The sequence below is a fragment of the Bos taurus genome, chromosome 1 (assembly GCF_002263795.3).
Source record: "Bos taurus isolate L1 Dominette 01449 registration number 42190680 breed Hereford chromosome 1, ARS-UCD2.0, whole genome shotgun sequence".
Classification (NCBI taxonomy): Eukaryota; Metazoa; Chordata; class Mammalia; order Artiodactyla; family Bovidae; genus Bos; species Bos taurus.
The window spans coordinates 143,413,088-143,484,348 of NC_037328.1; the positions used below are offsets into that span (position 1 = coordinate 143,413,088).

At 52.8% G+C, this 71,261-nt stretch overlaps 1 protein-coding gene across 1 annotated transcript; it reads left to right on the forward strand.

Annotated features, from left to right (window-relative positions):
- Positions 1-33,360: 33,360 nt before the first annotated feature.
- LOC112448267 (uncharacterized) lies at positions 33,361-35,224 on the forward strand. Its single transcript, XM_024997565.1, has 2 exons — positions 33,361-34,547; positions 34,663-35,224. Exons 1-2 carry the CDS (start codon positions 33,361-33,363, stop codon positions 35,222-35,224), a joined length of 1,749 nt encoding a protein of 582 aa, XP_024853333.1.
- Positions 35,225-71,261: the final 36,037 nt, after the last annotated feature.

The window sequence follows — 71,261 nt, forward strand, 5'->3', positions numbered from 1 at the left end:
GCCCAGCACAATTGAGTTCTTCTAGGCGTGTGGGACTCCCCCCTCCAAAGATGGCCCTGCGTCCTCCCTTGCCTTCCCCCAGGTGACAGGTTGAATTGAATTGTGTGTCCAAAAGATGCTACATTCATCATCCCCAGCACCTGTGGAAAAGGGTCTCTGCAGGTGATCAAGGTAAGATGAGGTCATCAGGGTGGACCCTCCTCCAATCTGACTGGTGTCCCCATGGAAAGGGGTCACTTGGACACAGAGACACACAAAGGGAAGATGCTGTGAAGACACAGGAGACAGCTGTCTTCAGGGGGGCCACCAGAGCTTCCAGAGGCCGGGAGAGGCCTGGCAGAAGGCTCCAGGTCTGCCTCCACCTTGACCTTGGAGTCCAGACTCTAGACATGTTTTTGTGCTTTCGGCTGCTTTTGTAATAGCAATCCCAGGACCCTCCCACACCCAGGCCCAGAGGGCGCCCAGGGCTCCTGGCCATCACTGTGGGCTACGCCCACCACTCAGCCCAACCCCATCGTTCCCCCTGCCCCACGACCCCTGTTAGGCCACTCCTCCCGTGGCTCCAGGGGACCCCAGGCAGAGACCCTGTCCCTCAGCATTGCCAGCTTGGAGAACCCAGTTGAGGACCGGGAGCCTGGGGTCCTCTGGAGCTCCCAGCACCCCAATCCCAGGTGAGCCCCCTTTGCTCACCCACCCTACCCCCAGTCGATGCCTTGTTTTCTGAGCTTGGGGGGCTGCTGGCTCCTGAGGATTCCTAGCTGTCTCACTGGAGGTCTAGGACCACGTTTGCAAACCCCTCAGGGTCCTTAGCGAGCTCCTGGAGCTGCAGAACTGCCCAGACCCTTCAGTGCTATGAGATCCTCCTTCCCAGTGACCCCCTGATGCAGGACAGAGGACCCCAGCCCCCTCCCACCCCCGAGAACCATCACAGCTGCCTTCCCTTCGAACTGGCTCATGGGGATCAGGCCTGGGTCTGAGCTCCAGAGGCACCCCCCCCACCTCCCCAGGGGGCCAGGTGGATGGATGCTGGCTGGGGTCCAGGCCCCTCCTTTCCCACCCCTGCCACTTCTTCCTCACATTCTGGTCTCTGCCTCAGGGCCCCCACCCATGCCAGCCCGCCTGGGCACTTCCCGGTTCTGCTCCTCCTCTGGGGGCCATGGGTGGGGCACAGATGTGCCCAAAAATGTAAGGGCCTGGATGGGAGACCGAGCTGAGTAGGCGGAGAGGGGTCTGGGGCCGGCCTACCCCTGCGTCCCTGCCTCCAGGGCCGTGTCCCCACAGAGAGGCCCAGGGCAGGGTCCTCACACTTAGAGACAATCCGACACCTGGCTTTTGTCCTCCAAGGGGCCAGCCCTGGAGACCAGGCTGAAGGTGTAGCTGTCCGTGTATTCCAGCTCCCCCAGGTCCTCCTCCCCGGGCAGTGTCCCCTGGGTGTGGTGGCCTGACCAGAGATGTTTCTGGGCATCAAGCAAGGGGCCAGCTTTCTGCAGGCCATATGCAGGCCTGTCCTGAGGCTCTGAGGCTTGCAGCCCCATACAGGATGAAGGGTCACTGGGTCAACAGGATGACCAGCAGCCTTGGAGGTCCAGCCTGGTGGTTAGGCAGCGTTCGTGGAGAGTCCACCATGGAGCCGTGCATGGCGGGACCAGGTAGGATGGTCCTGGGACTTCCTGGGTGAGATACGCATGGCGGAACCACATGACTTCGTGGTCCTGGAGGCTTCGGGGTCAGGGCAGGCAGACAGCCAAGTGGGTGGGAAGGAATGGGGTGTCACTGCTGATGGTGGGATGTGGCCCGGGGACCTGCCAGGTGCCAGCATCATGCGGCAGGGTCCAGAGTGCAAGAGCTGATTCTGAGGCTCACCGGGTGGGAGGGGGTGAGAGGAGGGGCTGTTGTAAGCTCTGGGAGGTGGGGGTGTCCATGCATCCTCTGACCAGCTGAGCTCCTCAACAGCTACTTCCTACCATAGACAGGGCCCCCGATTACAGAGAAACCAGTGAGCCCTTCCAGATGAAGTCAGGGTCAGGCCCACTGGCCCATGGCTCCCGGTGACCTTTCCTCCATTGGCTCTGATTCCAGGGCACAGCCGGGACCGCCTTCCCCATCCTCAGGGGCCCCCTAGATGAGAACGGTCAAGACGGTGGTATGAACTGGCCTGAGCTGGTTTTTCTCAGGCACCACTCTCATGGTGACAATGGCCCCAGAGCAGGGAGCGGCAGAGGCTTAGTGACCCATGCGGCCTCCTGGTCTGACCAGAGACATCTGGGGAGTTAGCCCAGGCTGGCAAGCAGGTGAGAAACAAGCCTGGCCTGCACTCTGGCCACAGACCCCTGCCCCACAATCTGTCAGGCGGGTCCTCTGGCCTCTGCGGGGACAGGCCACAGCCTCCCGAGGCGGGAGCTCCAGCTGCCGGGACACACCGACCCGAGCTGGATCCAGGACCAGGCGGGGTCAGGACTCCTTGGATGCTGCACACATGGTGGGCAGCAGCTCTGAACCTCTGTTGCCCACCCCTGTATCCTGAGCAGAGTTCATTCTCCCACAGGAGCCCTTTCTGACATTGCTTGTGGGAGACATGACAACCCACTCCAGTATGCCTGCCTGGAGAATCCATGGACAGAGGAGCCTGAGGGACTACGGTCCACGGGGTCACAAAGAGTCGGACACAACTGAAGCAACTTAGCACGCATGCAGGCACTCATGCATGCTAATTAAAAAGCTGCAGGAAAAATAGGGAGGTTAGCGAGATGGCAGAATCTAGAAGGACGCATGCTCATCTTCTGAGAATGCCAAAATTGCAACTAATTGCTAAACAGCCATTGACAGGAGAATGCTGGATCCCACCAGAAAAAGATACCCCACGTCCAAGGGCAAAGGAGAAGCCCCAACAAGACAGTAGGAGGGGTGAAATCACGTTCAGAATCAAACCCCATACCCCTTGGCAAAGTAAGGCTCAAATTCTCCAAGCAAGGCTTCAACAGTACATGAACCGAGAACTTCCAGATGTTCAAGCTGGAGTTAGAAAAGACAGAGGAACCAGAGATCAAATTGCCAACATCTGCTAGATCATAGAAAAAGCAAGAGAGTTCCAGAAAAAACATCTACTTCTGCTTTATTGACTGCCAAAGCCTTTAACTGTGTGGATCACAACAAACTGTGGAAAATTCTTCAAGAGATGGGAATACCAGACCACCTTACCTTCCTCCTGAGAAATCTGCATGTAGATCAAGAAACAACAGCTAGATCTGGGCATGGAACAACGGACTGGTTCCAAATTGGGAAAGGAGTATTGTCACCCTGCTTATTTAACTTCTATGCAGAGTATATCATTCAAAATGCTGGGCTGGATGAAACACAAGCTGGAATCCAGATTGCCATCAATAATCTCAGATATGCAGATGACAGCAGCCTTACGGCAGAAAGCAAAGAGGAACTGAAGAGCCTCTTGATGAAAGTGAAAGAGAAGAGTGAAAAAGCTGGCTTAAAACTCAATATTCAGAAAACTAAGATCATGGCATCTGGTCTCATTGCTTCATGGCAAATAGATGGGGAAACAATGAAACAGTGAGAGACTTTATTTTCTTGGGCTCCAAAATCACTGCAGATGGTGACTGCAGCCATGGAGTTAAAAGACATTTGCTCCTTGGAAAAAAAGCTATGATAAACCCAGACAGCATATTAAAAAGCAGAGACATTACTTTGTGACAAAGGTCCATCTAGTCAAAGCTATGGTTTTTTCAGTAGTCATGTATGGATGTGAGAGTTGGACCATAAAGAAAGCTGAGTGCTGAAGAATTGATGGTTCTGAACTGTGGTGCTACACAAGACTCTTGAGAGTCCCTTGGACAGCAAGGAGATCCAACCAGTCCATCCTAAAGGAAATCAGTCCTGAATATTCATTGGAAGGACTGATGCTGAAGCTCCAATCCTTTGGCCACCTGATTCGAAGAACTGACTCGTTGGAAAAGACTCTGATGCTGGGAAAGATTGAGGGCAGGAGGAGAAGGGGATGACAAAGAGTGAGATGGTTGGATGGCATCACCAACTCGATGGACTTGAATTTGAGGAAGCTCCGGGATTTGGTGATGGACAGGGAAGCCTGGCGTGCTGCAGTCCATGGGGTTGCAAAGAGTTGGACACTACTGAGTGACTGAACTGAACTGAACAGGAAAAATAAAAGGCACTGATTCCCCAGGAGAAGTCCGCAGGGCTCTGTGCCCATCATAGCCACAGGGCAGCGGCCCAGACAGCATGCCCCCTCTGCCCTATGATGCCAGCTTGTATGTTGTTGGCCTTCACCCCACCTGCCTCCCTAGGCTGGTGCTGAATCTGGGCAATTGTCAGCCTTGGCGTTGAGGAAGCCCCACAGCTCATTCCCAGCAGCTGGGAGATTCCAGAAATGCCCTCCAAGCCCGGCAGTCATCACAGCTGCTCTGTTTAGGAGTGGAGCTGTCTGTTTGTCTGTCTGTCCCAGCCCCAGCAAAGGCCCCTCTGCAGGGCGGAGACCCAGGGCTTGGGGACAGTGGACAAGCCAGCATGGACTAAAGGCACTCAGGCTCCGAAGTGACCTTAAGGAAGGAAAAAGCAATGTCCACTTCCCCCGCTGGGCTCCCTCCATCAGGCTAAAGGAGCAGTGGGGGCCATGGGGACTCAGGGCTGGTGGCAGCGGGAAGGTAGACATCGGGGAGAAGGTTCCCAGGCTAAGTCGTTAGTGAGGGAGCGCCTCTGGGGGTGGTTGGGGCAGAGGAGGAGCCAGGCAGGAAGGGGCACAGGCAGACTCCTGGCTCCTGGCCCCGAGAGCCTGGGGAGTTGGGGTGGGGGTGGCACTGAGAGACTGAAGGTGAGCTGACCGCCAGGACGCCAGGCTGGTGCAGCGGACCTGCCAGGAGGCCACTGCGTCAACCAGGGAGAGGTGACAGCCGCTCAGAGCAGAGCAGGGCAGAGGGGAGAACGGCCAGATGCCCCGTGGGCGAGAAGGTGGGGCCGCCTGCAGGGGGCGGCTGTCAAGGAGACAAGCGGTCCTCAGGGTTTGGGCCGACCTCCCGGAGGAAAAGAGCTGGCCTGGGTTGAGTCGAGTGGGTTCAGAGCCTTTAGGACATGATGGGGTGGTCATGTCTGTGGATGTCCGGGGGGTGTTGAACAGGCATTTGGACTGGAGTCTGGCTGCATGGCAGGGGTCCCAGTTCACAGGGTGGAGGGTGGCAGCCCACCACCCAGGGCTCAGGGAGAGGTGCCTGCAAGCAGGAGGGGTGTGGGCAGTGCACCCCCAAGGACCAGGCCCAGTGTGCGTGGCCAGGATGGCTCTTGCACAGGCCTTGGGGGGCTGACCCCGCCTGGGGATGGCCTCAGCTCTGTTCCTCAGATCCTCAGGCTCCTAGATTTCAGGGGTGCCTTGGCAGCTAAATTCACACTCCTGCACTTTGATCAGGGGCTTCCCAGGTGGCTCAGAGGTAAAGAATGTGCCTGCCAATACAGGAAACATGAGAGATGAGGAACACAAGAGACATAATCTGCCCTGGGTCGGGAAGATCCCCTGGAGGAGGGCATGGCAACCCACTCCTGTATTCTTGCCTGGAGAACCCCATGGACAGAGGAGCCTGGTGGGCTACAGTGTAGAGAATCCCATGGACAGAGGATCTGGCAGGCTACAGTCAATGGGGTCACAGAGGGTCTGACATGACTGAGTGACTTAGCACACACATACACGCTTGGATCAGTTGCTTCCTTTTGTCCCATCCTCCTTAGGATCAGGACCAGCTGACCTCACTAGTACAGGGCCCCCAGAGGCCTGGGGAGAAGGCTCACTAGAGAGGGGCAATACGCAGGGCCCCGGACGCAGAAGGACTCTTCCAGGCTTCTTGTCTCTGAGGTAGGCCATGACAGGCTTCCCTGGAAGGACCGAGGTGAGGGTTCAGTGGCCAACAGGTGGGGAGCCCTGGACACTCACCAGAACATGGTGATAATGGGGACGCATGGGCCTGGCTGTGAGTGGCATGTGTCAGCCCACTGGCCCTCACAGCTGGACACGAGGCACTGTTAACCTCCCCCTCTAAACAGATGAGGAAACAGAGGCACAGAGATCACCAGCCAAGAAGCAGCTGCACTGGGGTCCAGCCCAGGTGGCCACGCCGGGACAGACATCCGGGCCCCACAGCCCTCTGCACGCACCAGCTACGTCCGTGCGCACCGGGCACTCTCAGGCAGTACTCTCCACTGGGGCTTCCTCTCTCCTGAATTTTCAGCTGCTCTTCACGTTCCTACATCACTGAAGCTGAGAATCCTCTCTAACAGACACATGGTTTCCCACACAGTGTGTGTTTAGCCATGACGGAGCAGGTCACAGGGACGGTGTCTGGCAGCCACAGGACTAGAGTATGATTGTTCATGGGTCTAGGTACCACAAGCTTACGGTTAGAACTCAAAGCCTGGGGAGCTTAAAAGTTGCCCAAAGTCACACGGCAAGCAGGGAAGGCTGGGGTAGACCCCCACCACTGCTGCCCCGAGACCCACGGCCAGGGCCAGACTGGTGCATGTCCTGGGTGGTGATGGGGCTGGAGATGAGTCAGCACTGGGCTCTGTGAAGCTCAGTCTCACAGACTTAATTTGTGTTAAAATGAGATCTGGATAAGTGTTGCTCCCCTGAAAGAGGGATGAGCCCTGGTGTGTCAGAGGGGTGAACACAAGGGTCTCCTCATTCACAGTGCTCCCCCACTGATACATTTTGGCCAGTGAGACCCAAGAAAAGTCTACTAAGAGGTCCTGGCAAACTATGGTTTCCCTGATACAGGCCTTCTTCCATCCCCCACACAGCAACCCTCTCCTAATTCTGTCTCCAGAAAGCAGATGGGATGGCTGGTGCCACTGCAGCCATCTAGTATTAATGAGGCAAAGGTCAAGAATATGGTAGACTTCAGTGATGATGGCATTGAGCTGTGAACTACACATAACAATTGTCTATCTCTAATTCTCACAATGTGATTTTTTTTTTTAAAGAAACCTATTTGTTTAAGCTATTCCATGTTTCTCCCCACCACTAACTTGCAGCAAAGCACACCAGACAAGAGATGGCTCTACTCCATTGGCCCCATTTGAGGAGACTCAGAGTCAGTCTTATCTTCATGACCCTCCTGAATCAAAAATACAAACAAGGTCTCCAAGATAAGGGCAGACAGTCTGGGTCTCAAAGTCACTGGCTTGGAGATTCTTTTTGCCTGACTCAGCCTGTAGCTGACCACTTTCCCTAACAGGTGCCGCATGAAAGCCCTTCAGACATTGGAGACAGTGCAGGACCACACGAGCTGGGGCTGACAGTGAAGGGCCGACGGGTGAGGAGGGTGTGGGACTCCCTCAGAGTGGCTCCTGACCTTGGCGTGTGCTCAGTGCTGTAGGTAGAGCCCGGGTCCCAGGTCAGAAACAGGGGCACAGGCCATGCCATGCCGAAAGCCAGAAGGTGCCTGGGAATATCTGGTCCCTCTTCCCCACTTCCTCCAGAAAACAAGGCCCGGAGACGGGTCCAGCACGGCCAGAGACATGACACGGTCAATGGAAGGACTGGCCTGGAGCTTGGGTCTTGTCTTGCCTCGGCCAGTGACATTCACACCCACTGCATTGCCCATAAGAGGACCAGCAGGCTCTGGTCTGAGACTGGCCAGGGCTAAGGTGCCCGAGGGGACGTGAGTCTGGGCCATCCGAGGAGGAGATGCTAAGATGGGACTTTGTTAGGGGAAACACGCGTGTGGCAGGAAGTGAGCGGGATGGGGGAAAAGTTGAGAGGGCCTGAGATGGCAGAGTTGGTCCGACCCCAGTGCTGGGCAGAGTGGGGGAGGTGAGGGGAGGCTCGGTCAGGCCCCAGGGAGGCTTCGAGCTGTGCTTGGCTGGGCAGAGTTGGGGAGGAGAGGGGAGGCTCGGTCAGGCCCCAGGGAGGCTTCGAGCTGTGCTTGGCTGGAGTGCACGTGCCCCAGGTGTGGGCCCACCTTGGCATCCCCGCGTGTGTCCCATGGACACTGGGCAGCAGCCTCGGGGAGTGTGGTCTTGGCACAGGGGGTCAGCATGGCTGTGGGGCCCGTGGCCCGTTAGCTCCCTGGAGGTGGAGGCTTAGATCACAACCTCAGGCAGGGCCTTCAAATCCAGGTTCCCGGTCCTAGCTCTGGCTGTTGTGGTTCAGAGGCCTGGGGTAACTAACACACGTAGAGGATGGACACTCCCCGTCATCTCATTGCCTTCCTTCTGGGTCCCGGCGTGCGTTATGCTCTCCCTATTGTTTTCCGCATACCTTCACCCCTGACCCCTGCCTCGCATCACGGGCCAGCTCTGTGGCCGTTCGGGTTTCCAGACTGCTCTGAATTGCCAGCTGTGTAGGGGCAGGGACCAAGGTTGGTTCTCTGTTATGTCTCCAGAACCCTGGACAGCATCTGGCTCCCTGACGAATGGATGGATGGATGGGCGAATGAATGATTGAGACAATAAAGGAAAAGGGAGGAACTGAGTGTGGGCAGGCTCCTTGGAGCCTTCCACCAAGCAGAGGGGACCTGGGGACAATGCAGGTCACCTACTTTCTCCTCTCATCTGCCATGACTCAGTCCCGTCTGCTCTCCGCCCATCCGGTCCTAAGCGTCCAGTCCCGGCTGCAGCCGGCTAACAAGCACAGGAGGTCTGGGTGTTCTGCCAAGAAGCGTGCGCCATGCCTCGTTCCAGCACGCCCGCCCTGGGCTGCGGGCAAGTGCCTTGGGATTGCTTTTTAATGGTCTGCTTTGTTGGCCTGACTTTGCCATCATAGCCAGCCAGCTTGGCTGCCAAGCAGCCACGTGTCAGCTGTGGGGGTGGACAGCTTCCCACTGCCCTGGGGGACCAGCCTGAGATGAACACTGTCCCCCTTTCCTGGGGAAAAGGGATGCTGGCAACAGGGAGGTTGAGCATCATCTTGTTGCCTTTTCAATGGCTTCTCTTGGTACTTTCTGAGCTGCAGAGGCAAACCCACTGTACCACCACTGCCCAGGTGGGCCTGAGTCCTGCAGGCTCAAGAGGAGCCACTGGTGCCGTTATGTTTAGGGCACAGTTGGAGCTGAGTGGGACAGAAGGAGGGTCAACCATGGGCTGTGGGCTACTTGAGGGGTGCTTGCTCCCTTCCCGGCCTCACAGTAGCTCTCCAGCAATTTCAAGGGGATGCATAGGCGTGTCCCTGTGTGGTCAGTGGTGAGGCCTGCCCTCTGCACCCACTGGCTTTGCACTGGACCAGGGACCTTGAATCACTGGTCGCCTGGGGTGGGTGGCAGATCTGTCCACAGGAGTCAGGCAGGAGCTGCTAACACAGAGTCGGGGGCCCATGTCTGAGACCCTGTGGGGGCTGGAGGGCTGCATTTCTGGGTAGTTTTCTGTGGTTCCCAGAAGAGGGGGGTGGGGTTGGAGTGGGGGATGCACGGCAGGGCTGGGAAGCAGCAGATCAGGGCCTCATCATCCACAGTCTCCTTCAGGGCAGCAGCTTCAGGCCTGGGTCTGGGGTGACCCTGTAAGTTCATGGTCTAGTGCAGAGGCCAACTTTGCCTCTGGGTCATAGCACCCACTGAACGAACTTCCTCCAGCCGGGTTCTGAGCTCCTTAGTTCTCTAAACCTCCCAAGGAGCAGCTCCTGGTGGTGCAGTTGGTTTCCATCTGCAGCTCAGAAAAATCCCAAGAGAAGCCACTGAAAAGGCAGCAAGGTGACGCCCACCCACCCCCTCTCCTCCAGCTCCTGAGGGCCGCCAGCCACCTCTGGCTCATGGCTGCAGGGCTCCACCTCCAATCCAATCACCAGACCGTGGGCTGCTCAACCTCCCTCTGCCTCCTTCTGCAACCATGTGTATGTAGGGCCCAGTTCCCACAGACCACACTGTTGGAGGGTGAGGACGCTGGGACTCTGACAGCCTCTGGCCAGAAGCCTCTCCTGCCCCCAGAGGAGGACCCCTGGCGACCCCTCCACCAGCCCTGTGGAGATGAGGCTGGCCGGGGACTGAGCGTCCTGCCTGCGGGAAGCGTCTTCAGGCCTCTGACATCCCCAGGCTGACTGCAGCCTCCTGGGTGCTGAGTCATGGGTGCCGTGCTCTCCCGCTCCCCACCGTGTGGACCTCCAGTGGGGGCCAGGAATTCCACCTGAAGTGACAGGGAATTTCTGCCCACCTCAAGGCCTCAAGTCATTGTCATCACCACCATCCACAGGCTCCAGACAAGCTTGTGCATGTGTGTGCGTGTGTGTGCATGTGTGTGCATGTGTGTGCAAGGTGTGTCTGTATCAGTCTCTGCCTGGACCTGCCCTCTCGGCCCGGGCAGTGCTGTGAAGCCCCAAAGTCTTCCCCATCTGCCCCGAGAGGGAGGGTGCACACACACAGATGCACAGACATTCACACTCCACACATGCACACACACACACACACCAGACACATAATCCACATTCATGCTCCCCTCTCACACAAACCACACACATGTCACATATGCACACAGGCACACACCACAGAAACACATGCCTACACCCACACCCACACCCCTGGCTGGCTGATTGGGGCACACAGCTTTCCTCGATGATGGTTCCCAGACTCACATAGGTCCTGCTGTCCAAGCTGAGGATCTCTCAGGATGGATGACTGTGACACATATGTGCCAGGACTCTAAAAAGCGTTAGGAGACCCCAGTCCTCCCACAGTGTCCCCACGCCTTGTGCCTGCACCCAACACGCAGTGCTGGATATCGCGTGGTTCACAGGGCCACTGGAGCCTGGCGAAGAGGACCTCCAAGCCCACTCTCAGCCCTTCCACCTTGGGCATCTGTTCTGAGGGGGCCTGATGAGGCAGGGCTGGACCCAGGGCCGCCTGGAGGATCCCATCACCTGCCAGCAGCCAGCGCGGAAGCGATGACCAGCTTGCCTCTGCAGCCTTGGGCAGGGTCCTGTTGAGCTGTGGGTGGGCAGGCCCCACCCTCAAAATCTCCCTCCTCCCCGGCCAGGTTCCTGCAAAGGAGCCTAGGCTGAGAGCTGCTGGGATCCAGCCTGGCTTCTCTCTGAGCTGGCCTCTCCCCTGGAAGTAAGAAGGCAGGTGGATCCCTTTGGGATCTCTAGCAGGGGTCTCCAGGGGGCTGAGGTAGGGAAACTCCAGAATGGAGAGGGGATCCCTGCCGGGAGCCAGCGTGAGGAGCTCTGCCCGTGGCAAAGGTCATGAGGAAGGAAGCTCGGCATACGCCAAGGCAGGATCAAGCCTCAGGAGTCCCCCTGGAAATTCTCGAGCATCTACCCCCAAAACCAGAGTCTGCCTACTTTCTGCTTTGTGCTCTCACCTACACCTCTGACTTTACGGTGGGCTGTCCCCCACTACCTCTCTCTGAAAAAAGGGTTAACTTACAGCTCCAGTTAATAAAGTTCCTGGGTGTGATAGTGTTTCAACCTACAAACTCCTTTGGAAGTCCTCTAGCCTGCCTGAATAGTTTTTCCGGCCACATGTGATTGTTCAGAGCCTCCCAACTGTGAGAGGCATGAGATGTTCTAAACTGTCTAAATACAGAGTCCTTTGAGCAGTTAAAAGATTGATTAGAAATTGTATTGGTGAAGGGATTTTCACTTGTTGGGCCAATGTTTGCTGCTAAGTTTCCATATCCCTTACCTGCTGTGTCCCTGGCAGTGTATTGATTAATATAATTGGTGTAAGTAGTAGCTTTAATGTTTGTAACCTGGGACCCTTGAGTTAATTCTTTTTCTTGTTATAGTCCACCACACCTTTGCTCTGTAGGAATGCAACTTTATCTAATGCTTTTGGAGGGTGGCGCCTGACTAATCACCTTTAGAGAAAAATAAGTTTTCTGAAGAAAGGGTCTTAAAATGTTAACAGGCCTCTGGGCCAGAAGATGATGCAAATCACCTAAACTTTTGCATATGATAAGTTTGCAGCAAGAAAGCCTGGCTTACTGCATGACTCTACCCCTTCCCCCATTATCCTCTATGCATAACTTAAGGCATAAAAACTACTTTGGAAAATAAAGTGCGGGCCTTGTTCACCGGAACTTGGTCTCCCCATGTCCTTCTTTCTCTCATCTTCTGGCTGAATTATTCAGCCTCTTGTCTCCACTAAATTTTCTCACTGAGCTATCCTTATTCTATTACTCTTTATATCTCTAATTAATATTTAATTAAGCAATTGTTTCCTGATCCTTGCCGATGCCGTCCCTGCTTCGAGTTCCCTGGATGCACCGGGGCCGGACTCCAGCAGATCCCCTGCTCCCCTCTGCAGTGGGCACAGCACAGCTGCCTCCAGGCTGCAGCAGGCTTTGTTGCTGCTCTTGTTCAGTCTCTCAGTCATGTCGGACTCTGTGTGACCCTATGAACTGCAGCGTGCCTGGCTTTTCTGTCCTTCCAACCCATGTCCACTGAGTTGGTGATGCCATCCAACTATCTCATCCTCTGTCATCCCCTTCTCCTCCTGCCCTCAATCTTGCCCAGCATCAGGGTCTTTTCCAATGACTCGGCTCTTCCCATCAGGTGGCCAAATATTGGAGCTTCAGCTTCAGCATGAGTCCTTCCAATGAATATTCAGGACTGATTTCCTTTAGGAGGGACTGGTTTGATCTCCTTGCTGTCCAAGGGACTCTCAAGAGTCTTCTCCAGCACCACAATGTGAAAACATCAATTGTTTGGTGCTCAGCCTTCTTTATGGTCCAACTCTTCAGGTTTATTATGACTTTTCACCCCAAGTGGGCTCAAAATCCAGGAAGAGGAGCAGGGGGAAGGCAGGCTGAAGAGGAGCCAGAGGTAAGAATGGGTGGGGGTAGGGGCTGGAGCGGGCAGCAGCCCCCTGGGGACTGGTTGTCAGCCATGCCTAAGCCGCCCTCTCACCAGCCCAGCGCCATCACCTTCCTGTTCAGCTGGCTTCCCCTATCGGGGCCTGGGAGAGCCTCTTTCCCCGGGATTGTTGGTTGCAGCTTTCTCTCCTTGGACCTCCAGGACACCACCAGGTGTGGGCCGGGGACCCCCATGATGTTCCCACGTGGTCCCGAGTCCATGGCTCCCCCTCGGGTGAGGGGCACAGGCTCCCAGCACTGTCAGTTCTGGACCCGCCCCTGTGTGCACACAGCCTGACGTCAACCTGGCCTTCCAGACAGGAAGCCTGGAGCCGGCGTCCAGAGAGTCTGCTGGCACTGGGGACGCTGCAGCTCTGAACAAGAAGGGCTAAAGTGTTCCCTTCTCCCAGTGAAATTCTTGGGGTGGGTCATGGCACAACCTCCGTGCCCTCCCTTGATGGGCAGTGAACTATAAAGACGAGGTATGTGTGTGATATAGCTGGTTCACTCTGCTGTACAGCAGAAACTAACAGGACATTGTGAACCAACTGTACTCCAATGAAAGGATTTTTTTAAAAAGGAGGGTGTTCATGGCACAGTGCACTCAGAGGACCTTAAGAGCCCCAGCCTAGCCTCGTCTCTTTGTAAACTTCATTTGGTTGCTTCTGCCCTGATTCACGGAGAAGGCGGTGGCATCCTACTCCAGTACTCTTGCCTGGAAAATCCCAAGGATGGAGGAGCCTGATAGGCTGCAGTCCATGGGGTCGCCAAGAATCGGACAGGACTGAGCGACTTCGCTTTCACTTTTCACTTTCACGCATTGGAGAAGGAAATGGCAACCCACTCCAGTGTTCTTGCCTGGAGAATCCCAGGGACGGGGGAGCCTGGTGGGCTGCCATCTATGGGGTCACACAGAGTCGGACACGACTGAAGCGACTTAGCAGCAGCAGCAGCCCTGATTCACCTGAGTCCTTCTGGCTCAGGACATAATCCTGGGGTGGAGAAGCACCCTTCATGTCCCTGGTTCTGAGCAGCAGGAAAGGCAGATGGAAAAATCCCGAAGAGAACGAATGACTGTCCATAAACTGAGGGAGATCCCTGGGCCCCGAGTTTCCTTGTGCTTTGACCAAATGACTCAGAAGCTGCATGAGGCTGGGCCCCTCCTCCCCCAGAGTCTAAGTTCTTTTTATCGTGAAAACGTTCAAACGTATAGAAATAGGACAATAGTATAATAGCCACCATCTCCTCAACAAAGGAGCAATTATCAGTCATCTGCCACATTTGCCTTTTCTGTGTGTATGTGAAATATGATAAAAGATGCTTGCTCCTTGGAAGAAAAGCTTTGACAAACCTAGACAGTATATTTAAAAGCAGAGACATCACTTTGCCAGCAAAGGTCCATAAAGTCAAGGCTATGCTTTTTCCAGTAGTCATGTACAGATGTGAGAACTGGACCATAAAGGAGACTGAGTACCGAAGTATTGATGCTTCTGAACTGTGGTGTTGGAGAAGACTCTAAAGTGTTCCTTGGACAGCAAGATCAAACCAGTAAATCCTAAAAGAAATCAACCCTGAATATTCACTGGTAGGACTGATGCTGAAACTCCAATACTTTGGCCACCTGATGTGAAGAACTAACTTATTGGAAAAGACTCTGATGCTGGGAAAGATTGAAGGCAGGAGGAGAAGGGGACGACAGAGGATGAGATGGTTGGATGGCATCACCGACTCAATGGACATGAGTTTGAGCAAGCTCTAGGAGTTGGTGAAGGACAGGGAAGCCCGGCGTGCTGCCGTCCATGGGGTAGCAAAGAGTCGGACACGACTGAGCGACTGAACAACAACAAATGTGAAATATGTTAAAGGAAATCAAACGTATCCTGGCATTTCGCCTTAAATATTTTATATAAACCTTTGACAGATACAGGCGACTCCTTACTCAAACTCTGAGCTATCACCCCAGCTAACCAGAGGCAGGTCCCTTCCTGTCTGCTGTCCAATGCCAGTCCATGTTCCTCCAGATTCTATTTCACAGCTGGTTAGTTTGAACAATGACACAAAGTCCCCACCCTGCACTTGCTTTTATGTCTCTTACATTTCTTTAAATCTGTAAACAGTCCCTCCCTTTTTTTCTTTCACGCCAAGGCTTACTGAAGAAACCAGGTCAGAAGTCCCTCGTTCAGGATGTCTCTGCTTGTTGTGATGACGTTGAACTGTCTTTCATCTCCCTTTCCCTGAGATTTCTTGTAAATGAGAACCTAGATCCAAAGGCTTCACTGGACTTGAGCTCATTATTTTTGGCAGGAAAACTTTGCAGGTGTGTGGCATAGCTCATAAGGCATCTGGCTATTTGGCTGCCAGGATGCTAGGACGAAGCAGTGATGCATACGGGAGGCAGCCTGGTTCCTCCTCCATGCAGCTGCAGGTTCCCACTTTCACCAGCCTGTGGGCACCATGGATATCCAGGTTCCTTGTGGCCTTTGCCTAACAGCTTTGAAATCTGCTGGTGAGGCTTGTTTGCTCATTATTTCATTTGTCATTGTTTTTGTTCAGATCAGTCGCTCAGTCGTGTCTGACTCTTTGCGACCCCATGAATCGCAGCACGCCAGGCCTCCCTGTCCATCACCAACTCCCGGAGTTCACTCAGACTCACGTCCATCGAGTCAGTGATGCCATCCAGCCATCTCATCCTCTGTTGTCCCCTTCTCCTCTTGCCCCCAATCCCTCCCAGCGTCAGAGTCTTTTCCAATGAGTCAACTCTTCGCATGAGGTGGCCAGAGTACTGGAGTTTCAGCTTTAGCATCATTCCTTCCAAAGAAATCCCAGGGCTGATCTCCTTCAGAATGGACTGGTTGGGTCTCCTTGCAGTCCAAGGGACTCTCAAGAGTCTTCTCCAACACCACAGTTCAAAAGCATCAATTCTTCAGCGCTCAGCCTTCTTCACAGTCCAACTCTCACAATCCATACATGACCACAGGAAAAACCATAGCCTTGACTAGATGGACCTTTGTTGGCAAAGTAACGTCTCTGCTTTTGAATATGCTATCTAGGTTGGTCATAACTTTCCTTCCAAGGAGTAAGCATCTTTTAATTTCATGGCTGCAGTCACCATCTGTAGTGATTTTGGAGCCCAGAAAAATAAAGCCTGACACTGTTTCCACTTTTTCCCCATCTATTTCCCATGAAGTGATGGGACCAGATGCCATGATCTTTGTTTTCTGAATGTTGAGCTTTAAGCCAACTTTTTCACTGTCCACTTTCACTTTCATCAAGAGGCTTTTGAGTTCCTCTTCACTTTCTGCCATAAGGGTGGTGTCATCTGCATATCTGAGGTTATTGATATTTCTCCCAGCAATTTTGATTCCAGCTTGTGTTTCTTCCAGCCCAGGGTTTCTCATGATGTACTCTGCATATAAGTTAAATAAACAGGGTGACAATATACAGCCTTGACGAACTCCTTTTCTTATTTGGAACCAGTCTATTGTTCCATGTCCAGTTCTAACTGTTGCTTCCTGACCTGCATACAGGTTTCTCAAGAGGCAGGTCAGGTGGTCTGGTATTCCCATCTCTTTCAGAATTTTCCACGGTTTATTGTGATCCACACAGTCAAAGGCTTTGGCATAGTCAATAAAGCAGACATAGATGCTTTTCTGGAACTCTCTTGCTTTTCCATGATCCAGCAGATGTTGGCAATTTGATCTCTGGTTCCTCTGCCTTTTCTAAAAGCAGCTTGAACATCAGGAAGTTCACGGTTCACATATTGCTGAAGCCTGGCTTGGAGAATTTTGAGCATTACTTTACTAGCGTGTGAGATGAGTGCAATTGTGCGGTAAGTTTGAGCATTCTTTGGCATTGCCTTTCTTTGGGATTGGAATGAAAACTGACCTTTTCCAGTCCTGTGGCCACTGCTGAGTTTTCCAAATTTGCTGGCATATTGAGTGCAACACTTTCACAGCATCATCTTTCAGGATTTGAAATAGTTCAACTGGAATTCCATCACCTCCACTAGTTTTGTTCGTAGTGATGCTTTCTAAGGCCCACTTGACTTCACATTCCAGGATGTCTGGCTCTAGGTCAGTGATCACACCATCGTGATTATCTGGGTCGTGAAGATCTTTTTTGTATAGTTCTTCTGTGTATTCTTGCCACCTCTTCTTAATATCTTCTGCTTCTGTTAGGGCCATACCATTTCTGTCCTTTGTCGAGCTCATCTTTGCATGAAATGTTCCTTTGGTATCTCTGATTTTCTTGAAGAGATCTCTAGTCTTTCCCATTCTGTTGTTTTCCTCTATTTCTTTGCATTGATCACTGAAGAAGGCTTTCTTATCTCTTCTTGCTATTCTTTGGAACTCTGCATTCAGATGTTTGTATCTTTCCTTTTCTCCTTTGCTTTTCACTTCTCTTCTTTTCACAGCTATTTGTAAGGCCTCCCCAGGCAGCCATTTTGCTTTTTTGCATTCCTTTTCCATGGGGATGGTCTTGATCCCTGTCTCCTGTACAATGTCACGAACCTCATTCCATAGTTCATCAGGCACTCTATCTATCAGATCTAGGCCCTTAAATCTATTTCTCACTTCCACTGTATAATCATAAGGGATTTGATTTAGGTCATACCTGAATGGTGTAGTGGTTTTCCCTACTTTCTTCAATTTAAGTCTGAATTTGGCAATAAGGAGTTCATGGTCTGAGCCACAGTCAGCTCCTGGTCTTGTTTTTGCTGACTGTATAGAGCTTCTCCATCTTTGGCTGCAAAGAATATAATCAATCTGATTTCGGTGTTGACCATCTGGTGATGTCCATGTGTAGAATCTTCTCTTGTGTTGTTGGAAGAGGGTGTTTGTTATGACCAGTGCATTTTCTTGGCAAAACTCTATTAGTCTTTGCCCTGCTTCATTCCGTATTCCAAGGCCAAATTTGCCTGTTACTCCAGGTGTTTCTGACTTCCTACTTTTGCATTCCAGTCCCCTATAATGAAAAGGACATCATTTTGGGGTGTTAGTTCTAAAAGGTCTTGTAGGTCTTCATAGAACCATTCAACTTCAGCTTCTTCAGTGTTACAGGTTGGGGCATAGACTTGGATTACTGTGATTTTGAATGGTTTGCCTTGGAAACGAACAGAGATCATTCTGTCATTTTTGAGATTGCATCCAAGTACTGCATTTCAGACTCTTTTGTTGACCATGATGGCCACTCCATTTCTTCTGAGGGATACCTGCCCGCAGTAGTAGATATAATGGTCATCTGAGTTAAATTCACCCATTCCAGTCCATTTCAGTTCGCTGATTCCTAGAATGTCGACATTCACTCTTGCCATCTCTTGTTTGACCACTTCCAATTTGCCTTGATTCATGGACCTGACATTCCAGGTTCCTATGCAGTATTGCTCTTCACAGCATCAGGCCTTGCTTCTATCACCAGTCACATCCACAGCTGGGTATTGTTTTTGTTTTTGTTCAGAGTCGTGTCCAAATCTGTGACCCCATAGACTACAGCATGCCAGGCTTTTCTGTCCTTCACCATCTCCCAGAGTTTGCTCAGACTCCTGTCCAGTCGGTGAAGCCATCCAACCACCTCATCCTCTCTCGTCCCCTTCTTTTTCTGTCTTCAATCTTTCCCAGCACTAAGGTTTTTTTTTTCCAATAAGTCAGCTCTGCCCATCAGGTTGCCAAAGTATTGAAGCTTTAACTTCAGCATCAGTCCTTCCAATGAATATTCAGGCTTGAGAGCTTGCAAAATGCTGATTTTCTATATTCCAACTTTCATTTGTGATTTATTAAAGCTGGAATTCTTTTGTAAAGAAGAATTTTTCACTCCATCAACTAGGGTTATTTGGTTACCTCAAAATATAGATTGTATAGGAAAATGAGATAAATACTTAATTCTTTCCCTTTAGTGATTAATTTTGAGTAAAGAGTTGGTACAACAATTACTGCCAATGGTAACATGTGTGATAAAAAAACTTTCGTCTTACTTTTTTTTTTATAGTCATTAGGAAGAAATGGATTTTTATGCCTGAACTGTGTTTCAGTCAAATGCAGTCTTTGCTCTCTCTTATGACTTCGCTGCTGTTGGCCAGTGAAAGGCCCTCCATGGGTCTTGGTATCATTTTAGCATGGCCTAAGTACGTCAAGGCTGTATATTGTCACCCTGTTTATTTAACTTATATGCAGAGCACATTATGCGAAATGCTGGACTGGAAGAAGCACAGGCTGGAATCAAGATTGCCAGGAGAAATATCAATAGCCTCAGATATGCAGATTACACCACCCTTATGGCAGAAAGTGAAGAACTAAACAGCCTCTTGATGAAAGTGAAAGAGGAGAGTGACAAAGTTGGCTTAAAACTCAACAGTCAGAAAACTAAGATCATGGCATCTGATCCCATCACTTCATGGCAAATACATGAGGAAACAGTGAGAGATTTTTTTTTGGGGTCTCCAAAATTATTGCAGATGATGACTGCAGCCATGAAATTAAAAGTTGCTTGCTCCTTGGAAAAAAAGTTACAACCAACCTTGACAGCATATTAAAAAGCAGAGACATTATTTTGCCAACAAAGATCTGTCTAATCAAAGCTATGATTTTTCCAGTAGTCATGTATGGATATGAGAGTTGGACTATAAAGAAAACTGAGTGCCAAAGAATTGATGGTTTTGAACTGCGTTGTTGGACAAGATTCTTGAGAGTCCCTTGGACTGCAAGGAGATCAAACCAGTCCATCCTAAAGGAAATCAGTCCTGAATATTCATTGGAAGGACTGATGCTGAAGATGAAACTCCAATCCTTTGGCCATCTGATGTGAAGAACTGACTCATTTGAAAAGACTCTGATGCTGGGAAAGATTGAAGGCAGGAGGAGAATGGGATGACAGAGGATGAGATGGTTGGATGGCATCACCAACTCGATAGACATGAGTTTGAGCAAGCTCTGGGAGTGGGTGATGGACAGGGAAGCCTGGCATGCTGCAGTCCATGGGGTTGCAAAGAGTCGGACAGGACTGTGCAACTGAACTGATCTCTTATGATCATAGATACAAAGCATACTCAACAAACATTAGCAAACTGAATTAAACGGTTCATTAATAGGATCAGACAGCATGATCAAGATGGTCATTCCACCAGCATGGACCTACTGTACAGTACATGGGAATTTGCTCAATGTTACCTGTCAGCCTGGATGGACAGGAATTTGGAGGAGAATGGATACATGTGTGTGTATGGCTGAGTCCCTTTGCTGTTACCCTGAAACTATCATAACGTTTTTAATTGGCTATACCCTAATACAAAATTGGAGAAGGAAATGGCACCCCACTCCAGTACCCTTGCCTGGAAAATCCCATGGATGGAGGAGGCTGGTGGGCTGCAGTCCATGGGGTCGCAAAGAGTTGGATACGACTGAGCAACTTCACTTTCACTTTTCACTTTCATACATAGGAGAAGGAAATGGCAACCCATTCTAGTATTCTTGCCTGGAGAATCCCAGGGACAGAGGAGCCTGGTGGGCTGCTGTCTATGGGGTCACACAGGGTCAGACATGACTGAAGCGACTTAGCATTAATACAAAATACATTAAAAAAATTTTTTTAAGATTAAATATTGCAAAATAAAGAGAGAATTATTCCAGGATGCAAGGCTGGCTCAACATTTTTAAATGAGTCAGTGTAATACACCACCTTAACAAAATGAAGGATAAAAAATCATATGATCATCTTAGAGGCAGAAAAAGCATTTGATAAAATTCATTTTATACATTTATGATAAAAACTCTCAACAAAGAAGGTATAGAGGAAACATACCTCAACATAATAAATGCCACATATGACAAGCCCACTGCTAAAATCATACTCAACAATGTAAAGCTGAAACCTTTTCCTCTCACATCAGGAACAAAACAAGGATGCTCACTCTCACCACTTTCATAGTATTAGATGTACTAGCCAGAGCAACTGGGTAAGAAAACAAAATAAAAGACATACAAATTGGAAAGGAAGAAGTAAAACTGTTACAGTTTGTAGAGGACATGATTTTAAATGTAGAAAACTCTAAAGCCTCCATCAAAAAACTGTTAGAACTAAGAAAATGAATTCAGTAAAATTGCACAATTCAAAATCAATATTCAAAAATCTGTTGCATTTCTATACACTAATAATAAACCTGTTAGAGAAATTTAAAAAATAATCCCATTTATAACTGTATCAAAAACAGTAAAATATCTAGGAATAAATTTAGGCAAAGAGGTGAAAGACCTATATATTGAAAACTACAAGACATTAATGGAAGAAATTTAAGAAGATATAAATAAATGGAAAGATATTCATGCTCATGGATTGGGAGAATCAGCATTGTTAAAATGTTCATACTATGAAAAGCAATATATAGATTAAATGTAATCCCTATACAAATTCCAATATCATTTTCCCCAGAAATAGACCAAATAATTGTAAAAGGTTTGAAAAGGTATGATAAGATGCTCGACATCATTCATCACCAGGGAAAGGCAATCAAAACCACAATATTGTCTTACACCTGTCAGAATGAAAGTGAAAGTGAAAGTTGCTCAGTTGTGTCCGACTCTTTGGACCCCATGGACTGTAGAGTCCATGGAATTCTCCAGGCCAGAATATTAGAGTGGGTAGCTGTTTCCTTCTCCAGGGGATCTTCCCAAACTAAGGATTGAACTCAGGTCCCCCACACTGCAGGCAGATTCTTTACCAGCTGAGCCACAGGGGAAGCCCAAGAGTATTGGAGTGGGTAACCTATCCCTTCTTCAGCAGATCTTCCTGACCCAGGAATCAAACCAGGGTCTCCCAAATTGCAGGTGGATTTTTTACCAGCTGAGCTATGAGGGAAACCCACCTGTCAGAATGGCTATTGTGAAAGTAGCAAGAAATAAGTGTTGGTAAGAATGTGGAGAGAAGGAACTCTATGTCCCTGTTGGTGGGGATGTAAATTGGTACAGCCACTATGGAGAACAGTATGAAGGTTCCTTAAAAATTAAAATAAAACTACCATATTGCAATCATACTTCTGGGAGTTTTTGTGAAGAAAACAAAAACACTAACTTGAAAAGATATCTGGACTCCCATGTTCACTGAGCATTATTTGTAACAGACAAGATATGAAATCAACCCAAGTGTCCACTGATGGGTGATGGATAAAGAACATGCGGTGGATATACAAGGGATATTATTTGACCATAAAAAAGAAAGAAATCCTGCCATTTGCCACAACATGAATGGAGCTCTAGGACATTATGTGGAGTAAAATGAGTCAGACAGAGAAAGACAAATATGGTATATTCTCTCTCATATATGAAACTTGAAAAAGAAAACCAAGATCATAGATAAAAAGAACAGAATGGTGGTTGCCAGAAGTACAGGGAAGGTGGGTGGGAGAAATGGGTGACTTAGTCTTGGTTTTAATTTAAGTAAATAAAAAAAAAATAATACACCATGAGATTACATTAACACTTTCAATTCAAAGCTCAACTGTTATACTTAACTTGTGTGACTGTTTATTTGTATATTTTCCTCTCACACTAATAACTTTCCTTCCTCGCAGCATGCAGGTAATTACATATTGGCTTTATCCTAGAAAATACAAACATGCTTTCAAATAACAATGCCAGATGTAATACTTTCAGTAAGACTTACTGAACGATATTAAGGATTCCTTTGTTGCTCTTTTTGTTCTTAAAATACATCCTATTGAAAGCAAATAATCAAAATACTATGCTTTGAAATTCTTTGAAATGACTCTCTAGTTATTTTGTAAACTTTATATAAATTTACATTTTTGTTGGTTTCTTCTTATAAGGATACTTTCTCAATTCAAGTTAATCTTTTGAATATGGAAATTATCTTCATAGTTTGGAAGTCAAACACTGTGAGATAATAGTAAATTATATATTGGTCTCTGTCCCCTGTTCCTGGCACAGAGCCCCTGAAGCCCTGAAACCTGTGCTGTTTCCTGGCTGATAGGAATATCTTTTGTCCAGTGAGAAGACTCTGGGTTGGCTCTGGAGTGGTCCCCACAAATAACAAGCCATGGTTAGAAGCTTGGAACGGCCAATCCTCCACCCCAACTTCTGCAGAGAAGGGAGAGGGGCTGGAGATAGGATTAGTAATTGGTCACCCAACATGAGGGAGCCTCCGTAAAATCCCAAAGTTCCCAGAGAACTTGCAGGTTGGGACACGAGTCGACATCCTGGGAGTGTGATGCCCCCCAGCTCCATGTGGACGGAAGCTGCTACACTCAGGATCCCCTGACACCTTGCCCTGTGTCTCTGCATCTGACTGTTCATCTGTATCCTTTAGTTTAGTTCAGTTGCTCAGTCGTGTCCGACTTTGTGACTCCATGGACTGGAGCATACCAGGCTTCCCTGTCCTTCACCAACTCCCAGAGCTTGCTCAGACTCATGTCCATTGAGTCAGTGATGCCAGCCATCTTATCCTCTGTTATCCCCTTCCCCTGCTTTCAATCTTTCCCACATCAGCGTCTTTTCCAATGAGTCAATTCTTCACATCAGGTGGCGAAAGGATTGGAATTTCAGTTTCAGCATCAGTCCTTCCGATGAATATTCAGAACTGATTTCCTTTCGGATGGACTGATTTGATCTCCTTGCAGTCCAAGGAACTCTCAAGAGTCTTCTCCAACACCACAGTTCAAAACCCATCAATTCTTCGGCACTCAGTTTTCTTTCGGAGAAGGCAATGGCACCCCACTTCAGTACTCTTGCCTGGAAAATCTCATGGATGGAGGAGCCTGATGGGCTGCAGTCCATGGGGTCACTAAGAGTCGGACATGACTGAGCAACCTCACTTTCACTTTTCACTTTCACGCATTGGAGAAGGAAATGGCAACCCACTCCAGTATTCTTGCCTGGAGAATCCCAGGGATGGGGGAGCCTGATGGGCTGCTGTCTACGGGGTCGCACAGAGTCAGACACGACTGAAGCGACTTAGCAGCAGCAGCAGCAGCAGCTTTCTTTATGGTCCAACTCTCACATCCATACATGACTACTGGAAAAATCATAGCTCTGACTAGATTGGACCTTTGTTGGCAAAGTAATGTCTCTTTATCCTTTATCCTTCCCCTTATTATGTGATAAACTGGCAAATGTGTTTCCCTGAGGTCCATGAGCCACTCTAACAAATTCCCTGGTCCCAAGGAGAGGGAATCTCTGATTTGCAGCCAAGTTGGACAAAAGTTGTGGGTCACTTGGGGGATCAACTCCTTGCCATTGACATCTGTGTGTGGGATGAGGGGTGCAGTCTTGTGGGTCTGAGTTCTTAGCCTGTGGGGTCTGATGCCGTCTCCAGGTAGGCAGTGTTAGAAATGAGTCCAATTGTGGGACACTCAGCTGGGGTCACAGAAGTGCTTGGTGTGGGGGATAAAACACGTTTAATGTCAGAAGGGTCAGAGGTGCTGCGTTGTGTGTTAGTAAAGGCAGCACACAGGAGAAGGATTGGCTGGTTTTCCTAATACAAACTCTGTAGCAAAGTGTATCAAGAGAATCTTCCCTCCACCGCTTGCCACTCAGGCAGCCATTATTAGTTTCTGATTTATCCTTCCAGAGCTTTTCTCTTTTGTGAATATAAATGAAAGTGCAGTACTGGAGAAGACTCTTGAGTGTCCCTTGGATTGTAAGGAGGTCAAACCAGTCAATACTAAAAAAAAGCAACCTTGAATACCCACTGGAAGGACTGATGCTGAAGCTGAAGCTCCAATATTTTGGTCACCTGATGCAAAGAGCTGACTCACTGGAAAAGACCCTGATGCTGGGAAAGACTGAGGGCAGGAGGAGAAGGGAATGACAGAGGACAAGATGGTTAGATTGTATCACCGACTCAATGGCCACGAGTTTGCACAAATTCTGGGAGATGGTGAAGGAAAGGGAAGCCTGGTATGCTTCGGTCCATGGGGGTCTCAAAGAGTCGGACACAACTCGGTAACTGAACAACACAACATCCTGCTTGATCCGATTAGCAGTGTATCTGGAAACTGCTCCTTTCATCCTGGACAAGCAGGATGGCCTGGGCTGTACCCAGCAAGGTGAAAGCAGGGTCTGCAGACAGTGGGCAGCGGTATTAAAGACCTGGTGGAATTAACATGGACTTCCTAGCAGTCAGTGTTTATTGAAATGCTGGAAGGAATATTAGGGGAGAATGTGGACACTGAGTTATGGTCCAGGCTCTGAAACTAACTAGTCAGATAAATCTCACGGTGTAGATTGGATTCCTCATCCTGATGTGGGGTTATAGGATGGTGTAGAGTGTTGAACCGGAGAAGGCAATGGCACCCCACTCCAGTACTCTTGCATGGAAAATCCCATGGATGGAGGAGCCTGGTAGGCTGCAGTCCATGGGGTCGCTAAGAGTCAGACACGACTAGGCGACTTCACTTTCACTTTTCACTTTCATGCATTGGAGAAGGAAATGGCAACCCACTCCAGTGTTCTTGCCTGGAAAATCCCAGGGACGGGGGAGCCTGGTAGGCTACCGTCTACGGGGTCACACAGAGTCGGACACGACTGAAGTGACTTAGCATAGCATAGCATAGAGTGTTGAACAGGATTCCTTGATGTTTCATGTCCACCCCAAATATCATAACGTGGTCTTATTTGGAAACAGGTTTCAGGTAAAATCAACTGCAGGTGAGGTCATGATGGGTTTGGGTGGGCCTGCAGTCCAATGATGGGTGTGCTTAGGAGAAGTAGACACAGGTGCCCAGGAAGAAGCCATGTGATGACAGAGGCAGAGATGAGCTCACAAACCACTGGAGGCCAAGGACCGCTGGTCTTAGCCAGACACTGGAAGGAACAAGGAAGGAGCTGTCAGATGGGCCCCAGAGCTGTCAGATGGACCACAACCCTGCCTGCCCTTTGACCTCAGACTTCTGGCCTCCAGACTGTGGGAGAGGAGATCCTGTTGTTTGAGCTGCACAGTGGGTGGCACTTGGCTGCAGCGGCCCCAGGACACCGTAGAGATGGACTCATCTCTGAGGTCACTTTCTGTTCTGGACCCAGAGGATCATCCCAAGTGAAGCGGCATGCAAACAGCAGAAGCAGGCGCCTGGAGCCCTGCACCAATGGAGACCACCCAGCTGCAATCAACTCCCACGATGCTCGTAATCACTCAAGCAAGAATGGCAGCTGTAAACAGACATTAAAAGATTCTCAATTATACATGTTTCTTCTAGGCAAAATTGTATTTCCATAAACACTGCAGAAACGACTCAAAGAATTTGACCGAGGGGCCAGCCTGGAAACCACAGAAAGGGCAGAAGCGTCCTCAGCGCCCATCAGACTCAGACCCATCCTGCAAGCCCCTGGCTCCTCACAGACTCCAGGCACATCCCTAGTCTGGTGTTTACTCTCAGAGCCTTGACACCCTACCTGACCCCGCAAGTTCAAAGCCAGACTCTTACCAACACCTCCATGGGAACGTGGCCTGGGGTCTGTATCAGCAATGCTGATACGCTGTCTTGGGTCACCAGGCCCCTGGCCTGTGGCCGTGTGCTCTTACCTGGTGTGTGGCCAGTTGTTCAGGGAAGTCACAGAATTAGGATGGTGACAGCTGCCCATCTAATGGGCATTGGTGGAGAAGCGGAGAGACGGGGGAGGAGAGCTTGTCCTTTCTTGCCCACAGGATCCCCACCCCATGTGCACTGCACTGCTAAAGGTGAGTCAGAAAACGGTCAGTAACGGTCACCCCCTTCTCCTGGGCTTCCTGGGGTGCAGGCGTCCAGCAGCCCCATTCCCATCAGCTGGGCTGGTGAGCCATGCCCCAATCCAGCAGGTGGGCCCTGCGGGGCACCTGTGCCGGGTTTTGTGAGCAGATGGGGTCTGCTCATTAGTGGTCCATTCAGATGTCCCCAGAGGCATGTGGCCAGGCTCATAAGCCTGAGGGTGTCACCTGAGGACTCACAGGCCCCTCCACCTAAGGGGCTCACAGGCTGCCTCAGGCCGTCCCCACCTTGGTGGGAATTCTTGGGACTAGGCTTCCACGGCTTGAAATCATGATTTTCATGCTGCCGTTAGTTTCAGTATTGACTTCTTGGATAATTGTCCTTTCCAGTTTTTTGCAAAGATTCTTTAGAAAACAGCTCAGCTGGGTTGGGGGAAAGCAGACTGTGAGGGGACCCTGGGCATGGAGCAGGTGCTGGCAGGCCCTCCAGGCTGCTCAGGCCTCAGGGCCCTCGCCTTGCTGGGGCCTTATCTTCCCGAGCCAGTCCCCTGTTCGGACCCTGCCCTGCCCAGTGGCCGCCCTGTGCTCTGCTCTGTTGGTGGTGTGTTCTCTGGGATGGAGCTTCTTGCCACTCTCTCTTTTTTGTAAGTCAGGCCATGTTACCTTTTCCAGATTTCGGAGGGCTCCCTGAGAGTCCTGGAGAGTTCTAGAAAATGTCAGAGCCTTGACATCACCCACATGGTCTGGCTTCAAAGGACAACTCGGGGGACAGAACCCATTTGTTGTTGTTCAGCTGCTAAGTCATGTCCAGCTCTTTGCAGCACACCAGGCTCCCCTGTCCTTCACTGTCTCCCAGAGTTTGCTCAAGCTCATGTCCATTGAGTCGATGGTGCCATCCAACCATCTCATCCACTGTCACCCCCTACTTCTCCTTGTCCTCAATCTTTCCCAGCATTAGGGTCTTTTCCAATGAGTCAGTTCTTCGTATCAGGTGGGCAAAATATTGGAACTTCAGCTTCAACATCAGCATCAGTCCTTTCAGTGAATATTCAGGGTTGATTTCTTTTAGGATTGATTGGTTTGATTTCTTTGCAGTCCAAGGGACACTCAAAGGTCTTCTCCAGTGCAATAGTTTGAAAGCATCAGTTCTTCAGCGCTCAGCCTTCTTTTATGGTCCAACTCTCACATCGATACATGACTACTGGAAAAACTATAGCTTTGGTTATACAGATCCTTGTCGGCAAAGTGGTATCTCTACTTTTTAATACGCTATCTAGGTTTGTCACAGCTTTCCTTTCAAGGAATAAGCATCCTCTAATTTCATGGGCTATAGTCACCATCTGTGGTGATTTTGGAGCCCAAGAAAATAAAATCTGTGTCTGTTTCCACTTTTCCCCCTTTTGCATGTCATGAAGTGATGGGACCAGATTCCATGATCTTAGTTTCTGAACGTTGAGTTTTAAGCCAGCTTTTTCACCCTCCTCTTGGGCTTCCGTGGTGTCTCAGGTGGTAAAGAATCAGCCTGCAAGGCAGGAGATGCAGGTTCAATCCCTGAGTTGAGAAGATCCTCTGGAGAAATGAGTGGCTACCCACTCCAGTATTCTTGCCTGGAAAATTCCATGGACAGAAGAGCCTGGTAGGCCATAGTCCGTGGGGTCACAGAGAGTTGGACACAACTAGGCAGCCAGCACAGTGCTCATCCCACATTATGATCTGAATTTCCCCTCAGTCTCTTGCTGGCACTGTCTCCACGTTCAGACTCCTCTCTGTCTTGGCCATGAAGCCAGATCTTTCTTTTCAGGGTGTTTTTGCAATCTGCCCTCCCAGGTCTGGCCTTAGATCTGCCTCCCCTAAACCGTTAGGTGACAAAGGGTTGGAGGTGTGCCTCTCAGGTGCTATCCTGCAATGAGGTCAATCTGGGTGCTGTGTGGACACAGTGGGAGCAGCCTGGGCTCAGGTCCTTTCACCATCTCCTGGGGATGGGCTCCACATGCGGGGAGGGGTGGCAAGGCAGGCGGTGGCTCCGCTCTCCTCAGTCGAAGCCCGGTTTCTGACTGTGGCAGGACTGCTTCTCTGCTGCACACACTGCACACTCCTGGACTCTGCAGGGCTGACCCTCCGGGATGGGTAGAAGATGTGCTGGGAGTGGGTGGGGGAACCTGGATGGCTCAGTCTGAGCCCTGCCTGATAGCACAGCATTGTCTACAGAGCTCTGTGATGGGGGAGGTGGGATTGTAGAGGAAGGAAAGAGACCAGACTACTTATTGGAAGCACAGCTACCCCAATGCCAAGCGGTCAGCAGGGGGCTCCCAGTGAGTAGAAGCCCAGCCTCTGAGGGCACTTTAGAGAGCAGCCCAGGGACAAGGTGGGTCCACAAGAGTATCTGCCCAAACCTGAGACCCTCTTCCCACTTTAAAGATTCAAGAAGGTTTTATCTTACCAGTACCTTCCTATTAATTTGCTCCCCTATAAAACTCCCAGGATTCTTTTTAGTTGCAGATAATAGAACCCCAGGGACTTCCTGAGTGACTCAGATGGTAAAGAATCTGCCTGCAGTGCAGGAGACCTGGGTTTGATCCCTGGGTCAGGAATATCCCCTGGAGAAGGGAATGGAAACCCACTCCAGTATTCTTGCCTGGAGAATCCCATGGACAGAGGAACCTGGCAGGCTATAGTCCATGGGGTTGCAAAGAGTCGGACACCACTGAGTGACTAACACACGCAGTAGAACCCCAACCCAAGCTCATTTCAGAAAAGAAGAGAGTTGGCTGAATGACTTAACTAGAAAGTATAAGGTGAAGTGGCCTTCAGGCACAGCTGGATCCAGGAGCTCAAAAGCCATCACTGGGCGTCATCTTATTCAGACTGATTTCATCTGTGTTGGCTTCACTGTCAGGCAAAGATAGCCCAGGAGTGCTAGTCTTAGGGGCTCCTTGGAACTCCCAAGCTGGAGGATCAGGGTTATTCTGGGCAGGACTTTGATTTTTGCAGTTGGGTCACATGGCTGTCGCTGAGCTGATTTCCGTGGGTGGGAAACTCTGTCCTTACACTGGCTGGCCTTGGGTCATATGACCTCAGCCAGCTCATGTGATGATCTTGGGGACAATGAGGCTGCAAAAACAACAAAAGCTGCCAAGCTCAGTAGGAGCCAGACATCAACGAGGTCTTCCTAAAGGAGAGCGGAGGGGATTTGTTATCAGATGAAGAAGAAATTGGTCTCGGAAGGTGAAGTCCCCCAGTGCCTGACAACCCCAAGGATAATTCGTGATGTCATCCCAAGAGAACCTTCTTGCTTTTGGGGGCCTTTACACCTCATACCAGGGGGGTCCCAAAGAGCTCACAAGGGCTAGGAACACAGTAGGTACATATTACATGTCTGGGGTGAGGAAGCACACAGTAGACATTGCGATCAGGGGCATCACTGCCTCCTTGTCTTGTACCATCCAGGTTCATGCGTGTGAGACAGACAGACAGATGGGCAGAGGGAGAGAGGGGTGTGCACGGGGCCATTACCACCCCTGCTGCTGGAACATGGTGCCCTTTGGGGGTCCGGGCCTGCTGATCCCCCAGGTATGCAAGTTGTCTGAAGCCGGGTTCTTCCCCCTCTGCTCCCATCAGCTCCGGGTCAAAATCTACGTGTGTTTGACGCTAATGGAAAACTGCCCTGTGACTCGTGAAGTGGCCTGAGCGTGTGACACCGAGGGGCGCCAGCTCTCTGTAGGGAGGCCCGGGAGGGCCAAGCTCAGGCTGCCTCACCCACAAGGCCAGCCTCAGGGCTCCAGCGCCAGGACCCTGGATCTTGACTCTCAGGAGGGTGCCGCTGTCGGCCCTCCCAGCGGCCAGCTTAAAGGGGGCCGCCTGCAGCTGGCCCTGGCCTGGCCGCATGGGAACCGTTCCAGAATTTCAGGCATTTGGAAATAAGGCAGCGGTAGGGCCAGGCCGCCCCAGGGCCCCTTCCCCTAACCAGCCCATCGGATCAGTTGCTTAGGAGACCTGGTGTCCAGGGGACCTGCAGGAGGCTGCAGAGAGATCTGAGGAGGAAGGAAATTTTCTCAGCCAGCGCTTCAAACGGAAACCCTTCTCAAACGCTCAAAGCCAGGGCTTTCTCCTTTGTGATCTGTCTGTGTTTCTGGGTTTCTGGGGCCCAGCTAGGTTGGAGATAGAGGTGCATTCCGTGCATTCATTCATTTGCAAATATTTGCCAAGCACCTCCTGGGGGCCCACGAGGCACCCTTCTCCTCCTCATCTTGCGTCAGTGAGCAGAACACAGAAACCCGAGCCTCTGTGGGGCTTGTGCCAAGTGCAGGAAGACAGAGAGGAGCAGAGAGTAAGTAACAAGTAACTGAGCAGAGGTGGACGTGCTAAGTGCCGCGTGAAAGCGGAGCAGGCAGGATAGGGCGGCCTGGAGAGGGTGGGCTCACTTCCACCTGTGCTGCTGGGCGAGGCAGCCCCAAGGCTGGGGGCAGAGTGGCAACACCTCCAGGACAGCAGGCGGCGAGAGTTGGGGGGCGGACAACAGTGGGAGACTCCCACGTGATCCGGGGGTGGTCCTGGGGAAGTGAAGGGGACAGATCCCAGCATGCTCTGAGGACAAAGCCAGTGGGATTTCCTTAGAACTCCGATTTGGCCTGAACGACTGGAAGGATGTGGGTGGCAGGAGGGGAGGGCCATCACTCGCGATACCGGACGTCCAAGTGGAGGAAGCACATCTCCAGTTTGGAATCTGGAAAGAGGGCTGAACATTCAGAGGGGAGGCATTCAGGAGGCACAGTGACCATTGACTGCTGTAAAAATATCTTTAATTCTGAGACCCATGCCAAAGCCATGCAAACATTTACTTAACACCCTGCTGTGACCCTAGAGAACTGTTCTCACGGTGTAGGGGCAGGACCAGGTTCTGAGTCTTCCCGAGGGTGAGAATTAGTCCGCGGTAGGTCACCTGACTCTACAGGCTGGGTTCTGTCCTTCAAAGCCCCTCTGAGAGCCCCGATGGCCACACAGGGTAAGGAGTGCTCCTCTGGCCAGGGCCCTGTAACATAGTGGGAAATGACAAGGTGAGACCCCCCACTTTCCACCACATCCCCGTGGGGCTGCACTTAGACCTCAGGGTGGAGAAAGGAGGGGGCTGAGTGTGTGTGTGTGTGCATGAGACGTGTGTGTGCACGAGACGTCTTGTGTGAGAATCTGTGAGTGTCGCAGGTATGCATGTGTGTGTGTGTGCGTTTGAGTGTGTTTGTACTCAAGTCTGGCTTAAAAATTGACCAAGTGAACTCATGCAGAAAGAATCCGGGGTCAGAGGGCTGTACCGCTAGGCTTAGGATGAACACGTCCAGGTCCTCGGGGGTGGGGGAAGCACGTGCCACCTCGGGGCTGGGTGTGGGCACTTGGCTGGTGGTTGGCACATTCCTCTCTGGGCCTCACATTCCCACGTCCCCCGCAGTGGGAGGACAGGCTCCACCCTGGACAGAGGAAGCTTGAGAAGGGGGACCTGAGAGGTGGAAGGCAGGGGGAGGATGTCAGCACCGCCTGGGTGGTGGGTGGGGGACATCTGGGGCAGGAGGGCCCCAAGGGAGGGTGCACCCTTACCCCAGAGGCTCCTTCCTGTGGGTGTCCTGTGGGGACCTTGGCAAACAAATAACCCACATAGGAGACGGTTGGCTGTGGGCACTGGAGCCTCCACAGGAAGTGTGACCTGTGCTCAATGGGTCAGGGAGAGACAAGAGTGTGTTCACGATCAGCGTGAACGGTGGTTGGGAGGGTGGGTTCATGGCCAACAAGACTGTTCTGGTCAAAAAGAATTTCCTGTGGCCAGGAAGCCTCCTCCATACGCTGGCAGCCAGCCTGAAGGGGGATGATCTGTGTAGTTTCCAAAGGAAAATTGGAGTTTGGGGTTGAGAGATCCCATGAAATAATTCCAGACTCTCTAGCAAAGGGCTTACTTCGTGTCCAGCATTGGGGAATGCTGGAAATGCTTCATCACCATCACCACCACTGCCATCACAACCAACCTCACTGTCCCCATCACCACCACCACCTCCATCACCTCCATCAACATCACCACCACCATCACCAGCATCGTCACCATCGTCACCTCCACCACCTCAATCTCCTTCACTGTCACCGTCATCACCATTACCACCACCATCACCTCCATCACCAGCTCCATCACCACCTCCATCATCTTCACCACCATCACCGCCACCACCACCATCAGCATCATCACAACCAAGATCACCACCATCACCATCACCACCACCACCATCAGCATCATCACAACCAACATCACCACCATCACCATCACCACCACCACCATCAGCATCATCACAACCAACATCACCACCATCACCATCACCACCACCTCCATCACCTTCACCACCACCATCCTCTTCACCGTCTGGTCACTACTAATTGGGGGTAATGCCTGGATACTTCTGCTCACCCCACATACTCCCTCCATCCCTCTCTATCCTGCCTATACTGTGCTTCAGGAAGCTGCCCGGTATGTGGTGACTTTGCCCACCTGGCTCCTTCACCTCCTGGCTTCCAGCTGTGGCCTAGCCGGTTAGAGGCAGGGGCAGGTCAGGACTGGCAAGGAAGAAGCAAATGGGGGCCTCACTGTGCTGGTTCACACAGGGGCCATCTAGCCAGGGGCACCAGTCCTGCCAGGTGGTCTTTCCCAGGCTCCTGCTCTCATCCTGGTGACAGCTCTTCTTCCTGTGCCCCTTCTAACTGGGGCTTCTATGCTCACAGGTGCCATAATGCCTCAGCAGTCCTGGTTGTTTCCCTCAACCCTGCCAATACCTCTGAAATGTTCTTTTTATTAACAAATCTCTTCCACTGCCCCCATGAGTGGGCCATCTGTTTCCTGCTCAATTCTGAAAGATGCCAGTCGTGTGGTGTGCCAGGCAAGCTGCATCATCTCAGAGAGCACCAGCAGCACCTGTACAAGCCCCCATCATCACACCAGTACAAAGCCCCATCATCATCCCTGTACAAGCTCCCATCATAATCCCTGTACAAGCCCCGTCATCACACCTGTACAAGGCCCATCATCACACATGTACAAGCCCCCATCATCACACCTGTACAAGCCCCCATCATCACACCTGTACAAGGCCTCATCATCACACCTGTACAAGCCCCATCATCACACCTGTACAAACCCCCATCATCACACCTGTACAAGCCCCATCATCATCCCTGTACAAGCCCCATCATCATCCCTCTACAAGCCCCCATCATCACACCTGTACAAGGCCCATCATCACACCTGTACAAGCCCCATCATCACACCTGTACAAGGCCTCATCATCACACCTGTACAAGCCCCATCATCACACCTGTACAAGCCCCATCATCATCCCTGTACAAGGCCCCATCATCACACCTGTACAAGGCCCCATCATCATCCCTGTACAAGACCCATCATCATCCCTGTACAAGCCCCCATCATCACACCTGTACAAGGCCTCATCATCACACCTGTACAAGCCCCATCATCACACCTGTACAAACCCCCATCATCACACCTGTACAAGCCCCATCATCATCCCTGTACAAGCCCCATCATCATCCCTCTACAAGCCCCCATCATCACACCTGTACAAGGCCCATCATCACACCTGTACAAGCCCCATCATCACACCTGTACAAGGCCTCATCATCACACCTGTACAAGCCCCATCATCACACCTGTACAAGCCCCATCATCATCCCTGTACAAGGCCCCATCACCACACCTGTACAAGGCCCCATCATCATCCCTGTACAAGACCCATCATCATCCCTGTACAAGCCCCCATCATCACACCTGTACAAGGCCCATCATCACACCTGTATAAGCCCCATCATCACACCTGTACAAGGCCTCATCATCACACCTGTACAAGGCCCCATCATCACACCTGTACAAGCCCCATCATCATCCCTGTACAAACCCCATCATCATCCCTGTACAAGCCCCATCATAACACCTGTACAAGCCCCATCATCATCCCTGTACAAGCCCCATCATCGTCCCTGTACAAGCCCCCATCATCACACCTGTACAAGGCCTCATCATCATCCCTGTACAAGCCCCATCATCATCCCTGTACAAGCCCCATCATAACAAGTCCCATCATCGTCCCTGTACAAGGCCCCATCATCACACCTGTATAAGCCCCATCATCATCCCTGTACAAGCCCCATCATCGTCCCTGTACAAGCCCCCATCATCACACCTGTACAAGGCCTCATCATCACACCTGTACAAGCCCCCATCATCACACCTGTACAAGCCCCCATCATCACACCTGTACAAGGCCTCATCATCACACCTGTACAAGCCCCATCATCATCCCTGTACAAGCCCCATCATCACACCTGTACAAGCCCCCATCATCACACCTGTACAAGCCTCATCATCACACCTGTACAAGCCCCATCATCATCCCTGTACAAGCCCCATCATCACACCTGTACAAGCCCCATCATCATCCCTGTACAAGCCCCATCATCACACCTGTACAAGCCCCCATCATCATCCCTGTACAAGTCCCATCATCACACCTGTACAAGCCCCATCATGGTCCCTGTACAAGCCCCCATCATCACACCTGTACAAGCCCCATCATGGTCCCTGTACAAGCCCCCATCATCACACCTGTACAAGCCCCCATCATCACACCTGTACAAGCCCCCATTGCCGTGCCTGCACGAGGCCCCGCTGTCGCGCCTGCACGAGGCCCCATGGTCGCACCGATGAGGCCCACCCCATTCCGGGTCTGTGTTCACAAGAGCAGTCTTCCCTCCCCTGACTCCCTGGTCCTGAAGCTGCACGCAGACTTTAGGGTTCCGCACTGCTGTCAGCAGTTCAGACCCTGTGCAGAGGCTGAGATCTGGGTCCACAGCCTTTCTGTCCCCTGGGTTCTGGATAGGAGCCCCAAGGGCTTGCCCGGTTTATCTGGAGGGTCTGCAGAAGTGGGACACGTTTCTGTATGTGGATGTGTTTCTGGGCCTGCCCCTTCCCCCAACTCCTGAGGTCAATGAACACATCCAGGTGGGATCAGTGGCTCCCAGAGTGGGCACAGACCCAGGCAGGATAGAAATTGGTCCCCCTTGGAACGAAATAGATGCTCTGGAGCAGAGGTCACACTGGTGGGGAGCGAAGCTGAACCAGGGATCCAGACTGCTTGCCTGCCTCTGGGATCCTGGCCTTTGCCTGCGTCATTTCCTTCAGATCTGAACCTCAATGCGATTGTGGATGCCATCTCTCTTTCCTCCCTTGGGGGCACCCGTCTCCTTTCCCTTTTTTCCTTGGTGACAATAGTGACAAAAATCAAGACACACCCAGCACTTTCTGGCCAGCAGGCCCGTAAATGTCACGGGGTGTGGGACGCCCACCCTTTCCTTGAGAACACTCAGCGTGAAAGCTGTGAGATGCACCCCCACCCCAGAGATCTGGAAGGGGTCCCCCCGCCCCACGACAAAGCTACCGTGTCTTTGGAATCTCAAATTTTCCCTTAAAGTTCCTTCTCCCATTGCCTTCTCCTCCAGGCCGGTGGGAGCTCTACACTGAGTGCTCCCTGGGGGCTCTGCTCACCCCGCCCCAGAACTTCTGGGTCTGAGCCTCGGTCCATCAGATGCCAGTGACAGCTCATGGCACTGACCAGGTGACCAGATGACAATGTCATCGCCTGGCTGGTAGGCAGGGAACCAGACTCAGAGCCTGGGCTTGGCTATTGTAGCACAGGGTGGGGGACCCAGGCCCTGGAACAAAGGCCTGTTTACCGGGGCGGGAGGACACCCACCGTGGGCCTGCCAGGCTCTGTGTGATCCACCCAGAGAATGACAATGGGCAGCCTGTGCCCCGGCCACCAGATCCTCCAGGGCCACCCAGGCCTGGCGCCGGGACGAGGCAAGCAGAGAAGAGTGGGGAGTACTGAGGCGGCTCTTTGTCCTTGGCGGGGCCAGACACACCCACGTGAGGTCAAGGAGATGATGTGGGCAGAGCGCTGGGGCCCCTGAGTGAGGTGGGTGGCAAGGCTGTTCACTTTCTAATCCCGGGGCCTGTGAATACAGCAAGGGGACTGGGTCCCTAGTCTCCTGCCCTAAAACGAGAGGATGACCTTAGATTTTCTGGGCGGGCCCAGGGGATTCGCAGGGGTCCCTTACATGGGGGAGGGGAGAATCAGTGCTGGAGAGATGCAGTGTGGGAACAGTTTGACGCCCGTCACTGGCTGTGAGTAGAGGAAGGCTCCGAGCCTAGGAGAGCAGGACCCCAGAAGCAGGACAAGCCAGGAAAAGATCTCCCTGGAGCCTCCAGGGGAAACAGGCCTGCCCACACCTTGGCTTTAGCCCAGTACAATTTACGTAAGACCTCTTAAACTGTATGAACATAAAGCTGTATCTGAAGCCACTCAAGGTATGGTCACTTGTTACTGCGGCAGGACCCTCGCATTGAGCGATGAGCCACGTGGAAATCTCGGTTCTGCTGTCTGGAGCGTGGGGCCAGGAGGCTGTTACAGCCTGGGGCTTCCCTCCTAAAACTTGAGGCCCACCACACCTCTGTTAAAGGTTGAGATCTTTAAGTGAGACAACACATCCCAGGCCCTCAGTGTAGCCACCATGCGCAGTAGAACAGCTCGTCATGGTCACAGCCAATCCCTTCCTCCCCAGGACACGCGCCCAGAGTACTGGTTCATCTGCTCATGTGGATGCCTGGATGTGCTGAGCTGTAGCCCTGACCCCTGCAGCCCCACTCAGCCCAGTCTAGGCTCTTTTGCTCCATTCTATCTTGGGAACCAGACTCTCCAAGCTGGGGTATCACACAGAGCTGTCCTTGGAGAAGGAGTCCCAGCGGGGGATGGGGAGAGAGCTGAACACTCCTGAGACGAGGCCCCAGGCTCAGACTGAAACGGAACCGCCTAGGGTGGGTGTGCCCAGAGTCTTAAACCCAGAAGACCCCCAGCTGGAGCTAGAGTATGGGTGGGTAGGCTGCAAAAGCCTGCCCTGACATTCCCTGACTGGGGCATGGCCTGGGGATTCATTGCACAGAAAACTCACCTTGGAAACCACCCAGGCCCTCAGCCCCATGTGTCCCTGAGCCACATCAGAGGCACTTCTGTCCCATGAAATCCCGAGTTGAGCACCCCAGAGTGGGCTGGGACTACTCCAGGGGCCACCTGGGGCTGTCCTGCGTGGAAAACCAGTGACCCCAGACCACAGCCATGGGGACCACGTCTCGGCTGCTGCTCACCAGCCATCAGAAATGTGAGGCGAACAAGCAGGGCCCAGACAAGGGCCAGGCTCTGTGGGTGAAGGGAAGGGCCACAGGCCCTCCGACCTCCATCCCCAAGGCTCCTGCGTCCCCTCGGAGGGCCCACCTGCCCGTCTCATTTCTGGAGCCAGGGTTCCACTTCCCCCTGGCCCCTCCTCTCCCTGGGGTACCCAGGGACTCCTGAAGCTGAGGCAATCTTCCTAGATGCCCAGAGGCTCAGGGTGAAGTGCGTCCATCTGTCCCCTTACCCTGAGCCCCAGGGATGACCCTGTCTGCTCTGGCAATGGCACCAAAGCGTGCCCTGCCCCACCCCGAGACATCCTGGCCTCTCTCGGGTGGGGGGCGTCTCAGCCTGCCCATCATCCCAGCCCAGGAGTCCCCACTGCTCCCACAACAGGGGCCCCGGCTCCAGGGCCCGCCCCACCCTCTGCATGGCAGGAGTTGGAAGCTAGCATGTGTGCAGCTATTTGTGGCCAGATACTCTTCCCGCCCCTCTCAGCCTGGTCCCCTCCACCCCCGCCTTCCCCTGGGAGGCCTCCACCATGAGTCACGTCCACTCTGGGGTCGGGCAGAAGCAGCCTGGCCTGCTCCGGCTTTGGAGGCCACGCCCTTTAGAAGTGGGGCGCCACCCCAGCTGGCGGCCTGGAGCAGGGATGGGAGGGGGTCTGCCCTGCTCTGAGCAGCCCAGGCTGCGGCTGTCACCAGGCCAACCAGCTCCCAGGCCTTGCTCGGCCGGCTCTGTGAGCCTAGGCAGGTCGCGGCGACAGTGCACGACACGGTGTGGCTCAGGGTCCAGGCGTAGGAGTGGCTGGCCCCAGCCCCCCGCTGGCCAGGAGGAGCCAGGGCCGCGGCCGGCCCTTAGCAAGCCAGACCACTCTGAGGTGGACCCATCCAGAGATCACAGGGCCAGTGAGGACCAGCAGAGCTAGGGAGCTGGCAGGCAGAAGGGTGGCCTCCAGAGGTCTGAGTCACCCGATGGGGCCAAGACGGACTCCTACAGTCACACCGAGCCCCTGAGGTCAGGGGAGCAGCAGCCCCTGCTCTCATCCCATCCCAAACTGAGGCCTTCCTTTATCCTCCGGCCTCAGTTTCCTGATCTGAGACACCAGGTTAGGCCAATTAGATGCCGCTGCTGCTAAGTCACTTCAGTCGTGTCCGACTCTGTGCGACCCCATAGACGGTAGCCCACCAGGCTCCCCCGTCCCTGGGATTCTCCAGGCAAGAATACTGGAGTGAGTTGCCGTTTCCTTCTCCAATTAGATGAGCGCATATTAAAGATCAGAGGTCGTTCTTTCTGCTAACCTGGCAGAGGGGCTGATGGGGGCCCAGACCCGAGCGTGGGATCTTGCGTGAAATGTGGCCTCTTCAGGCGTGATCGAGGAGGGTGTCCTGGATCAAGGCGACTCTAAGTCCAGTGACAGAGGAGAGACAGGCACACATGGAGGCAGAGATGGGGGGATGTGTCCACAGGGCGAGGGGCACCAAGAGGAGCTGGCCAGGCCTGGGTCAGACCCTGCCTCACAGCCTCAGAAGGAGCCGGCCACTCCCCACACCTTGACTTCAGACGTCTGGCCTCTAAGGCTGTGAGAATGGATTTCTGTGGTTTAGCCCGCCCGGAAACGGCTACACCCAGGACACTCAGAGGGACACTCGGGTGACTCAACCCAGAGCCGGTCAGGACTCTGGGCAGAATCGGGGCTGGGGGTCAGGGCTGGGGAGGGAGGCCCTCAGACAGACCGTGGCAGCCGCACTCTCACCATGTCGTGGGGTGCTGGTGACACGGGGCTGTTCTACACCACGGCTGACGGCAGCTCCAGCCCTCCTGTCTCCTTCCCCTTGTCTTCACAGGCACAGCTCCCGTGACCTGGGGTGACCAGCTCAGCTGGCCCCTGTGGGCAGCCGCCTGAGAAGCCTGGCCTGAGGCTCTCACAGGCGGTGGGGCCCCGAGGTTAATGGGCCCGGGGTTGAGTCGGAGAGTTCCTGTGGGGTGCGGGGTTCCCTCGCTGAATCCCCCCACTGGGCCTGCGCCGTCACTCGGTGGGGACGGGGGGTGGGGCAGGACCCCTGAAAACTCCTCCAACTGGATTCTTTGATTCTCCAAGGGGAGGGGAGGGCAGCTGGCTCCCCCGTGAACAAGGGCCAGTGGGCCCGAGTGAAAGCGAGCGTTATGAGAAAGATGTAAACAATCCGGGCCCAGGTTTCCCTGCACCAGGCACCCAGCGCTGAGGTCTGCGGGGGGCGGCAGCAAGCAGACTCGGGCCTCCAGGGGCCCAGAGCGGCTGGGGAGACGGCAGCCCCCAGGCTGAGGGCACAGCGTGCACTGCAGCGGGTGGTGACAGCAACTCCTCCCCGCCACGCTTGCTGCGTCCGGAGGGCCACGCCGAGCAGGTAAACCGAGATCCCACTGACACGCAGGGGTGTCACCAAGGTGCAGAGGGAGGCGGGGTTCGTGGGTGGTCCCTGCCCAGAGAAGTTGGGAGCACCCTGTTGTCAGGGGTGCTCCGGAGGGTGCAGGGCTGTCAGCGGGACACCCTACTCGTTTCAGCTCGGAGCAGGTTGAGGGGAGTTGGGGGGACCCCAAAGGCCTTCGAAGGCCTTTGTAAGGATCAAGTGTGTAGTCTCTGAGGTGACCGGCTGCTCCTGCCCCAGAGTGGGAGGGGTTGGTGACGAGGGGAGGGCTGGGGACCACGTGCGGGAGCTGTGGAGCACCGCTGGCCCAGACCCGCTCTCTGCTCCCAGGAGACTGCTGGCTCACACCTGGGGCCCCAAGAGCACTGAGGACAGGGTCTCAAAGCCAGTGTCTTCCCACACGCTCTCGCAGCTGTGGTTTCCATTTGGGTCCTCAGGGAGACACTCATCTCAGGGAAATTGTAGGTTTGCCATCACGGCCAGCTCTGCCAAGTCTCTCAGTTAGCCGGAGTCCTCCGGTAGCCGCAGGATGGCAAGCCGCTGTTCCTGGGAGCCCTCCAGAGTCCGCGGTGGGCAGACAAGCCGGCTTCCACTTCCTCCTCTCCGGGCCTGACCCCGGGGTGCTGGCATCACAGACACTGCTTCCAGAAGCCGCACTTCCCGAGCCGTCCAGCTCGCGGGGTCCGGGAGCGTGGGCTCAGCAGGCTGCACTTGGTGGACGCGCAGCCCGTCTCTCTGGGGGCCCTCTGGGCAGGCAGGGCCAGAGCCCGGGAGCCGTGATGTCACCTTGATTCCCTGACGCTGCCAGGCGCCCAGCTGAAGGCCCCTCCCGGCTAGTTCGGCACTGACGCAAATCAGAAGCCTCCAGCTCTCCGAGCAGCTGCCGCCCGGGCCTCTGCCGGCAGCCCGCGGTCCCCGGCAGGAAGGGCTCCAGCATGGGGCCTGGCATTTGAGATAACCAGCTGCTCTTTAAAGGGCGGCCGGCATGGCTGTGGGGCTCCCTGGAGGTCAAGGAGAGTCAGCCTCTCGCAGAACAGCAGGCGAGGCCAGCCGCCCCACCTCCCCGTCCAGCGGGCGCCTGGGGTCCTTCTGGACATGACTGCAGGCCCAAAGGGCGCTAGGAGCAAGGGAGGAAGTCAGCTCTGGTGGATCCACCCCGGGGCTGAATGGGGGCAGGGACAGGACCACCTCTGCCTGGGGTCGAGCAGGGAGGGATGGGGCCCCAGGTTCCCCCAGTCTCCGTACACCAGGGTGTAAATAGCAGCCATCCAGAGGCTCCCATGAGGCCACCACTAGCCTCCCAGGCCCCTGTGAAGTCGCACCTTTCAGCAGATCCTTGCCAGAGCGGCCCACAGATAACACATCTGGGCTCCCTGGAGGGATGTGGTGGGTGGGCACGTGGTCATGTGGACCCAGAGCCACTTCCTGTTGTCTTGGATGAGTGCCGTCCTGGGTCCTGCTGGCCCTGAAGGAGGCCCCTCAGCCTGCCTGCTGGAGCATCTGTCCTGCCTTACAAATACATGCTTACACGCACACACATGTGCACACACATGTACACATGCAGCAGGTTCTCACAAACACACAGGAGTGCCAGCACACATGTGAACACATGTATGTGCACCACACCACACAGTGTACACGCACTCATGAGTGCACACGTAGACCCACATGCAACACACATGCTCATATATGTACACACGCACATACGTACATGCAGCATACGTGCTCATCCCACACATGTGTGCCACATTTACACAGTGTACATGCACACACATGCTCATACAGGCACACAGATGCCTGCACACACATATACACAGCGTATGTATTCTCAAATAGACAGGAGTGCAAGCACACACGTGGACACATGTATGTGCACTGCACTGCACAGTGTGCACACACACAGAGACCTACATGCAACACACATGCACACACAGAGAGAGACACACGTGTGGCGCATGCACACACACACACAGGGGCCTGGCTGCCTTCCATTCCCAGGTCAGTGCTTGCTGTCACTGACAGGGCACTTTCCAGGATTTTGACCAGTTCCTGCTCAATACGGGCCCTTCCTCTCTCTTTCTGTGCCCCTCGCTCCCGCCACTGTGCAGGCAAGACCTGGCTGTCTGCCCTGGACTCAGTGGACTCAGAAGGACAGGGTGTCCAGGAGCCAAGGTGGCTGCATGAAAAGGGGGCCATGGGGCAGCCGCCTGGGGTCCATTGGCAGGCCCATGTGGGCAGGACAAGACAGGAGCCCAGGACGGTGATGCCGGGTCCTACCTCAGTGTCGCCTCTGCCTCCACAGGCAGCTGGGGTGACAAGAACCCATTCCCACCACTTCAGCCCCACCACGGGCAAACGATTACAGAGGAGGGCGGATGTGGCCATGTGGCCTGCAAAGAAAAGCCCACTTGGGGCCAGCCTGCTTGAGGAGAGAGGCTACTGCTGACCCACCAAGTGGGCAGTCGTCGGAGGGTGGGACCCTTCCCCACGGAGCACCTGCTGGGTGGCCGGGGAGCTGTGAGGTGTCGCCTGGAGACCCAAAGTGTCTGTCACCTGGTACTGTCCACGTGGGCCAGCTGGGCCTGCAGGGGTGGGGCCCGACCTCCCCTCTTCTTATCCAGGGGCTCTTTCCCATCCTTCACTGATGGCAGAGACCCTACTACTGCCCCATGAGGACACTTGGGACCCTGGGCCTGTGGCTGCTGCACAGCCTCCGGCCCTGCCCCTGAACCGAATCACCCACGAGGTCAAGGGCTGGCGAGTCCCCCATCTGCCTGTTGCCATGGCTGCTCTCCTTCCCCACCAGCTGCCCGGCTGCACTGTTCTGGGTGTTTCCACCAGCAACCCGGGGCTCTGGACCCTTCTCCATGCAGATAGATGCAGTGTACATAGGAAGGAAAACGACCATGTTGAGAAGCAGACAGACCGGCAGGCAGAGGACAGGCTGGATCTTGCCGAAGACACCAGACTAGCGGCGCTTCCTGGAGTGTGTGCTGAGGCCCCCTAAACGGGATGTCTGGCTCTGGGGCCAGGGGACAGCCCTGCGTCCTCAGGCCCTGGAGCCCAGCAGAACCTCTCAGGGCCCGGCCGGCCTGGTTTCTGGGCCCACCTGGGCAGGGGTGTTGGGGGCTCCTGGGGAAAAGCGGTTCCCTTCCCGTGGCCTCCCTTCTGCTTCCCGCTTTCTGTTCTCGGGTGCAGGCTGCTCTTCATTTTGTTTTTTTCTGTCCTAATAACCTAAACACTTGGCACAGTCTGCCTCAGCTGATGGGCAGTCGACCGATGGTCACGCGGTCCACGTGTCCGGGCTGGCAGCCGTCACGTGCTTGCGGGGAGGAGGCCGGGTCGGGGAGCCCAGCAGTGGCGCCCCAGGCACAGTGAAGGCTCCTGGAGGTGGAAGCGCCCCCTTCCCTCCCCACGATGGGAAAGGAGTCAGGAGAGTTGAACCACCCCTCCCTCCACCCTCCAAGGCAAACAGAGTCCTGGCCACCAGACTCGCGCCCGGTCCGAGGGCTTCTGTGCTCCAGCTGAGCGAGGCTGACCACGGCCGACAGTCTGGGCTGTCCTGCCCACTCCCTGTCAAGCAGTGGTGGCAGTGCCCCAAAGCCAGTATTCCCACACATTCCAACCTGCCCTTTGGTTTCTAAGACATAAATATTTGCTCTTCCATTAAGAAAATAATCAGAAGTTATCCTTTAAATGGAGTGTACACACGGGTGCCCTTCAAAAAGCAAATGCTGCTCTTGCTGAAGGTGGAAGGACAGAGGCAGGCTGGGCGGCTCTGGGAGCATGGACCTGCCCTCCCTGCGGTGCCTCCACCTGCCTGAATGTTCTGGAAGCTCAGGCACCTGAGACCGAGGCGGGAGGAGGCAGATCGGCAGGTCACAGCCGAGCCCACACGCCCAGCAGAGGCTCCACGGTGAGGCCAGCACCACACTGGGGCCCGGGTAGCATGGGGGTAGGCTTCTCTGTCTGGGCATGAACACTTCTGGGACCCAAGTCTCCGCAGGACCTCACTGGAGAGCATCTGACCTTGAGAGAGAGAAGCTGTGCTTTGGCTTGAAGGTGTGTCTCTGGATCTCGGCTCTGCCTTGTACTGGGGGCACGACGTGGACAGTGGTTCACCAGAACCAGGCTCCTCCAAGGAACCAGGCTCCTCCAATTCTCTTTGTGGGAAATGGTGGCATCCCAGCTTCTGTGTACCACAGCCCCCTCCCTGGTGGATGAAGCTGGAGCCGGTGGTCCAGGCTGGGCTGTGTAGAACCCACAGAGGACACTCTGCAGCCCTGCACCCGGTGGCCTTGTGGTGGCCAAGCTGGGATCATTTATACACCGGGGAACTAGCAAACTCCAGCTGTTTGTCTGCAAGCCAGTTACCAGCACTTTGCTGGCTCTGGCCTTCGAAGCCCTCTCACCTCTCAACCCTGGGGCCGAATCAAGGGCTGGAAAGAGCATCTGAGGAACTTCCCTGGTGGTCCAGCGATGAAGGCTTACCTTCCAATGCAGGCGGCCTGGGTTTCATCCTTGGTCGGGGATCCCACATGCCTTGTGTCCAAAAAACAAAACAAAACATAAAATAGAAGCAGTATTGTAACAAATTCAATAAAGACTTGAAAAAAAAAAAAAGTCCACATCAAAAAAAAAAAAAAAAAATCTTAAATGAAATGCCAGCAATAGGGGGCCTTTTCTGAAGGATCCAAAGGAACACCCAAGAAAACAAGCAACCTGTGACCTAGACCCCAGGCCACACTCTCTAGTCCCCAGCAGCCCTTCCCTGGAGGGCAGGCTCTCCTGCGGGCATGGTGGGCTGCCCACCCTTGGGGGCACATGCTGAAGGGCCCCACATCTGCGGCCTCCGGGCAGTCCTGAGTGTGCCTCCCACCCCCCATGCCATGATGTGTGTGGCTACACTGTCTTGACGTGCTCACTGCCTTCTTTATATATTTACAGAGAAGCCTGGGACCTCTTTGGACCTGGGTGTGCGCAGTCTGAGGCCTGGCCCTTGCTCTCTGCCCCAGGGATTTCTATAGGCTGTTCTATAGGATGCAATCCCTGGTGGGACCCTGCTGAGGGAGCCCCCTGGAGGAGGGCGGGGACCCTGTGATCTCACTTGGGCTCTTGCGTCACTTTCTGACCCAGGCTCCCCGCTTCTCCTATCTAGAACCGCATAGGGTTATCATGCATGGGGAGCGAGCTGCTTCCCGGCAGGGGCTCAGGCGGGAACAGCTGCCGCTCCATCCTGACCATGTGATCCTGCCGCCCTCCCTGGACTCACCCAGAGCTTCCTGGGTCTGGCTGGGGAAGGGTTTCTTTCTTTTCTGCAGCAGGAACCAAAGGAACAGACCACCTGAGTAGGGGCGGGGGTCCAGGATGTGCCCCACAGGAATAGTCAGGCAGGCAACTGGGGACTTCTAATAAGGAAACCCTTGGGTGTGAGCACATGCCCAGTGTGGGGCCATCCTCTTTATCCTCCTGGAAAGCGCGACTTCACCTGGAGGCCCTCCAGGCTAAGCTCTCCTTCCCTAGGGAAGCTGCTCTGTCCTGAGCCTGTCTGACTGGCCTCCCTGTCCTTCTTGCTCCTCCTGGGTCTCCAGCCTCCAGGGGACCCTTCAAAGGGTCTTGGATGTTCTGCCATCCTCTGATAGTGAAGGACACTTCTCCGCTTGTCCTGAAGACATGGTAGCTTCTTGCCAGGTGCCCTCTGCATTGACATTCTGGAACGTTTACAAAGGCAGTTGTTCAGCTGCTCAGTCATGTCCAACTCTTTGTGACCTTGTGGACTGCAGCACGCCAGGCTTCCCTGTCCTTCATCATCTCCTGGAGTTTGCTCAAACTCATGTCCGTTGAGTCGGTGATGCCATCCAACCATCTCATTCTCTGTCGTCCCCTTCTCCTCCCGCCTTCAATCTTTCCCAGCATCAGGGTGTTTTCCAGCAAGTCAGCTCTTCACCTCAAGTGGCCCAAGTATTGGAGTTTCAGCTTTAGCATGAGTCCTTCCAATGACTCTTCAGGGTTGATTTCCTTTAGGATTGACTGGTTGCCTTCTGAGGGCAGGCGTCCCGTGAAAGGCAGACCTACCTCTGCGACCGAACAGGTTCCAGCCACGCAGCCCTGCCTTGCAGCTTGTGGGACTAGGAGACAGCGTGCTTCGGGTGGGGCTACCGGGGCAGGGATGAGCAGCCATGGCCTATCGGAGGCTGCCTGTCCAACAGCACAGGATGTATGACTCACAACTCCCAAGCCAGAGAGAGTTGCAGGTGGGCCGCACATGGCCAACATCTGCCTCACACAGGCCATCTGTCGGGGTGTGTTTCCGTGCTCACTCCAGGTGGAGCCTCCTGCCAGGGAGGTTGGGGACACTTGGCTCTGTCCTCCATGGTGTGACATCTGGACTAGTTTGAGTCAAGACAGAAAACAGATGGAATGTTCCCTAGATGACCCACCTTATCCCGCTTTCCAGTGGCTCCCAGACCACACTGAGTGGGTCAGAACGCTGTCCCTCTGCAGGTCGTAATGCCCCACAGAGTGTGGTCCTAGAATGACCTTCTACTTACCTTAGGTGGAAACAGCATCCACAGAGCTCTCCTGGGCAGGGGAAGCAGAGCTCACATTGTATGAGTGGGATGCTCTGAGCCCACATGTTCCCGCAGGTACTGAGGGCCACGTCCCACCCCCACCACTTCCACATGGCTTGTAGCCCCTCTTGGATATTTCCCACTGGAGAACCGGCAGCAGCCCCCAGCCGGGATTTATGGCTGGGACCGCAGGTCTACCCCTCTCTCCAGGATCCACCTGGGGGGCAGTGATGGCCTCCCACCAATAAAAACATGACCCCAACACCCCAGACTTCTCCCCGTTGTTCTCAAAGCACTAGGGGCTCGTCAGACTTCTGCCCACCCCCTAACACACACACACCTCGCAACTCCTGTCCTGTCACCCAGGACTCTCGGGATGGGGTGAGGCTGGTCTCTTTCCTTGAGGAGCTCGGGAAAAGCTCAGCTCTTCTCAGGTTCCCTCTGGGGAGCTTGGTGGAGTCCACACTCACCCCTCGGGGCCAGCTCGGAGAGGGAAGGTAGTGACAAGCACCACACAGAGCAGACAGATTCCTCCCCAGTCCTCGGCCCCGGCTCTGACCCCACCCAGGTGATTGCCTGCGAGGCAGGTGACCAACGGATGTGACCACAGGCTGGGAGGAACATCAGGGCCAGAGAAGCCTGGAGCCAGGAGGAAGAGGCCTCAAGGTCAGCAGGGCCACGGGGACCCTCTTCTGAGGGCAGACGTAGGGACAGGATGCAGCGTCTGCTTTTAAAAGTCATGGAGCGATTTTCTTGTGTTTTAGGGGACAAAAGTGCAGAGCATGAAAACCATGATTGCAGGGCTTTAGTCCCTACGGGCAAGGCTGAGTCAGTGGTGATGTTAGCCCCCAGTTGACCGAGGGAAACCAGGAAATGAAAACACATCTTGGACCTGCTGAGACCTTGCTGTGGCCCGTGAGTGACGGAAGTGTGGGCAGCACGGAGCTGGCTCCGGCTCGCAGCCTGTTTTTGGAAAGGGCCAGGGAGGAAATATTTTAGGCTCTGTGGCCCCTCGGTCACTCACAACTGCTCGGCTCTGCCCTTGTGTCGAGAGAGCTGTCATGGATGACAGGCAAATGAGTGGTTGTGGCCATGTGCCAATAAAACTTTATTTACAGGCCCTGAAATGTGAATTTTGTACAATTTCCACGTGTTGTAAAATCATCACCTCTCCTCCTTTTTCTTCTTCTCTTCCTCCTCTCCCCTCCTCCTCCTCCCCTCTCCCCTCCTTCCCCTTTGCCCCTTCCCTCCCCCTCCTCCTCCTTCCTGCCCTGTAAAACTGTTAAACCCATTCTCCACCAGAGGAAGGTTGGCTACAACCAAGCCAGCTCTGAGAATCCCATCTGATGCTCTCATTTACTGGTGAAGTGAGGGACACACTGACAGGAAGGAAGGGACTTGGGGAAGTTCTGTGGGCACACGGTGGCAGAGCCTGGACCAGGGGCCAACCCCACGCTCACCAACACTCATTGCTTCCACTGCTGGGATCCTGGCGTGTGGTGGGCCTGTACCCCCTGACCTGGGCAGCACCCTGTCCCTTTGGGGAACAGGCCTGAGCCTGATGGCTCTGGAGGCCACGGGTCTCAGAGCCCAGACTTTGTGGACCCCAGGGACCTGAATGCCACCCCCCAACACCACACCACCCCAGTTCCATACCCTTCCTGGCTGATGCAACTGGCACAGGAGTGGACTAGCCAGGCAGCACTGTGAGGGCGTCTATAGGCGTGGGAGAAAGGGGCTGCTGCTCCTCTGGGGTCTCTAAGCTGGACCACCACGCAGGTCCTAGGGTGCTGCAGCCAGGATCCCTGTCCCCAGACTCCTGAGAAGTCCCCTCTGCAGGGAGAGAGAGGACTGGGGTGGGAGAGAGCAGAGAGGTGGGGGAGACGGCCCTGTGCCCAAGGCCCATAGACCCATCCCACCCAAGACTCCTGTTGTGCAATATTTTGCGTTGGGAGTTTGTTTTCTCAAGTTCCATATCTCGAGCGCGCCCTTGACACTTCCTGAAGGAGAACCACAGGGAGGACGCCTGGCCAGAGATCCTGGTAGAGCAGCTGCAGCGCCGGGCGGGGCCGGGAGCCAGGGAGGGGGCTGCAGGGAGGGACCTGAGCAGAACCAACGGAAACCTAGCACCAGGCGGGACCCTCTCAGAGCTGCCACAGGAGACCCTGGAACTGGCCTGGCAGGCGCAGCCCCACCCCTGCCCCGAGCCCCTCAGGCCTTCTCTGCTCCCTCGACCCCTCTGGGCATCCCAACACCACAATGTGAGCTGTTGCTGCACGAGAAGGAGACGAGCCCTGGGAGCTGGCAGCCACACAGGAATATTTCAAGGGCCCAGGAGGCTGTCAGACTGTGACGTATGACAAAAATCCCCAAATGTTCCAGGGCCAGGAAACCCGTTCAACCTTCGTGTTTCCTGGCCAATGGCCCCTTCAGATCTGAGCGCCTCCAGCACAGACGTGCGGTGTCCTGCGCGGGGCCCACCATTGATCCCACAAGGGCCTAAAACGCCATGTGGGATTCTGGCCATTCTGGTCAGCGGCAGTGGGTGGAGATGTGAACAAAAGACCAGCTCTACATTAGAGCAGCCCTTCTCTGAGGCAACCTTTTCTGAGGGTGGGATCTGAGGGGGAGGCTGCCCTAAGTGAGGAGGTCAGTGGCAGGTGTGGACACCACAGACTCCTCTGAGCCTTGTTGACAGCAACCTGGGGGTTGAGGTCACCCCCCAAAGCTGAAGTCTGGCCCCACCCACCAGGACACCTGGGTTCCAGACTCCTGTGGGATGGGCAGGCTGGGCGGGCACCTGGCTTGTCCTTGCCTGTGCGGGGGTCCTGGTGGCCTCGATGAAGGTGGGCTTGTGTGCAAAGGAAGGAGGAGGAGGGGGCCTCCATGCCCTATCTGGGAAACCAAGGCAGGAGGGGCGCCTCAGCGCTACTGCACAGAGACTCCAGGGGACACTCTCACAGAGGACAGACGCCTGCAGGCTCGACAAGCAGAGGGCTGCTGGGCTGGCCAGTGCAGGCCCAGAAGCCCTGGGCTTCCCACATGCCCACCTGACTCGCACAGTGTTCTGAAGAGTCCTCAATGCAGAGGAAGCCATGGGTCTGGGGCTCCAAGATGCCGAGGGGGGTTGGAGCCAAGGGGTCCTTTAGACACTTGCTTCTCTCAATGCTCCATTAAAATTGTCACAGTGACAGTGTTCAGTACAGATATTAGAAAAGCCCCTGATGCTGGGAAAGATTAAGGTCAAGAGGAGAAGGCGGAGACAGAGAATGAGATTGTTGGATAGCATCACTGACTCAACAGACCTGAGTTTGAGCAAACTCTGGGAGATAGTGAAGGATAGGGAAGCCTGGAGTGCTGGAGTCCATGGGTTCTCAGTTGGACATGACTTAGCAACTGAACAATATAGGAATATGTGTGTAGACCCTGCATATAAGCATGAATTAAATTGATTAGCAAAAGTGTATTTCACCATAATTTCTAAACAGCATTCCACATTTAATGACTGTGGTTTAAAACACCTAAAAAAATGTTAAGAGATCTGAGTCCTCCAGCAACTTAACTGACCTCTTGAAAGCAACGGCCAAGGTGATGTCTGTTTTGGAAGCGGATGGCACCAGGGTACATCCTGGAGGGACTCTCTTCTCCTCCAGACTTACTTCCCCTCCCTTCCCCCTACTCTCCTCCTTCCTCTCCTCTCCCTCTCTCTCTCTCCAACTCCCCTGCCACTTCCTGCCACACACTCATCACGCACTCCCTTTCCCAAACAGCGCCAGGCCCTTCTTGCTGCCTCAATCCCAGGTTCCTGGTTATGGATCCCATTCAACCAGACTTGGGTCTCATAACCCTGGGTGAGAGCTGCTCTGGTGTGGCGTCTGATAAAGGAACTTGGACTCAGATCCTGGCTTTCCTGGATGTGGCGTCCCTTGACTGAGTGGGTCAGATTCTCCTGTCTGAGGCTCAGGAGAGAAAGTCTGGGGCTGCCTGGCCCCTGGGAGCTTTGAGCCTGAGTTCTCTGTGCTAGTTCTGAGGGAACAGCATTGTCACACACAGAGAATAGCTGATAATTAGTCACCACGTTCCCTGTAGCTCAGACCATAAAGAATCTGTCTGCAATGCAAGAGACTCAGGTTCAATCCCTGGGTTGGAAAGATTCCCCTGGAGGAGGAAATGGCAACCCACTCCAGTGTTCTTGCCTGGAGAATCCCATGGACAGAGGAGCCTAGAATGCTATGGTCCATGGGGTTGCAAAGAGTCAGATACAACTGACGACTAAACGCTAGGACTAGTTGCCAACAGCCTAGCTGAGGGTTCCTTGCCCCATTTTCTTGCTGGCATCTCTGCTGTTCACTGCTTGTACCTCCTTTCCTCCCGGGGCCTGTGACCCCAACAGAGTGAACCCCAGTCAAGTGCCTATCAGGCTCACCAGGACCACCGGGCAGGTGGGCAGATGGGCAGGTGGGCAGTCTGGTGGGGATGCTCAGGGCCCATGCTCAGAGCCCCATCGTGCAGGCAGCTACAGACATGGTTTAAACTCTTTCATCCTGACTATAAAAATAATACATATTCATTCATAGAGAATTTGAAAATGAAGCAAACTTTAAAAAAAAAAAAAAAAAACCCAGAAGGGAAAAAGCACCAGCCATCTACCACACAGAGGGAACACAGTCAACATTTTTGGAATGTTTCCTCCAGCACTGCCTGTTTCTGTGCGTTTTAAAAACAGAGTTAAATATTTTATGTGGGTGTTTTGTGTTTTCTTAGACTTTGGATTCATCTATTCAGCATCCTTTTGTCACAGGGCCAGTGGTTTTAACTACATGTTCTTATTTTCTGTATTCTTGAAAATAGGGACATTCTTCCCTCCCTGACTTCCCACCCCCTCCCCAGAGCCTCCAGCATTTGGTAACATGCTGGCTCACGGGAGCACATTTACTCAGAAACTTACCAACCCCAGTCTATGGCCACAACCCTCTTCACCTAACCCTCACACCAAGCCCAATCTGCCCCCATCCCAGACCACCCCAGGACCAAGAGACTCTCTCTGTAGCTCAGACCTCAACAGGATGATTTATTCAGGCCAGTCCTGCACTGCGCCCCTGCTCTGCCTTTCATGCAAGAACCCCAACCAAAATCTGGCCTTGGCTTCCCCTCACTTGGCTCTAGCCTCCTGATGCAAACCTAGGGTTGTCCCCCTGAGGCCCTGCACGGCCTGTGTGTCCCCTTTGCTGGGTAAGTAATATAAATCTTCTTTTAATAGCATTTGGCCTCTCCTTTGGCCTCTCCTTATTGTACTAGGTCTTTCCTGGTGGCTCAGCTGGTAAAGAATCCACCTGCAATGCAGGACACCTGCATTTAATCCCTGAGGTGGGAAGATCCCCTGGAGAAGGGAATGGCAACCCACTCCAGTATTCTGGCCTGGAGGATTTCATGGGCTCTTTAGTCCATGGGGTCGCAAAGAGTTGAACACAACTGAGTGACTCTCACTTCACTCCTGGTGGTAGGGCTTTCCAGGTGACTCAGTGGTAAAGAATCCACCTGCCAATTCAGGAGACACAAGAGACATGGGTTCAATCTCTGGGCCGGGAAGATCCCCTGGCGAAGGAAATGGCAATTCAGTCCAGTATTCTTGCCTGGAGAATCCCAGGGATGAAGGAGACTGGTGGGCTGCAGTCCATGGGGTTGCAAAGAGTCAGTGGTGAGTGAGTGACTGAATACGCACCCATGCTCCCTTGCTGTAGTTTAGTAATCCTCTGAAAATTGAACCCCAGATTGTAATATAGTGTGTGTGTCACTTTTCTCCCCTAACATGGCAACATAGGTATTTTCCAGGGTCATTAATATTACTTTAAAATGTAAATGTAATGAGTGAATAATATCTTCTCCTATGGCTATATCAAAATTTCTCCTTTTTATGCTGTCTGCTTTGTTTCTATTAACTTTTTAATTATCCTGAGATGAACATTTTGGGAATCAATACCTTCCCATATTTTGGGATCTTAGGTTTTGTTGTTGTTGTTTAGTCTCTAAATTGTGTCTTTGCGACCCTATGGACTGTAGCCCACCAGGCACCTCTGTCCATGGGATTCTCCAGGCAAGAATAATGGAGGGGGTTGCCATTTTCTTTCCAACCCAGGGATGTAACCCTCATCTCCTGCATCTCTTACATTGGCAGGCAGATTCTTTACCACTGAGCCACCCAAGGAAGCCCTTAGGTTCAATGAAATCCTGAATGCTACCTCAGCAACCTTATAATCATGACAATACTCCCTTACCTTTCTTAATACTTTCTTTTGGCACAGTAAGGATGATTAATGAAAGTATATTCTCTTCCTTTTAAGCAAAATTCTAAATTAGAAGAAATTACAGTTTTTTAAAAACTGTCCTCAGTAAAAACTTCTGGAGTGTTAATACCAAAATCTCTCCTTTTTATGGTGTATTTTTGCTGTGTTTCTATTAATCTTTTAATTACCCTGAGATAAACTTTTTAGGAATCAATATTTTTCCATGTTTTGGGATCGAACCTGTGTCTCTTGGCAGGTGGGTTCTTTACCACTATCACCACCTTGGAAGTCGCTTCCTTAGGTTCAGTTCAGTTCACTTCAGTTGCTCAGTCATGTCCGACTTTGCAACCCCATGGGTTGCAGCATGCTAGGCTTCCCTGTCCATTACCCACTCCTGGAGCTTGCTCAAACTCATGTCCATCAAGTTGGTGATGCCATCCAACCATCTCATCCTCTGTCGTCCCCTTCTCCTCCTGCCTTCAATCTTTTCCCAGCATCAGGGGCTTTTTCAATGAGTCAGTTCTTCACATCAGGTGGCCAAAGTGTTGGAGCTTCAGCATCAGTCCTTCCAATGAATATTCAAGACTGATTTCCTTTAGGATTTACTGGTTTGATCTCCTTGTAGTCCAAGGGACTCTCAAGAGTCTTCCTCAACACCACAGTTCAAAAGCATCAGTTCTTTGATGCTCAGCTTTCTTTATGGTTCAACTCTCACATCCATACATGACCACTGGAAAAACCATAGCTTTGACTATACAGACCTTCGTTGGAAAAGTAGCATCTCTGCTTTTTAATGCACTGTCTAGGTTTGTCATAGCTTTTTTCCCCAAGGAGCAGCCATCTTTTAATTTCATGGCTGCAGTCACCATCTGCAGTGATTTTGGAGCCCCCAAAAATAAAGTCTCTCACTGTTTCCCCAACTATTTGCCGTGAAATGATGGGTCTGGATGCCCTGATCTTCGTTTTTTGAATGTTGAGTTTTAAGCCAGCTTTTTCACTCTTCTCTTTCACTTTTATCAAGAGGCTCTTTAGTTCCTCTTCACTTTCTAACATATTGATATTTCTCCTGGCAATCTTGATTCCAGCTTGTGCTTCATCCAGTCTGGCATTTCACATTATATACTCTGCATACAAGTTAAATAGGCAGGGTGACAATATACAGCCTTGTCATACTCCTTTCCCAATTTGGAACCAGTCTGTTGTTCCATGTCCAGTTCTAACTGTTGCTTCTTGACCTGCATACAGATTTCTCAGAAGGCAAGTAAGGTGGTCTGGTATTCCCATTTCTTGAAGAATTTTCCACAGTTTGTTGTGATCCACACAGTCAAAGGCTTTGGTGTAGTCAATGAAGCAGAAACAGATGTTTTCCTTAGGTTTGATGAACAAAACTAGAAGGGCTGGATCAAAGGGACATGTTCAGGTGGGTTATTCATGCTGAATCCTCTAGAGTCTGCCTGCTTTTGCACTCTAATCACTGCCAGCCCTGAGGATTATCAATGATACGAAATTCCACCAGTTTGACAGGGAACACGTGGTGCCATGGCCCTCATTTCTCTGATCCTGGTAAGTTTGGACTGTCCTCCCTGCAGTTTGTGGTCATTGATATTTGCTTTCTGGGGGAATTCCCAAGTTCTGTTCTTGGTCTGTCTTTCAAATTGGGGTCACTGAGACTTTTTTGCTTTGCATATTAAGGGGATTCTCATGGATTGAATAGTGTCTCCCCGTCATTCATATGTTGAAGCCCAAACCCCAAGTATTTCAGAATGTGACCTTTTTAAGAAATAGGGTCCTTGCAGTTATAATTAGTCACACATGCATGCTCAGCCGTGTCTGACTGTGATCACAGGCACTGTAGTCCACCAGGCTCCTCTGTCCACGGCATTTCCCAGGCAAGAATACTAGAGTGAGTTGCCATTTCCTCCTCCAGGGATCTTCCCAACTCAGGGATCGAACCCTTATCCCCTGCATTGGCAGGAGGATTCTTCACCACTGAGCCACTTGGATATGGTGGACCCCTAATCCAAAATGCCTGATGTCCTTACGAAAAGGGGAAATTTGGACACAGGCATGCCACATGAAGATGAAGGCAAATCAGGTGAGGTAGCCCAAGCCAAGGACCTCCAAGAATGTTTGCAAACCCCCAGAAGCTGGGGGAGAGTGTGAGACCAGTTCTCCCTGACAGGCTCAGGAGGAACCAACCCAGCTCACACCTTGATTCTGATCTTCCAGCCTCTGGAGCCAAAACAATACATTTCCATTGTTTAAACCACTCTGTTTGTGGTACTATGGGCAGCCTCAGGAAGAAAACGCATGGATTAAACCCCTGTCTGCAATGCTTGCCAATGTGGTCTCTGGTTCTCCCATGTGGATGATGAAAGGCACCTCCCATCACCTCTTGCCCAGGACCATGGTGGGTGAGTTTCCCTGGGGCTGGCCCTGCATGTTTCATGTCACAGAGCGAGCTGAGCTGCCTGCGCCCCTGTCCCCCTGGAGATGAGCTTCAGGCTGTTCTGAAAGGAGAGATCCAGACAACACGACATAAATAGCCCTCCATCCTGAGCCCTCCTGCCTTGGTCCCCCAGTATTTGTCACCCCAATAACTGGAGTGGAGATGCCTGATGGGGTCCCCACCCCAGTATTTGATGGCCCTGGTGTTCTCAGAAACCAATGTCAGCTGAGAGCTGCATGTGCCCAGTACTAGGAAAGAGTCAAAGACTGAAGTGCTTCTGCCCACCAGCTGGATATTGAATGAGGGTTCCCATGAGGAGTGGCCAGTCCAGCACAGACAGCTGGCATGAGGATGGTGCAGACATGGAGAACGGCGGGATGCGGATGAAGGTGTTCAGGCCCCCCGGTGCCTCTGTCCTGCTGGGTCGGAGCCACTAGGACCAGCCGCACGCACGCCGAGGTCAGCTACAGGACAGGGACGTGTTTTCCACCCATGCACCCACAGCGCTCTGTGTCATCCTTCTCTCTGCTTTCTGCCCATGCCCACCTGTCCCTGTCAGGAGCCGGAGGCTGCAAACCCACCTCCCAAGCACCCGTGCCCCCAGGTGCTCTGCCCCTGGGAGAACCAGCAAGGATGTGAGGAGATAGCTAGGATCAGCTCTTCCTGCTTCAAGTTGGCATCAGCGCTCACTAGGATCAGGGCAGGAATCCCTGCAGGGCCCAAGGTCAGCACAGGTTCAGTAGAGCCAACATTAGCTCCTGGCCTGGGAGAGGCCCTCCTGCCTTTCTCCTCTCCAAGTCCGTCCCTCCCTCTCCTGCTCTCTCAGCACCAAGGGAGCAAGGGGCCCCTGTTGGAGCTCTGGCTGGTTTCCTGGCGGGACCCTGACTGTCAAGCACGCTGCCCTGAGGGCATGAGCAACCACAGCAACACACACCTGCATTACTGCTTCTGGGCCTCGCCCTGCAGGTCCACGTGCCCACAAAGCATGGTTCATGCAGAGGACCCTGTGCAGAGTCATCTTCAGTACCAAACTCCTGCATTCCAGCTAAACATCCAGGCTTGTTAGGAGCTGCTTTGCAGTAGAGAAGGAGCGCCGACACACACTGTCAGCCAAAGCCCGGAGCGCACAGCATGGGCCATGACCTCTGGCCGGAGGAGGTGAGAGTGTGTGTGTGCTAGCTGACATGGACATGGGCATCCAGGTTGTGCTCTTGTTTCTGGGGATGGGGAAGGAGAGGAAGGCAGATCCGGCTGTGCATGGCTGTTCTGCCTTCAGAACTTTAGAGTCTGTGCCACGACACAAAGCACGTGTGAGACTGTGCTGTGTGTTCAGGTAATTAAATTCGGTTAAAATGACTATTTTAGGAAAGATCCTGCTGCAAGAGGCAGGCAGTGGTGGGCAGGCAGTGCCCTGGGAGTACACACGGGCCCAGGAGAACCCTGGCCCCCAGCAAAGCCTTGTAAACTGGACAAGCTGTGCCCCCAGCCGCCCAAGCCCCAGGTCCACAGCCCTGGGGACACTGCTGGGGGAGGCTCTCCCTGCCCTGAGGCCTGGGGAAGGTTGTCTGGGGACTGGCGATTGCGCCTGCTGATCTGGCCATAATTATTAGGTGCAGCCGGGAGCGGACGTGCCTAATGACAGGCCACGGGGCTGCCCTGCAGAGCCAAGCCCTGGGACCCACTTCAAAGCAGCGCGCTGGCAGCAAAGGCAGAGCGGCCTGCACTGCTGCTCCCAGAGGGTTCGTGCCACCCAGGCCCCACCAGCCAGGGGAGCCCAGGGTTGGGGGGGTGGCGCCCTCGGGGAGGCCAGCCCATGAAGGAAACACACCCATCTCAGGCCCACGGGAACAGTTACATGGGGAAGCTGGCCTCCCCACGCCTCCGATTGCCACAGGAAGTGGCCAGCAGCGGGAATGGAGTTGCTAGGGCCTGAGCAGATGTTGGTCCAGAGGAGAGGAAGGGCAGCCTGACTTCTGTGCCTGGCTGGGCTGAGGTCCATGACCATCACTGACCACCACGCATTCAAGAAGCATGACTTCTCATATTTTGGTTTCAAACATATGTGTATCTCAACAGTGGGTTATGTACCAGAATCTGGTTTTAATGTTTCTTTATTGAAACCTTGGGTTGAACCTTGTGATGGGAAGGCTCAAAAGCCCCTCCAGAAACCTATCTCTGTAGGTCCCGACTCTCATGTGCTCTGCTCAGAGGCCCCTCCTCTCTTTCCCATCAGCTCAATGCCACTGTCCCTCATGGCCAGCCCTGTGGGCAGAAGCCCTTTCTTCTCTGTCCCCTCTGACATGTGCATATATGACCTCCTCCACAGGGACAGACAGATGGACTGCGGGTGCAGGGGGCCCAGCCTCCTGCACTGACCCTCCCTGGTCCCTGGGCACACCCTCCAAAGGGCCAGCCAGGGGTGATGCCACTCCTGGGAATTCACCACAGTCTTGGAGTCAGTCTAGAGCTCTCTGGCTGCAGCTCAGCAGTGCTTGCTGCTAAGATGCCAAACTCAGAATTCTGTACTTTAAACATGGTGAAAAGACATAGTGAACCTCGAATGCTAAGATTCATCTTCCAGTCATTTCACCAGTTACTTGTATCTCTCCCAGCCTGAATAATAAAGTGGCAGACACTGGTTTCCTGATACAAATTGGGAGTCTGTCCCCAAATAAATGAGTTGCAACACTAAGCAGTCACTATTAATTAAGCACACACACAATTTACTCCTTTTAAAAATAACCCAGTTGAAAAGAAATTAGGTGATGTCAGGAAGATGGCAGACTAGGAGGTCCCAATGCTCATGCCCCCACAGAAAACAAATACACTGAAGAAACAGCTATATAGAGATGAAAATAGCTCCGAGAGAACTCCACAGTACAATAAAGAAGCTGCAGAAGCTCAGAGGCACACAAAGCTGAGAACAGCCATGTAGACACTCGCAGCAAGCGTCTTACCTGCATCACGCTGTCCCATGGTTTGGCACACGGTTGCTGAGAGGGACCCTTTGACATGGCCTCCCCTATGGGGGAAGGACAGCCCAATGCCCTGGACGCCCTCAACACCACTACAGACACCTGCGGTTTTCACTGCCAAGGACCAGCCCCTCCCCAGTCTCTGCTATGCTCAACCAGTTGATACACGTGTCTGAAGTCTATGCTGCTGCTTCCCACCCACCCCCAACCCAACCCAGAGAGGGAAGGAGCTGCAGCTGGGCCACTGCAAAGAAGGAGCCACCATGGCACCCTGAGACCTCTGGACCGGAGTCAACACATCCCCCATGATGGTGTGTACCCCAGAAGCCTGCCCCACAGCTGCTCTGCCCACACCCTTGCCTCAGGCTCACCCACCTGCTAGATCAGCACCAAGAGAGATCCCCTTGGCCACAGCTTTCCCACATGAGGACAGAGGGAACAGGAGGATACTAGAAGCCTTGGCCACTAAGGTCCCCACAGCCCTTGCTGCCACCATGGACTCCCGCAGCCACAGTGGACACTGACCTCAGCTTATGCAGCAACACTGCTGTGCCCTCTGTGAGGCTGGAATCACTGCAAGGCACACTCATCCTTCAGAGTGGATTCTGTCACACATACTCAGCTGGTGCCCTCACACCTACCTGTAGGTGAAGGTCTTTCCTCACTGAAGCCCTATAAAGTCGAAAAGAAGTGACTTTCCCTCAAAGACATAGATATCAACACAGGCAATAAGAAATAGGAAAAACCAAAGAAATGTGACACCACCAAAGGAGCACAATACATTTCTAGTAACTAACCCCAAGAAATGGAGACCTACAGAGTGCCTGGTAAAGATCAAAATTGTTCTAAGGAAGCTCTGCAAGCTACCGAAGAACTCAGGCCACTCAATGAAATCAAGAAAATACTACATGAATGAAACAAGAAGTCCAGCAAAGAGATAGAAATCATGAAAAACAATCAAAAAGACATTCTGGAGCTCAAGGATATGATGACTGGAATGAAAAGTGTGGTATAGAGCTTCAACATCAGACTCAACCAGGCAGAAGAAAGAACCCACAAACTCGAAGACAGGCCTTTTGAAATTATCCAGTCAGGAGTAAAAATGGAAAAGAACAAAGAAAGCCTATGAGATTTATGGGATGCAAAATCAAGAACTAAGGCATGCATCATTTCACATCCTAGCAAGGTAATGCTCAAAATCCTTCAAGCTAAGCTTCAGCAGTGCATGAACCAAGAATTTCCAGATGTACAAACTGTATTTAGAAAAGGCAGAGGAACCAGAGATCAAATTGACAATATCTGTTAGATCATAGAAAAAGCAAGGGAATTCCAGAAAAACACCCCATCACTTCATGGCAAATAGATGGGGAAAAAGTGGAAACTGTGGCAGATTTTCTTTTCTTGGGCTCCAAAACCACTGTGGATGGTGACTGCAGCCATGAAATTAAAAGACACTTGCTCCTTGGAAGGAAAGCTATGACAAACCTAGACAGTGTATTAAAAAGCAGAAATCCATCAGTCTGCTGACAAAGGTCCATAGACTCAAAACTGTGGTTTTTCTAGAAGTCATGTATGGATATGAGAATTGGACCATAAAGAAAGCTAAGCACCAAAGAGGTGATGGTTTTGAACTGTGGTGCTGGAGAAGACTCTTGAAAGTTCCTTGGACAGCAAGGAAATCAAATCAATCAATACTAAAGGAAATCAACCCTGAATATTCATTGCGACAACTGATGCTGAAACTCCAATACTTTGGTCACCTGATGCGAAGACCTGACTCATTGAAAAAGACCCTGATGCTGGGAAAGATTGAGGGCAGGAGAACAGGGTGACAGAGGAGGAGATGGTTGTATGGCATCACTGACTCAATGGACATGAGTTTGAGCAGGCTCCGAGAGTGGGTGATGGACAGGGAAGCCTGGTGTATTGCAGTCCGTGGGGTCACAAAGAGTCAGACACGACTGAGTGACTGAACTGAACTCACTGAAAATTCATATAGAGCCACAAAAGACCCTGCATAGTCAAAGCAATCTTAAACAAGAAGAACGAAGTTGGAAGCATCGCACTTTCTGATTTCAAATTTTATTACAAAGCTATAGTAATAAAAACAGCATGCTGCTGCTGCTGCTAAGTCACTTCAGTCGTGTCCGACTCTGGGCGACCCCATAGATGGCAGCCCACCAGGCTTCCCTGTCCCTGGGATTCTCCAGCATGGTACTGGCTTTAAAACAGACTATAGACCAACAGAACAGAATAGAGAGCCCAGAAATAAATCTGTGCACATCTGATCAACTGATATGCAACAAGGGTGCCAGCTGTCTGGCTCTTAGAGGGAGGACATTTATATTCTGGTTTTCCAAGTGCTGTGATCTATTTTAACTCTCATTTTCAACCAAGGCAATGTATTAAACAAGCTGCTGCTGTTTAGTCAACAACAACAACAAAATCAAGGGTGCCAAGAACGCAAAGTGGGGAAAGGACAGTCTCTTCAATAAATGGTGTTGGAAAAACGGGATATCTACACACATGAAGAGTAAAATTGGACGCTTATCTCACATCACACACAAAAGCCAACTCCAAATGGATAAACCACTTAAATATAGGACATGAAACTGTGAAGCTACTATAAGGAAACACAGGGGGAAATGTTCTTGAGATTAGTCTGACCAATGATTTTTTTAAAATATGAGGCCAAAAATATAAGCAACAAAAACGAAAGTAGAAAAATGAGATTAACTCAGACTGAAGGGCTTTGGCACAGGGAAAGAAACAATCAACAGCGTGAAAAAGCAGCCTAGGGGATGAGAAAGAATGTTTGCAAATTATTGAATATATATCTGGTAAGGGGTTAATATCCCAATATATAAGGAAACCATATACCTCAACAGCCAAAAAAAAAAAAAAGAGCTGATCTAAAAATGAACAAAAGAAGACACACAAATGTCTTCTAAAGAAGACACACAAATGACCAACAGATCCACGATTAGGTGCTCAATGCCACTAGCCATCAGGGAAAAGCAAATTGAAGCCACAGTGAGATATTAGTTCACATTCATTAAAACGACTGTTATCAGAAGGACAAATGATAACAAATGCTGGCAAAGACGTGGAGAAAAAAGAACCTTTGTACATTGTTGGTGGGAATATACACTGTTGGTGGGGAATTGTTATACATTATGGAAAACAGCGTGGAGTTTCCTCAAAAAAATAAAAAATAGAACTATTTTATAATCCAGCAGTCCCACTTCTGGGTATATATTGAAAAGAAATGAAATCAGATCTCAAAGAGATGTCTTTACTCTCATATTCACTGCATCATTTATTCACAACAGCCAAGATATAGGAACAGCCTCAATGTCCACTGAAGGATGAACAGGTAAAAAACTGTGAGATAGATATAGATAGATAGATATACACTCAGCAATAAAGAATCCACCGTGATGCAGGAGCCACAGGAGACTCAGGTTCAATCCCTGGGTTGGGAAGATCTCCTGGAGGAGGAAATGACAACCCACTCTAGTATTTTTGCCTGGAGAATCCCGTGGACAGAGGAGCTTGGTGGGCTACAGTCCATGGGGTTGCAAAGAGTCAGATACAACTGAAGCAACTTAGCATGGCATAGTATATTACTAAATTTGCCTCTTAAAAAAAACAAACACTATATGACCTCACTTATATGTAGAATCTAAAATAGCAGAACTCATAGAAACAGAGTAGAGCAGAGGTTGCCAGGGGCTAAGGGGAGGGGAAAATGGAGAGCTGTTGGTAAAGGGATACAAAGTTTCGGTTACCAAATACTGGTAAGTTCCGGAGATCTACTGTGTAGCGATGTAACTATAGCCAACAATACTTCATACTTGAAACTGGCCAGAGGGTAGATCTTGTGTTCATTCCACACATCAGAAGGAAAGAAGAGGCGAGTGAAGAGAAGGAAAGGGAGAGAAAGAAAGAAAGGAGAAAGGAAAGAAGAGAAGGAAGGAGGGAGGGAAGAAGAAGGCAGGAGGCGAGCCAGCCTACCTAAGGTGATGGATATGCTAATTAGCTCAATTATGTTGTTAATTTCATAATGTACGTGTATATCAAATTATTAAATTGTGCGCTTTAAATGAATATAGCTTTTAATTGTCAACTATTTCTTAATTTAAAAAAAGAAATTAGCAATGGATTGGTTTTCTACCCAAAGCTGGATCCCCACTTCACTCCCTGCTGCCTTTGAGGAGGACCGCCCTGAAGAAGCAGACCATGAAAACCTGCCAGCATGTGGGTCCACAAGCCATCACACTGGGGTGGGGGCAGGGCTTGCACAGCATCTAAACAGGAAGGAACTGGTGTCACCAAGGCTCTCTAATACTTGGACACAAGGGACAATGCCCCGTGAGTGAGGAGAGCTGCGTGTTCCTGTCCTGGATCTGAGGGGTCTCCTCTCTAGCTTGGCCTGTGCGCTGAGCATGGATGTCTTCCATCCCAGGCACAGAGGCTTTCCCGAAACAGATGCCTCTGTCTGCATGGCCTCCGGTGGCAAGCATTCTGAGCTCTGCTTCCCAGATGGAAAAAGCAGAGAGGCTAATTAAATCTTTTGTTGTCCCACGTGGAGTCAACTTTGGGGCTGGGAGCAACCACGAGACTGGCTCGGGCGGACCCTGGCTGAGCCCTGAAACAGCTGAAGGTTCCCGCCCCTGCGGGCAGCTCCCATGCCCCCTGGGGAAGAAGCCGGGTCAGATCTGCAGTGATTTCTTTCCATTCTTATAATTTATAATGACTTGGTTCCTCTGAGTTTCCAGGAATAAAAAGTTGTGCCTATCAAAGGGCAAATTATTTACATTTATATCGTTATGTGAGAAAAATCTTACTCTTCAATTAACAAATGGACACATTGGGGCAGTTTCTGAACAAGGCTTCATCTAAAAATCCTCAATGAATGAGTAATGGCCAGCCTGGGGTTCACCTCCCCTCTTCCAACTTGCAGCCTGTCCTGTCCCCAAGGAGTGCCAGTAGCTTGTAGCCAGGGTCCCCAAGAGGCTGCCTCTGAGCAGAACTCAGAGCAAGGGCGGTCCCCTCCCTGTTCTGAGAAGCAGGAAGCTGGGTGGGCCCTGCCTCAGAAACAAAGCCTGAGACAGGGGTTGCTTTGAAAGTGATTTATTGGGGAAATGATCCCAGTCCCAAGCACTGTGGTGTGAATCAGATTCCCCCGAATTCACACGGTGAAGCCCCAGTCTCTCAGAATGTAACTGAATTTGGAGACAAGCTCTTTTCAGAGACAAATCAGTTAAAATGAAGCCATCAGGGAGGTTGGTGTCCTTATAGGAAGAGGGGGTTAGGACACACAGAGGGGTATCCAGGGCCGAGGGGGTCCAGAAAAGCAACTATGTGAGGACACAGCAGTGGACGGCCGTCTGCAAGCCAAGGAGAGAGGCCTTGGAGCGACCCAGCCTGCCCGCCTCTCCATCTCAGACGTCTGGCCTCCAGACGGTGAGAGAACAGAGGTTGCTTAAGCTGCCCCTCCAGTGGTGTTGGTGGCAGCAGCTCTGGCCGATTAATACAGAGAGAAGGGCGGGCGGGGGCAGGGACAGTTGGGTGGTAGGGGACAGGGCCCGGGAGAAGGCTAAGCTAGGACATCGACGGGGACAGCTTCAACCTGGTCCCACGGGCTCCAAATGTGAGCTCACTCAGGGAGCACCCTCTTCCAGAGTCCCGGCAGCTGTGAGCCCCGAGCACAGCACACAGCTGGGGTGGGGGCCACTGCCCAGCAAATGGGATCGAGTTGGGGACCAACATGCCCACTGACCCACGCGGGGCAGCTCTGGCTGGCAGCTCAGCCCTGGCTCTCGGAAGTTGACGGCTCACTGCTCTGAGCAGGATATTGGCGTCTGGACATTAGAGCCACAGAGGAGCAGACTGCTGGAGGGTGGAAGCCACGTGAAACTGTGCAGACGGAGACTTCGTGGGGAGCAGAGACCAGACTCTGGATGGTGGTGTGGTCTCTGCTGCCCCATGTCCCCTGGACTTCCTTTTCAGTATCTGTCTGCTCACTGGCCTTTACAAAGGCTTTAAACTCTTTTCCTGAGGACATAAAACAGATTGCAGGCTTGCTTAGCGCTCTGCCTCAGTCTCTCATCCATGAAGCCAGAGGGTGTGTGCTGCCTGCACAGCAGCCGTGATGATTAAATCAGACCCTCCCAGGCCCAAGCAGGGAGGCCCTGTCCCCCCGCAACTGCCACGCTGAGGAGTCCCAGCACACCATGCACGACTCCCGGGGCCTCTGACCCACCGCTCCCCACTGCTCTTCAGCACCAGGGCATCAGGCACAGCTGGGCAGGACAGTGGGCTAGGGTGTTGGTGGAAACAGTGATGACGGTGGTCTCTACAAGGCCATCCTCTTTCCCTCACTGACGGGGGTCTTGGTGGGCCAAGATCGGCAAGGAAAGCTGACTGCATTTCTATGAGTTGTTCACATCTCTGGTTTAATTAAAAACCAGAGCTACAATTAACATCTTGTGTTTGCACAGTGCCCTACAGTTTACAAGCCCCTCGAGTAACCATGATCTCCTCCGATACTTCCGAGGCAGGACCGTTACCCCGCTCTCCCCACCTTACGGACACGGGAACAGAGCCCAGGACGCGTAAGTGACTTGCCTGCTGTGGCTTCAAGTCCATTTCCTCTCCTGATGGGTCACCCTCCCCCAGGTCTCAGATTACAGAGTGGAAGGGAAGCTTGGAACACCCTGGGACCTGATCATTTTATAGATGACTGCTTTCCACTACTGCTGTGACCCACCCAGGGCAGAAGGACAGGGAGAGACCACTTCCTTTTAAATCACAACAAAAGCGGAAGCGGTATCATCACCATCCTGAGGGAAGTATCTGCTGACCACCTCGACTTACAGAGACAAAAGGCTAGAAAGAGTCTGTCTTCATAAAGCTGCCTCTTTAAAGAGACTTCTTACATGCAAGCAAGCAGAGCACACACATGTACGGCCACCCAAGTCAGCCCGGCTGCCCAGACTGTTGGTTATTTTTAGTTCCCACCTAAAATGTCATAGTGGTTTGGGCTGCGGTGCTGTTTGTCTGGATTGAAAGGTGGAGGGTCTGGGCCTCCTGGGTGTTAAGGTCCGTGTTTAGAAAAGCTGGCCCTGGGCCAGGGGTTGGGGGGGATCACCAAATGAACACTCTGAGTTCATTGCCCAGCCTAGGGGGGTCTGGTGACTTGAGCCTCTTTGTTGAAAATGGCCTAGGATTGCTCCCCTGTGCCCTTGGGTGACAATATACTTAGAAACAAGTTCTATACAGGAATAGGGTAGGGTGGGGGAGGGGAGGTCAAAGAGGATCACCGTGCCAGGAGGCACTGAGGTCTTGTCTGACGTGCCATGAAAGGTCTGAAGCCCAGCCAGACGGCTCACCCCAGGCAGGGAGCTGGACCTGGGCTCCCTGCTGCCCTCACACACAGAGCAGAGGAGACCTTGATCCCACTCCCAAGCCCCCACCCCAGCCTGTCCACGACCCTCTGTCTTCCTTGGGGGGATGGGCCTGCCACCCGGGACCCCGCAGTGGGCGGGGGACCTAGAGGACTCTAGGTGTCTCCCTTCACTCCGTGAGACACAGGGCGCCACCCGAATCACTGCTCACGGGGAGCAGTGTCCAGGGCTTTCCCTCCTCACATCTTTTCTCATGACCTCCCTCCTTTGCTCTCATGTCACACTTCACGAGGCGGCCCCTCTCCCATCACACATGGTGTCATGCTTGCTCCGCAACTGTGTCAGCTGCTCAGCAAGCCTCCACTGCATCACATGCTGCCTGTGGGGGGGCGGCCACCCCACCCCCTGCTTCCAGGGCAGGAAACACCCCGCAGAGGAGCCGGGCACTGCTGACGCCAGGCCACGGCTCCAGGACCCTGGGAGTCCGGGCCTTGGACCCCTCACGCCTGCCAGGCTGCACCTCCCCCACAAGAGTCCCCTCTCCACACACACACACAGCCTGAAAGGCTTCTTCCTTCCCTGAACTGGATGTGTTCCCAAAACACTGTCTCAGTGTGAAAAAAACGAATGACACAGTGAATGCACTCGGGGAAGTGGCTGTCGGAGCTTCTGGAAAATTCGGAGTGTTCTTTTCTGGGAAAAAAAAGAGTTCTTTGGAAAGTGAATAATCCCTTCCTAACGTCCTTGGTAGGATGACGGGTTTTATGTGCTAGGTCTCTTGGGGGGTGCGGGGGAGGGGGAGCCGGGGATCAAATTCAGGACCGAATGTGACCGATGGGCTTGGAGTTGATCGCCCAGCTGGGGCCCTGTGGGCCAGGAGGACCTCGGAACAGAGACGCTGGACAGAGGCCTCGCCAGCACCGCCCTGCACCAACTGGTCTCCAAGGTCACCCTGAGCACAGAGGATGGTGTGGGCCTCTCCGAGGGCCTGTCTCTGCTACTGTTTTCTAGAATCACCTCCTGGGTTCCAGACCTCTTGGTCCCCAGTCCTGGTGGGTGGGGGGCTTTCCTTCTGTTCTCCCATCATAGTCGGGTGGTCTGGTTTCCAAGGCCACTTGCTCAGCCAGTGAGAGACACTAGGGTCTCCTCTAAGAGCGTTTTTGCTTCTCCAGTGCTGCCAGACCAGGAATGCACATGGCTGTGAAATGACTGACCCAAATCCCCCTTCCCTGCCCGCCCACCCTCATTTCATTTGGCTTGAGCCTCTCCCATCAGGCAGTAACAACGCACCATGTGTATCCCCTGCCGTGGGCAGGGACAGCACGGGCTGTGGGCTCAGTGGCTCGGGTGATACGTCAGGTTTGGGAAAAAGTCCTGTGCTCTGTCGACCTCAGAGGGGTCTGGGCTCCTCCAGTGGTTACACCCGAGAAGGCGCCTCCCAGGGTGGGCTGGTGGCCTGGCCTGTGTCGCGCGGGCTGGACGCAGGTGAGCCAGGAAGGCACGGCATGCAGGAACTGGTGATACCCTTCCTCTTCTTCCTCCCATCTCTCCGTCACTGGGGACTGACTCAGGCCAGGTCAATTCCCCCAGCCTGACGGGCCACCCTTGTGACCCACTGGAAAGGCGAACCCTGGAAAGCAAGCTACCGCACCCCCCCTCCCACTGAAGGCAGGTAGAGCAGCTGGACAGATGGACTCAGTGGGCTTCGGAGATTGGGTGGTCGGGTCAAAGAGAAGCCCACTGCGTCTCGTGGGTCGGGACACTCCCTGGGGTGCGGGGGTGGGGATTGTAGCTGGGAGACCCTTCCCTAGGCTTCATCCTCGAGGTCAAGTCCTGGTTGCAGAGAGGGCAGAGGGCCCAGCCCCAGGCACAGGTGGCGACCGTTGCCCGCTAAGATGCGTCCCTCAGGGCCTGCCTCCCCACACTCTTTGTCTCCCCTGCTCTGGTCTCTCTTGTGCTGGAGACAGATTTGCTGTTGTTTTTCAGTCACTCAGTGTGTCCATCTCTTTGTGACCCCATGGACTGCAGCACACCAGGCTTCCCTGTCCTTCACTACCTCCCAGAATTTGCTCAAACTCATGTCCACTGAGTCAATGATACCCTCCAACTATCTCATCATCTGCTTCGAGCCTTCAGAGTAAGATGAAGGGGACCAGGCTCTTGCTCCCTCCCGGTGGGGGACTGGACTTTCTGGCCTGTGGCACGGTCCCATCACGGTGCCTGGCGAACCGCAAGCACTGCCGCACCCTTCACTGGGTCAGGCCGCCCAGCACACTGGGACCAGGGCTGCCCCTGAGGAAGGCCCATGCCAGCCCCCAGCTCCCATCCTCTGCCCAGTGAGCACCCCATATCCCCCCAAACCCCTGTGAAAGAAGACTGACGGGCAGAACCCACCCACCCACCATGGGGCTCCAGGCCAGATGACCAGACCCTGGTCACACACAGCTGCAGAGCCAGCGTGGGCCTTTCCAGAACTGCAGGGAGAAGGCACAGGCATGGTCAGGCCCGGACTCCATGGGGAGAAGCACCAAGGATGAAGGCCCTTGTGGGAAAGAGTGGACGCAGCGGGGCTGTCACCTGGGGCTCCTGCTCATTGGGGCAGGTATTTCACTCATTGCTTGGGTCAGGGTTTGAGGGCTGTGTGTGGGCTCTGCTGCATATTCCTTTGTCTTGTGTTCTTATAGCCTTCTGGAGCTGTGCCAATGCTGCCAGCTTGGGCCGTGCACAAACAGTCTGAACTCAGCCCTGCCAGCCCTCTGGGTCGGGACGGCCCTCGGCTCAGGCCAGGGAGGTAGGGCCATCCGTGTGACAGCAGTGTCGCTGGGAGGGTGGGTGGCCCCAAGAGGACCCCCAACCGCTGGGTGCACCTCAGGGCCCTCAGCCATGACCTGCCCTGTCCCCAGAGATCCTACCGCCATCCAAGGCCCTGCTCCCAACTGATGGTTGAAGAAGCACATGGCTGAGTGGCAGCCCCCACCAACTCCTTGGCACAACTGAAAAACTGCTCAATGGCATCGGGCCCCAGGGCCAGGCAGTCAGAGAAAACCCCCTGAAAGATCCCTTGGGGGCTGGGGGAGTGGAGCCGGGCAAAGTCTTCTTGCCCCGGGAATGGTTCACAACCACGTAGGTCTCCTGGCCCCAGGCCCTCCACCAACCCAACTGGGGAGGCCAAGTAACACCCAAGGGGGAGGGGGAGGAGAGGGGACTGAGCAGGGAGTGTCTCGAGGACAACACTGAGGGCCAGAGTGGCCCCTGGTCCGACCTGGCTGGGGCTGGACAGAGTGCTGTGCCAGTGGATCTCCATGGCAACTGGCCAGGATGCCACTGACGGAGAGTGGGGACGTGAAGGCTGCTCTGGAATCTCCTGAGAAAGAAGCACTTGGCTCCCGGCACACAGCCAGCAGAGGCCCACTCAGAGATTGCAGCTGGTCGCCAGCCTCATTCTGGGAAGACTGGTCGTGCTTCCTGTGAGTGGAACCTTGTGCTGGGAGTTGTGGGGGTCATCACCAGCCACTAGACCCCAGGCTGGGTCTCCAGCAGACGTGGCCCAGGGTTGGTAGCATGCCTCAACTCCACCCACCACCCCAGAGTGTATTCCAGAATTTTGTGTCTGTTTTCCCCCTTCTTGGCTTTTTTCATTGACTCGAGTCAGCTGTCTGATCTACAAAGTTGAAACTACGGAGAAAGTGAATACTCCATGACTTACAGGGGCTGGAGGAGGGAGGGATGAGTAGGTGGAGCCCAGGCGATATTAAGGATCTGTGGTGGATGCAGGTCCAAACCTACCGAGTGTATTAACACAACACCAGGAATGCGGCTTGGTGCTCAGGACTGTGTGTGATGATGGTGTGTCCGTGTCCGTCCTCCAGCTGTGACGGACGCGCCGCTCTGGTGGGGGTGTTGACGGCGGCCAAGGCCGTGGGTGTGCAGGGACAGGGAAATCTGTACCTTCCTCTCAGTTTTCCTGGGAACACAAAACTACTCTGAAAAATAAAGCCTATTGTTTTTAAAGGTGTACACCTGAAAGTTCTTCATCTTTCCCCCAAATTCAAATGTACGTTCATTAACAAAACACTGTATGTTTATTTTGGGCTTCCTGGATGGTTCAGCAGGTAAAGAATCTGCCTGCAGTGGAGAAGTCTCAGGAGACGTGAGTTCAACCCCTGGGTGGGGAAGATCCCTAGAGGAGGAAGTGGCAACCCACTCCCATACTCTTGAGGGAAATTCCGTGGACAGCAGAGACTGGCAGGCTACAGTCCATGGGGTCGCAAAGAGTCGGACACAGCTAAGCATGCATGTTTATTCTAATTTTTAAATCTTTGCAAGCATCCCCCTAGCGATTGCATGATTTGTTCTCATTCCATTTGAGACAATGAAAAACATCACGTGGGCGGGTGTCTCTCCCTGATTCTCATGACCTCCAGAGATTCCCCAGGGAGAGTACAAGAGGGGGGCCTCCAAGCCTGAAAGGAGCCCCCACTGGCTCCACAAGGCTCAGCTTCCTGGAAACCCCTCAGCACTCCCTTCTCTCACCCACTGTCCATCCTTCCAGAGTCTTCTCTGACTCTGCTCCACCCCAGCCCTGGCAAAGGCGGGTCCAGGCTGTGTGGGTTTCACACTTACACATTTTAAGGCACAACTTTAAGAAAAAGAATACAGTCTATATCCGCAAAATGTAAAAGATACATCCACAAGGTGCAAAAGTGATTACTGAGAATGAGAAAAGAAATCATAGCAAAGGACATATTTTTCATGCGACACGCAAGACAAAATCCAAAAATATGACATAAACTTTCATGAAATGATCAACAGATCTGTGTAATTCTCTTTTTTTCCTGTTTTTAACTGGATGCTGTGATTGTCTCTTTCTGTGACAACAATGTTATAATATTTCCTGTAAAGAGAGTGAAAGGGCTCTTCATAGGAAATATTCACGTGGTTGATCAGAATTTGTTTCTAATTATTGATAGAACAGTTTCTTTACTGATGATGTCAAACATCTTTTTAACATCATAAAATTTAGGAAAACCTCTGCTGAGGTGCTCTGTCTCTCTATGAATTGTCAAATTTGGAGGAACATTCCGTAAACAAGCTCTGACTATGTTCTGGAGACTGGTCTCTCCTGGGCTGTGCACATACTTCTGGGATCTGAACCCACCGGACGTGCTGAGGTCCAGACCTGACCTCTGACCCTGAGTGTCATGGCCACTGGGGCCGGGTGCCAGGGGTAGGATGATGACTGCAGGTGCCCAGCAGACCATCCCCACAGACATTCCACTGCACCACGCAGGGTGTGGCCCCCACACTGCCCCTGCAAGCCTGGGCCTCCTGCGAAGCCCCCGAGGGGAAATACCTGGGGTGGGAATGGCTCGAGGCTGGAGGAGGGGGGCCATAACCAATTGTCCTGGAGCATCTCACTCCT

Excerpts from the sequence above, each read along its gene's own strand:
- LOC112448267 (XM_024997565.1), top strand. The coding sequence starts at position 33,361 with ATGCCAGTCGTGTGGTGTGCCAGGCAAGCTGCATCATCTCAGAGAGCA. Across the intron at positions 34,548-34,662 it reads AAGGCCTCATCATCATCCCT|CCCCATCATCGTCCCTGTAC; the intron begins GTACAAGCCCCA and ends TCCCTGTACAAG.